This window comes from Vitis vinifera, chromosome 19 (assembly GCF_030704535.1).
Source record: "Vitis vinifera cultivar Pinot Noir 40024 chromosome 19, ASM3070453v1".
Lineage (NCBI taxonomy): Eukaryota > Viridiplantae > Streptophyta > Magnoliopsida > Vitales > Vitaceae > Vitis > Vitis vinifera.
Genome location: NC_081823.1, coordinates 5909809 through 5972738, shown reverse-complemented (window position 1 = coordinate 5972738; position 62930 = coordinate 5909809). Strand labels below are relative to the sequence as shown.

General features: G+C 33.0%; 4 protein-coding genes across 4 annotated transcripts; 2 read left to right on the top strand and 2 right to left on the bottom strand.

Annotated features, from left to right (window-relative positions):
- Positions 1-20068: 20068 nt before the first annotated feature.
- Positions 20069-21520, bottom strand: LOC104877585 (uncharacterized). The gene has a single exon (XM_010646116.1). It carries the CDS (start codon positions 21518-21520, stop codon positions 20069-20071), a length of 1452 nt encoding a protein of 483 aa, XP_010644418.1.
- Positions 21521-31952: 10432 nt separating this feature from the next.
- LOC100262329 (uncharacterized) lies at positions 31953-32294 on the top strand. The gene has a single exon (XM_002279150.1). It carries the CDS (start codon positions 31953-31955, stop codon positions 32292-32294), a length of 342 nt encoding a protein of 113 aa, XP_002279186.1.
- Positions 32295-51223: 18929 nt separating this feature from the next.
- On the bottom strand, positions 51224-53692 carry LOC100245122 (protein translation factor SUI1 homolog). Its single transcript, XM_002281836.3, has 5 exons — positions 53423-53692; positions 52133-52220; positions 51804-52009; positions 51649-51702; positions 51224-51536 (listed from the first exon to the last, which is right to left on the bottom strand). Exons 2-5 carry the CDS (start codon positions 52167-52169, stop codon positions 51492-51494), a joined length of 342 nt encoding a protein of 113 aa, XP_002281872.1. The 5' UTR covers positions 52170-52220; positions 53423-53692; the 3' UTR covers positions 51224-51491.
- A 753-nt stretch (positions 53693-54445) lies between these two features.
- On the top strand, positions 54446-55179 carry LOC100252101 (2S seed storage albumin protein). Its single transcript, XM_010646106.3, has one exon. The coding sequence runs from the start codon at positions 54494-54496 to the stop codon at positions 55019-55021; it is 528 nt and encodes a 175-aa protein (XP_010644408.1). The 5' UTR covers positions 54446-54493; the 3' UTR covers positions 55022-55179.
- Positions 55180-62930: the final 7751 nt, after the last annotated feature.

Here is a 62930-nt window from a genome sequence, read left to right as displayed (position 1 = left end):
GAATTTGTCATATTTGGTTAATGGAATATGAAAAATGGCATCCACCTTTTTCTTTTTTTTAATATGCTCATTTTATAAAATAAAATTTTAATTATCAATATTGTTTATTATAACAAAATTTTTATTTTTAAAATAAAAAAATATTTAAATATGATATAATTTTTATTTTAAATAATAAAAATAATATGTATCATATTATTATTTTTATTTAGTTTACAAATTAAATATAAATAATATAACATATTCATTGAATATTTTAACTTAAATATTATGTTCATAAAATATTTATATTTTATCCGTAAGATATTTAATCCTTAAATCAAATATAGTGTTAGAGGGTTTTATAAATTGATTGATATTTTTAATTTCAATGAAATTTTATTTGGTAGTTGTTGTTTAGAGTTTTTTTAATGATTTTCATGGCCGTTGCAATTTTCATCTTTGAAGTTTGAACAACTTTTTAAATTTCATCTTTGTAACTTTGGTGAAAATTCCGAGGTTTTAATAAATTGGTACTCTCGATTAGAGTGCAAATTTGGTAAGCTTGTGGACCCCCAAAATTGGCTTTGCAGCCCACTTTGGAGCCCGACCCAAATGGCCAAAAGAATAATAATAATAATAATAAACAAAAGAAAACCTACTGCCCACTCCCAAAAACCCATCTGACAGCACTACATGGGGACCCACTCCCCCTGCTTTCCTTTCACCACTTCCTCGCGCCACCTCCATTCCTCTCCAAGGCCGACCCTTGTTTTTTCTCTTTTCTCTTTCTTTCTTTTTTGTTTTTTTTCCTCTAGATCTCCTCTCCAGTCCGCCTCGCACCCATGCCGTGATGCCGTCATTCCGTCGCCACTATTCATCTCCATGATGACCACCATTGTTGCACCTTCTCCATGCACCACCCGCTGCACCTCCGCACTCATGGAGTTGCCTCATTCACGCGCCATATCTCTAACAACTCCAATCGAGGCCCAACATGCTTGCACTGCTACTGTCAATTTCAGTTCACCATCTCACTACAATATTTGTTTGTGGAGGAGTTTTCAAATTTGATGATTTGGGCTCTCCTGTTTGTTGTTGGGTTGAGTTGGTTTGGTTTCTAAAAATAATCCAGAAAAATTGATTTAAAATATATATATCTCAGAAAATATATTTTAAAGAGTTCCTGAAAAGTGAAAACTATTTCAATAAAAAGTATCAAACAAATTATTTTAATAAAATAATCCAGAAATTTGTTTCAATAAAAAAATATCAGAAAATGTATTTTAAAGAGTTCCAAAAAATTATTTCAATAAAAAGTATAAAAAAAATTATTTTAACAAAGTTTCAAAAAATTATTTGAATAAAAAGTATCAAAAATTATTTTACAAAAGTTCTAGAAAATTCAAGACTCAAAAAATTCATTTTTAACAAAGTTCCATAAAACTTTTTTTTTTTTTAAATCCATAAAATTTGTTAATAAAAAGCCCAAAAATTATTTTAACAAAAAAAGGGTTTAGAGAAATTATTTTCTTATAGAAAGTTCAGTTTTTTTTTTAATAAATGTTCAGAAATATTTTGATAAAAGTTTAGAAACTTATAGTTTTTAATAAATTGATCCAAATGTATTTTTAGTGAATTGTCAAAATTTATTTTGTTTTGAAAAGAATTTATAGAGTATTTTAAATAGAGAAATAATTTCCTTTTAAATAAAGATTTTTTTTATAATTTCATTTACTTACTAGAGATGGTTTTTAAGATTTAGACATGTACTCATGGTTATTACTATTAATCAGTTTGACAATAAAAACACTTTTTTTAATCCCAACAATCAGACAATACTATGTTATTTACGATATTTATATTAGTCCTATTTACTTTATTCATTGAAGCGATAGGAATTCATTTCAATCAAGATAGAATAGAGTCATAAGAATTCATTTGAATCAAGACAGAAGGGATTTTGACATATTATGGAAATTGTTAAATCTAACTATAAACCTTTTACATAAAAATTTGAATAACTATGGGAATTGGTATGAATTTATTATAAATGCAATTTTTTCAATCAATATATCTTATTTTGAAATTCTAAGATGTGTCTTTTCTTTTTAAAAAAATGTTTATTTATTTATTTTATTTTCTCTTTTAAAAATAAACAAAAATAAGTCATAATTTCAAATTTTCAAAAAATAAAATGTTTATAATAAAAAAAATCACGCTTTTACAGAAAAACACATAAAAATACATATCCACAAATAAATAAAAATAAAATAAAAAATAAAAGCAAACCATTTGAAATTTAAAAAAGCAAATTACATTTAATATTAAGCTAAAAAACAAACATTACCCTACACTTTTCTCAGACTTTCTTTTTTTTTTTTTAATTGTACGTGACAGAATCTATTTAATCATATTTTTTATCAATCAATTTGGTTTTCATGATATTGTTGCAAAATATGAAAGAGATGGTACGTGTTTGGTGTTATTTACATGATGTGCCAAATGACAACTACAGTGATAAACATGTTTGAAGCATGACATTTCATTGCCTTTACATGACTTTACCAATGTTAAAATGCATGTCTAGCTTTTCCACCAAGACTATCAAATAATTAATTTAGGGTTTTAGAGATTATTGGATGTCTATCTTTACCATTAAGAATATTTAATTGGGACAATTGTCTTTTGGACCAGAGTCCAAAAATTAAGATTTGATCCATAAAAATTACATAATTGATGAGAAGAACATAAAATATGAAGAGACCAATATACCCTTCAAAACTATTTTTCATTATAATGTTTGAGAAACTTTTTTATCTTAATTTTTTTTAATAATTATTCTGAAAATATATTATTTTTAGAAAACTATTTAAAAAAAATATTATAAAAAATATATATCATTTTAAAAAAATAAATTTGACATATTTTTAGTTATTTTTTATAAACACAATTTAAAAAATATATATCATTTTTTTAATAAAAAAAAAAAATTAAGTTTATAAGACAGTTTTTCAACCTTCAAATATATATTTAAAATATTTTGATTAAAATAAATGAAGAATTTTTTACATTCTAACTGCTAGAAAATAAACTAAAAACTATTTTTATATTTATTTTTAAAATTTGAATTTCTATTTAAAGTTATTAAAAAATGATTATTTTAAAATTATTAAAAAATTTGATTAAGATTTAAAATGTAAAAAGGTAAGTGAAATTTTGGGATAATATCACATTTTCTAAATCGATACAAGAATTTTAATTAAATTTTCCGTAAATACCTTTAAAAACTAAAAACACTATTTTACATGTAACCACAAACAAACAGACCAACTAAGAATTGAGCCACCCTATAACGGAAACTACTTTTAAAAAAATTTTAAAAAAAATTATAAATTCAATAAAATGATATTTGTTGTAAAATTATAAAATGAAAGGAGAAGAAAACAAGAAAGATAAATCAAAATGTAGGAAGAGAATGTAATGCATAGGAAAACTCTATTCAATTTCATTAGGGATCTCTCCCTTTTATAGGGAGTTACAAAAGATATTTATGGATGATCATCCACAAGTTACCATAGTGGTACAGAATGTTATATTTTATAACACTTCCCCTTGGATGATCATAATAATATGTCTCATTAAAACCTTACTAGGAAAAACCCTATGGGAAAAAACCCTAGTGAAGGAAAAATAGTACAATATTCTTTTGGATTATTATAACTGTCTCGTTAAAAACCTTGTCAGTAAAACTCAATGGGACAAAACCTGTACGAAGGAAAAAAGAGTGCAATATATCCATATTATCATTCTCTCCCTCAGGTAAACATGATTATGATTTCTTCAACATTTCAAATGGTAGATCTCTCAATCTTCGCATTCCAAAGTCATACCTTAACTTTTTCAATGTGGTCGAAGATAACGCCTTTGTGAATAGATCTGCTAGATTATTGCATGACTGAATGTGTTGAACATCGATCTCACCTTTCTCTCGGAGCTCATGAGTATAGAAGAATTTCGGGGAGATATGCTTAGTTCTATCACTTTTTATGGATCCTCCTTTAATTTGTGCAATACAAACAACATTATCTTCAAGTAACACGGTTGCATTGCCTCTGATGGAAGATAGTCCACATGTTTCTTGTATATGTTGGATTATTGACCTTAGTCAAACACATTCACGACTTGCTTCATGAATCGCAAGAATTTCTGAATGATTTGATGATGTGATCACCATTTTTTGTTTGATAGATCTCCATGAGATAGCAGTTTCATTGTAATTAAACACATACCATGTTTGTGACTTACCTTTCTATGGATCTGAAAGGTATTCTACATCTCCATATCTAAGAAATTGTTGCTTTAATTCCCTTTAGTAAAATAGACTCATACTAGTAGTTCCACAAAGATAACACAATATATGTTTGATACCATTCCAATGTCTTCAAGTTGGAGCGGAACTATATCTTGTTAATAAATTGACAGAAAAAGTAATGTTTGGACATATACAATTTGCAAGATATTTAAGTGCACCAATAGCACTAAGATATGGTACTTCAAAACCAAGTAATTCTTCATCATTTTTCGCAAGGACGAAATGAGTCATTTTTTACATCAAGTGATGGAACAACCATTGGAGAACTTAAAGGGTGCACTTTATCCATATAAAAACGCTTCAAAACTTTCTTAATGTATGTTGATTGATGTACTAAAACTCCATTTGAAAAATGTTTGATTTGCAAACCGAGACAGAATTTTGTTTTTCCAAGATCTTTCATCTCAAATTCATTTTTCAAGTAATTTGTTGTTCTTGTGAGCTCTTCAGGAGTTCCAACAAGATTTAAGTCATCAACATACATTGCAATAATTGCAAATCCAGTTTCTGATTTCTTAATAAAGATGCATGGGCATATAAGATTATTCATATACCCTTCTTTTAGTAAGTATTCACAAAGGCGATTGTACTACATGCATCCAGAGTGCTTTAATCCATACAAGGATCGTTGTAACTTGATTAAGTACATGCTACGAGGCTTTGTACAATTTGTTTCAAGCAATTTAAATCCTTCAAGGATTTTCATGTATATATCATTATCCATGGATCCATATAAATATACTGTAATAACATTCATGAGACGCATATCTAGTCCTTCTGGGACTGCCAAACTAATTAAGAAATTATATGTGATTGCATCCATGACGGAAAATAATGTTTCCTCATAGTCAATACCAGGTTTCTACGAGAAACCTTGTGCTACTAATCGCACTTTATATCTTATGATCTCATTATTCTCATTGTGTTTTCGTACAAATATCCATTTGTACCCAACAAGCTTTACATCTTTAGTTGTTTGAACTACAGGTCCAAAAACTTCTCATTTTGTTAATGAGTTTAACTTTGCCTGTATAACTTCTTTCCATTTTGGCCAATCATTTCTATGTCAACATTCTTCCACATTTCGTGGTTCAAGATCTTCATCATTTCTTATGATATCGGAGGCCACTTGGAAAGTGAAAATATTGTTAATAATAATATTATTTTGATCTCATTTTTCTCACGTGTATACATAACTTATTGAGACTTCATAATTTTCAGGTACCTGTGCCTCTTCAAGGGCTTCTCATTCAATATGTGTCTCTTCAAAGGCTTCTTGTTCAATATATGTGCCTTTTCAGGGGCTTCTTGTATTATTTGTGCCTCTTCTAGGGCTATAGATTTTATCAATTTTAAACTGATAAGTTATTTTTTATGGCCTCTTTTAGAGTGCCAAGTTTTTCTTGGGTACTATTTTTCAGGAGAGTTACATCCTTTGAGCCGACAGGTTTACCACGCTTTAGGCGTATCTTAGATTAATTTGTTAACTGTCCTACAAGGACATCAATCCGTGCTGGAGTATTTGCAGTCGGGATATATGACTTTGTCACTTTCTTTGTATCAATGAATGTATCTTGTAATTGATTTGCAAGATTTTGCAAATGAGTGATCATTTGAACTTCTAGTTCACATTGATTTGTATGGGGATCAAGATGAGTCAAAGTCAATGCATTCCAAATAATTTCATGTCGTTCTTCTGGAACTGGCTCTTTTCCTCCTAACGACGAGATAATTATCTCATTAAAATGATAATTTGCACAACGAGTCATTATACCTTTTAAGTGTATAGGTAGACTAGTCATTAAATAAAAACTTCTAGTTTTATAATGTACATCCATATGATCTTTTACCCCGGGGGACCAAGTTGGTCTTAAAAGATTCTTCTGGATCTATCATTGTATAAAGTGTCATTCACATGGAATCAAATACTACCAGTGACATAGTATAAGCTCTTCTGGAGCCTTTAATTAGGTTTCTATCACCTGATATAGTATTAACATTGTTTGTCATCAATGTTGTGCAATTAAGGAGACAATAGTTTCATCAAAGTAACAAGTCATAAAACATTGTTATAAAGACTTCGTCTTTATAGAGTTGAATAAATATTATCATAGAGAAAAAGTTAAAATCAATAAAAAATATTAGTCATCGATGATAACTTAACTTAACTTAATAAGTAGTGTAAAAGCAATGAAAAGCGTATATAACATAATAAAACAAATATGAAAAGATAATTTAAAATTATATATTTCATAAGTATCTCACACATTTGATTTTGTAAGTATGGAGTAATTTATACATGAAATAACTAGGAAGTATTTCAATAATCAAACTAATTGTAATGATGGATCAAGGTATGAGAGAGATCCACGTATCTTCAAGTATAAATAAAGAAAAGAATTTAAATGATAAATAATAAAATGTGAAATAAACTATAAAAGATGAACAATGTGTTCAAAGATGATAACAAAATAAACCTATTTGCAAAGAACTAAATAAAAACATAATGTTTAATCATAACAAACATTTTCATCACCAATTAGATGTTCAATTTTCCCATTAAGATTCTCAAAGAAATCTGAAACATCTAAATAGGTTAGAACCACTTGGCCATCACTATCAATGAAGTTCATTTCAACTTGGTAAAGGTCAACCAAATGTTTGGGCGTACAACAGGTACGCGACCAATACCCCTTCATACCACATATATAACTATTATTCTCATGGTTCTTAGGAGGTTTATCTTGTAAATACTTCCCAATTTCTTGTTTTACCTCAATATTATTCCACTTCTGGTGGTGTAATGAGGCTTTCCTTTTATGAGAATTTAGTGAATTATTACTATAAGAACCATGGTATAGGGGATTTCTTCCACGACCACGTCCTCGTCATCGTCCATGAGTTTGGGACAATATCGCATTCACTTCAGGGAATTATTCAGATCTAGTTGGATGAGACTAGTGATTTCTCATTTGTTAAACCTTCATGGAGAGATGATGACGTAGGAAAATCAGTGTTTTTGTACGATCCTACAGGGATGCTTGATTTCCTTCTTTGATCATAGCTCCAAGATAATGACGTAGGAAAATCAGTGTTTTTGTACGATCCTACAGGGATGCTTGATTTCCTTCTTTGATCATAGCTTCAAGATTCATTGACAATTTTGTTTTGAATAACTTTTGGTTATACAAGAGAATTAAAAATTGTATGCATAGCTTCTAGCTGTGAAACTCTTGTTAATAAAAATTGTTTTCCATAATTCTTGTTACGAAAAATAAGTGAGTACAAAATAAAAATTAAAAGCCAATATTTTTCATAACTTTGAATTATGATTATTTTTTCAGAACAAAAAAATATGCAAATTTGTACATAGTTTCAGGCTATGAACAATTTATGTATAACTTCTAGTTACACAATATAATTAAAAGAAATTAAAGAAATTTAAAGTTAATATCTTTCATAGCTTTAGGCCATGATGATTTTGTCATAACAAGAAAATATTTAAATTTGTATAAAACTTCAAGTTATGAACTGTTTTTTATATAAATTTGTATATAGCTTCAAGTTATGAACTATTCATTGGGTAGATTTGTACATAGCTTCGGGCTTTGAACTTTCATTATGTAGATTTGTACATAACTTTAGGCTATGGACATTTATTTATTTATTTTATAGCTTATGGCTATAATATTGTTTGGTATAACTTCTAGTTATACCATATAATTAAAAATAAATAATTAAAGATCATATACATAACTTCTGGTCATATATTTGTAATTTTATAATTTTTCCTATAATTTATAATTTATGATTATAGGGATTGTACATATTTTTCATAACTTCTGGTTATGAATTTACCCTATAATTTATAATTTATGAATATAGGGATTGTATATATTTTTCATAACTTCTGGTTATAAATGTACCATATAATTTATAATTTACCCTATAACTTCTGGTTATAAGGATTATACATATTTATGTATTCAAATAAAATATATGAAAATAAATATCAAAAGGTAATAAAATAGAAAATCATGATATAAGTTTATTATATACCTTTTTGTGAGAAAGAAGAGAGAAAATCTTTCTATTTCTATGAGGGAAGAACATCTTTCTATTTCTCTAAAGAGAAGAATACATTTCTTATTTCTTTGAATAGAGAAAAATCTTTATATTTCTTTTATAGAGACTATTCGTGCTGATAACGTGTTGTAAAATTATAAAGTGAAAGGAGAAGAAAACAAGAAAGAGAAATCAGAATGTAGGAAGAGAATGGAATGCATAGGTGTGGACCCCGCATTTCGGCTCATGCGTTTCCCACTCGATGGCGAGCTCGATTTTTATTTTGAAAAATTGATCTTTATTGATTAAGAAAAATTGACTTGGAGTCGCCACTTATTTTTGTTTTATTTTTAAAAGGGTAAACAAAATAAGAAAGAAAAACCCTAAGTGTGACTCCTTACTTTGGAAAAGGTGGTCTGTGAAAAACCGGATCGGGTTCGGGGGTCAGGTTACTTATCGGGAAGGTACGATAAAGACCGTAGCACCCCTCTAAGTCCCTAAAGTCGGGTCTCTACTAATAAAATGAAGTAATCAATGGCAATTGATGAGGGAAACAATGGATACCCGGAACTATCATGCACATATGAGAATCAGAATATGCATAGAGAATAACCAAAGTGGAAGTGGATACGTACCTGTTCAGCAAACGGCAACGCGCTATCACAAAATAGGGCGACAAACGCAGGTTGATTATGTACATATCATGGAACATAGCAAATCAATCACGCATGGCAGATAAATCAACCAATCGATCAATCAATCAATCAATCATAAAATCACGTATGTGGGGCCCCCACCAAAGCCCGATTAGTCTTGCATGAATTAATATCACAAATTCCATTATTTAGGAATTATGAAGATTGCATTCACGCTTATGTAAAACCAAGAAAAACATAAGGTTTGAGAATCAGAGTAGAATTAAAATTGTTCAAGTGAAAATTGGATTTTTGGGAATTTATTTGAAAATTGGAGCTTTGGGAATTAAATTTGAAAGAAATTAGAATTTTGGAAGTCGGAAATTAAGTTCAAAAATTAGAATTTTGAAGAATTGTTTAAAATGGAATTTTGAAATAAATAACTAAAATAATAATAATTAAATAGATTAATGTGAATATTGGAATTTTCAGAAATAGCAATTTAATTCGGAAATCGAAAGTTTTAAATGAATTGTTTAAAATGGATTTTTAGAATAAATAAATAAAATAATAATAATTAAATAAATTAATGTGAATATCGGAATTTTCAGGAATAGAAATTTAATTCGAAAATCGAAAGTTTTAAATGAATTGTTTAAAATGAAATTTTAGAATAAATAAATAAAATAATAATAATTAAATAGATTAATGTGAATATCGGAATTTTCAGAAATAGCAATTTAATTCGAAAATCGAAAGCTTTAAATGAATTGATTTAAAATGGAGTTTTAAAATAAACAAATAAAATACTAATGATTAAATAAATTAATGGGATTATGGAAATTTTCGGGATTAGGAATTTTCGGAAAATTAAATTTAAAAAATTGATTATTAGGAAATTAAATTTAAAATTAGAATTTTAGAAAATTATTTCGAGAATGGCATTTTTTAAATAAATAAATAATAAATAATAAATAAGTGAACAAATTTGGGACTTTGAAATTTTAGGAAATTTTAAAAGAGTTAATGGAGATTATATATATATATATAAAAGAATAAATAAAATAATCAAAGAAACAGAACTTTTAACATTAAAAATAATAAAATAATAAAAAAAATGATAAAAGATAAAAAAAAAACCAAAATGATGGCACGTGGGAGAAAAGAGAAAAAATAATAATAAACCACCTTGAAGCCTGCTGGAACCATGCCACTAATAATGGAGAATAAAAAAATAATATAAAAAACTCATGTCTTTGACTTTTATCCACCAATTTGTTTAAACAATGCCACTGGGAAACAAAAAGGCTTCAGTAGGTACTTGCCCGTGGGCTGGGCGTCCTCCAAATACCAGAGCTTCTTCAACGAAAACCTATTTTTTTAAGAGTCGTGAGACCCATGTCACCATGAGGTCCATCAATCACAGAACAGCTGAACGGGTTGAGATGGAAAATGGGTGGTTTGCGGCTGCTGGGTGCAGGAGATGGGTGTGAATAAGTTTAGAGAGAGAAAATGGGTATGCTGAGCAAGAAATGGGTGTGGCGGGCGTCACGCGGCCATGCATGACCATGCATGGCAAATGGGCTTAGTGGGTATGGAAAATGGGTGTGATTGGTGGGTTTGAAAGGTATGTGACGTTTGGTCATTTCAGATGCTGGAGCAGATTTAATGGGGGGCAATACAGATGGAGGGTGCAAAGCAGGCTGGCGGTGAAGAGTATGGCTTGCACGTTGACGACGCCGGGAATGAAATGGGGGAACGGAGTGGGAGCTGCTGCCCATGAACCACCGCGCGGGCAGGAGGACAAGAACATGGGGTGCGACGGAGGGCTTCGTCGTCTTTACTGCCAAACGGTGCCGCCTTGTGCCACAGATGCCAGAGGAGAAGAAACAGGGAACGAAGGAGGAAAATGGGTACATAAAAAAAGAATGGATGTTTAAGGTGGTGAAGGCGTGAAGGGTGCTTAGCTTTGGATTTGAGACCATGTGCGTGGATAGAGTTGATGATGAGCATATGTTGGAGGAGGTTCTCGGCAGACATGAGTCTCAGGTTTTCATGGAAGTTGGTTTTCATGGAGGTTTTGGACGGGCCCTTAGGAACAGAGCAGGTTCCACAGTCACGCTAAACTCATTTTCTTACTGCACCCGACGGGTGGGGCGAACAACGAGCATTCATGCGATTAGATGAATATCAAAATTAAAAAAAACAATCTGATACCTCACTAATTTACAAGAGAGAACAAAGAAACGGAAAAGGAGAACAAAACAGAGCAAGTGAAACCAGCTTAAGCTCAACAAAGTCTAATCCTCAGCAAGAGACGTTCAAGACCAGCAATGACAAAGGAGGAATAATAAAAGTGAAAACGAAATGAAATAAAAGAAATCTGAAAGCCAAAGCATCCAATATGGCCATACCTGAGTTTTCCAGAGAAGCTCCGTCTCGCTGCCCTCCTCCCAGACGCTCTCTCCTCCCCTAGCCCTGTTTTTTCCTCTTCCTTGGCAAGTCTCTCTTATCTCTTTCTTCTGTCCCCTCTCGCCGCCATCACCAGCTAGCCCAATCACATCCCACGGCCGCCCAAAGCAGCCCCCTATCCTCTCTATTTGCCCCCAGAGTAGCCTACTTGAGAGGTCCCTCCGAAAAACAACCAAGAAAAATAATAAAAATCTCTAGCTCCTCGGGGGGGTCTACAAATATGCCCCTCTTCGGTTGAGTTCACGAGTGCAAGGAATATGAATACTGGAATGAAAAGAAAGTGTGAATAGTGAGTGGAATGAAGTGAACTCTACCGAAGAACCAGGGAGACCCCCATAGGGATAATAGTGAAATGCAAACTCACTCAGGCTAGCAGACTAACACAAAGGCTCTAACCCTAAAACAAAATGATGTCTGAAAATGCCTCTGCAGCCACACTAGGGATCCAAGCTCCCTCTAAGACGTCTCCAAAAGTGACTTGAAGATCAATGTCAAAGATGAGTAACGGTCGAACCACCCTGGAGTACAAGAAAGAATGTGCCCGAAGGAGACTGCCCTATGTGAACTATACGAGAATGCCAAGTGTAGGGTGCCCAACAACATGATCGAAATATGCGTCGCGGACTCAAAGGACATCATCATGAGCAGTGAAGAAGGAAATCTAGAAGAACGATGACGAATAGGTGGTAAGCACTGGGCAAGAAGTGAGGAAAACGAGGATAAATGCAAACCCATGAAGGTAAGATGTGCAATGCCAGTGAATGTAAATGACAGGAGCTTTGACTCTAAATGACGAGACTGACTATAAGCACTAAACTGAGAAAAACAACGGCTCTAGAAGCCAAACCAAAAAACTAACTCTAAACGCTAAACTAGAAAGCCCATAGATGAAGACCTACGGTGGTGAAACAATAAAAAAGGCCCATAGATGCCAATCCATGGTGGCGATAATCTCGAAAGCCCAAGGATGAAAATCCATGGTGGTGATATAACTAAAATATATGCTCATAGATGAAAATCTATGACGGTGAAATAACTGATCAAAGCCCATAGATGAAGATCTATGGTGGTGAAATAACTGAAAGCCCAAGGATGGAAATCCATGGTGGTGAAATAACTGAAATAAAGGCTCATAAATGAAAATCTATGATGGTGAAAAACTGATCAAAGCCCATAGATGAAGATCTATGGTGGTGAAAGTCTCGAAAGCCCAAGGATGGAAATCCATGGTGGTGAAATAACTGAAATAAAGGCTCATAGATGAAAATCTATGATGGTGAAAAACTGATCAAAGCCCATAGATGGAGATATGTGGTGGTGAAAATCTCGAAAGCCCAAGGATGGAAATCCATGGTGGTAAAATAACTGAAATAAAGGCTCATAGATGAAAATCTATGATGGTGAAAAACTGATCAAAGCCCATAGATGAAGATCTATGGTGGTGAAAATCTCGAAAGCCCAAGGATAGAAATCCATGGTGGTGGAATAACTGAAATAAAGGCTCATAGATGAAAATCTATGATGGTGAAAACCTAATCAAAGCCCATAGATGAAGATCTATGGTGGTGAAAGTCTCGAAAGCCCAAGGATGGAAATCCATGGTGGTGAAATAACTGAAATAAAGGCTCATAGATGAAAATCTATGATGGTGAAAAACTGATCAAAGCCCATAGATGAAGATCTATGGTGGTGAAAATCTCGAAAGCCCAAGGATGGAAATCCATGGTGGTGAAATAACTGAAATAAAGGCTCATAGATGAAAATCTATGATGGTGAAAACTGATCAAAGCCCATAGATGGAGATCTATGGTGGTGAAAATCTCGAAAGCCCAAGGATGGAAATCTATGGTGGTGAAATAACTGAAATAAAGGCTCATAAATGAAAATCTATGATGGTGAAAAACTAATCAAAGCCCATAGATGGAGATCTGTGGTGGTGAAAGTCTCGAAAGCCCAAGGATGGAAATCCATGGTGGTGAAATAACTGAAATAAAGGCTCATAGATGAAAATCTATGATGGTGAAAAACTGATCAAAGCCCATAGATGAAGATCTATGGTGGTGAAAATCTCGAAAGCCCAAGGATGGAAATCCATGGTGGTGGAATAACTGAAATAAAGGCTCATAGATGAAAATCTATGATGGTGAAAACCTAATCAAAGCCCATAGATGAAGATCTATGGTGGTGAAAGTCTCGAAAGCCCAAGGATGGAAATCCATGGTGGTGAAATAACTGAAATAAAGGCTCATAGATGAAAATTTATGATGGTGAAAAACTGATCAAAGCCCATAGATGAAGATCTATGGTGGTGAAAATCTCGAAAGCCCAAGGATGGAAATCCATGGTGGTGAAATAACTGAAATAAAGGCTCATAGATGAAAATCTATGATGGTGAAAACTTAATCAAAGCCCATAGATGAAGATCTATGGTGGTGAAAATCTCGAAAGCCCAAGGATGGAAATCCATGGTGGTGAAATGATTGAAAAAGCCCATAGATGTCTGATCTATGATGGTGATATGACTGAAAGAAGGGGGATGCCCTAAATAAGATGATAATAGTAGGATGACCTAAACAGGACGATGGTAGGGGGATGCCCTAGGCGATAACTCATAAAGATCGACAAATGGGTCTGACAACCATGAAATCAACATGAGACACGGTAAACCCAAAGAGAAGGGGGAACGCCATAGTAGAAAAGCGCTAAAGGGGGTATGCCCCGGTATGATGACTCGCAAAGATCAAGAAATAGATCGAGTAATAAGAGAAATCTGCAAAACGTCAATGAAATCAAGGATGGGGGTATGCCCCAGTATGACAACTCATAAAGGTCAAGAGATAGAATGAACAGCGAGAAAGTCTACAAAAGAGAATCGATGAACTCAAGGACGGGGGTATGCCCCAGTGTAAGATAGTAGTCAACATGGGACACAGAATGTCACCGAACAAGATACTCTGGGATATGCTCAATGATGATGCAATGAACAGGATATACATAGCCTCAATGAACAAATGCTAAAACAAGACCAAACATTACCAAAACTATGCTGACAAAGCAAAACTAAAATAATGGATCAAACAAATGCTGACCGAGACCCTAGGTCTGAAATGTAAGCAAATCAAAACACGACATGTCGACTGGCAATATGAGTACATCATCACAAGTGCATCAACAATCTAATAGGCCCTATCATCATGGGAGATGTTGAACCTAATGTCCAAAGGCATGTGAAAACCCAACCAGAAAGCCCGAGACTGGTCTGCATCCTCCTCTGATCACAAGAGAAATGGATAAGGTCATGCAAGACGATGAAATATGTGGGCTCAAAAGATGTAAGTCTTTGATAAGAAGGGCGTAGGTATAACAGTGTCCAATGTAGGATGGATAGGTGCGTAACAAAGGAAAGTGGGTACCCAAATCCAACTAGGTATGCTGAGAAGACTGAACCCAGGGTGCCAACAACTCTATAATCCATCGAGTGCAGCGATCATAAACAAGAAGTGGGAGTCTCAATGTCAAAATCAGCAAGGTGGCTATGCCCCAGTATGAATGCATCATCTCAGAATGGGTAAGCTCTCAATGCAGAATGATCTCTGGAAAGTAAGTGTCTGGTATAAACTGTCATCTCACAAAATCATCGCCAAAACAAGTGGGCTATGCCCCAGTGTAAGCATCTCCAAATCAAACATCCATGAGAAGAATACAACCAATCATACATCATCTGATCAAAATGAACATCTGCTCATCAAAGCCATCATGGTAATGTGAAGAGAATATCTGACCTCCCCCAAAGAAAGAGCATGTCCCAATGTGAACTGATATCTCTAAGATCAACGGCCAATGAAAGGGTTATGCCCCAGTATAGGGCAAACCCTGAAATGACTAAACTCCGCTGTATGCTCTCATAAGTGTCCGTGTCCTGATCCGATCATCTCAAAAATATGTCAACGATGCTGAGAAAGTTATGCTCCTATGATCACATCAAATATATCACCCAATCGTATCCCATACTCCAATGTGAAATGAATCTAATCGCCTCCAAGGAACAGCTATGCCCAAAAACCATCATCAATCGAAAGGGGTATGCCCCTGTGTAAAGTACACCAGATGAAATGCGTTAATCATGTCTCATGTTCCAATGTGAAAAAGGACATCTGATATCCCCCGAGAAATGGACATGGCTCAAAAATCTGTCATCGATTGAGAAGAGTATGCCTCGACATAATGGTCATCCGATAGAAAAAAAAACTCTCTGAGATGGCTATGGCCCAGTGTAGGGTCATACCATAACTCCTGGTCCATCACAATCAAAACGCTCTCGAATCAATCCCAAGTATCGCTCACATAAGAGCTATCAAACACAATGCCTGATGAGTCAAAAGAACCAGATGAGCCCAGATCACCCGTCATCGAATGCGCGATCCAAGTCATCCACGTGTACAACTGAAACAGACCCATAGATCAAAGGGGCGTCTCTCGGAAGGAAAGCATGATGACATCGAAGCGTCGCGAGGTGCAGGCCTAACTGGGTAACTCCCGAGAGGCTCCACGGAGGAAACATAGTGTCAAAGTGTATCTCGTAAGTGGGGATGAGCGTGCAACTCCATGAAGATCCATAAATTTCAATCGAAAAGGAAATATGCCCCAGCATGGGCATCGAACGTATGGCAGGTCAGAGATCGAGCGACATGAAATCATCTATCATCGATCATGCGACATAAGTGAAGATCTATAAATCACATCTGAAACGGAAAATATGCCCCAGTATGACATCAAGTGCGCGACAGGTCCGAAGGACAAATGTCATGAAATCATCTATCGTCGCACATGTAACACTAGTCATCCGAATCCATAACTGAATCGTGCACATGTATCCAAGATGTCCTCCCAGATGGAGAGGCATGATGACATCCAAGCCTCGAGAGGTGCGGAACTAGCTGGATCGATCTCGGGGGCTCTGTAAGGTAACGATCATGTCCATGTCTCAATGAGCATCCAGTAAGTGATAATGAACGTGCAAATCTGTGAGGATCCATAAACCTCCAAATGAAATGGGATATGCCGCAGTGGGGCACCAAAGGTACGATAGGTAAAAAAAAAAAAAACAGGTGACACCAAGTCAATCATCGTCAAACTCATGATCCCGGTAATCCGAACACAACTGAATCAGTCCTACACATCAAAGAGGCGACTCCCAGAAAAAGAAGCATGACGATATCTAAATGTCAACCAGATCTCAATCACTTGTCCAATGTAGAGGTTATCAAAGACGACGTCTGATCCCACGGCCTCAGGGTGGTCTTAAGACACGGGACGTAACGTAGGCTAAGGTGATAAGGTAATAGAAATGAAAGGAAACTAGGCCCAAATACCCAATGATCATAAAAACATGCCCTCATATATGAAATGCAACATGTATAGTGAATCCCATGAGCCATGGACCTGAGGATGCCTAACGTGAATATGATGTCGATAAGGAGACAAATGAAGCAAAATGAGCTGATAGTGATATGTGTAATGATGACGCGAAGTGAGTATCAAACCCGAGATGGGTTGTTGTAAGGAGAGAATAAGATGTGAGGGGAATGAGATGAATCACAGGCAACGATAAAAACGACAGCGAAACAATGAATATGTGAAGAATGGTGGTGATCGACTCAGATCAATCCTGAAGTGAAGTCACATCAATAATGAATATAATGATGGAAAGGACAATGACTCGGAGTCATTAGGAGAAGATCACTCATCTCTCTCACAAATAGATATGACAAAGCAATACAAATAACATGGGATCTCGGAGAGCTCACATACGAACTCCTAATGACGAACATACTCGATAAAAATGACCACAAACATCTATATACATACTCAATGATCGAGAATACTATGCACATACACACATGTGCTAATAATAATAATAATGATTTTTTTCCTCTTTTTTTTTTTTTTTTTTTTTTTTTTTTTTTTTTTTTTTTTTTTTTTACATATATACAAATACGCGTACCCTGAATGTGAATAAATAAACCCCAAAGATGATAACAATAACAAATGGACACACCCCCAAGTGCTAAGGTAACAAACAAACTCTCTCTAACACGATGACCTTCTCAAACTAAGGATCTCTAAACCAGTGTCCGCGAGATAGATGGTGGAAATGACGTGACTATCCTCCATGTGATGAACTGAAGGGGATCACCACCCAGGGTGGAGAGAATATGAGACAAACAAATAGTAGCGCAGAAGAGACGAATAACATAACCAATAAGATGAGATGAAAATATAGAGGTGCAGTGATAGGAAAAGATAATGAGAAAAACATGCCTCTAGGTCCAAAGCTCATGAAACTACCAAACAATGCATGCATACATTAAAGGGCCCCTATCCCGGTGTGAAAATGTGAGCAAGGCGATAAGAAAGAAAGGCTATAATACGCATGCGAGGCTCAATTGGCTAACAACGGACTATGTATCAAAAGGGAATAACAAGGTATATGGCTAACCAAAATAAGGGCCACCCATCCTGCGACCATGGTCTCAAACATAGTACCTCTTCAGCTTATCTACATTAGTCGGCTCTAAGAATCGGTTTCCATCTAAATCCATCAACCATGCAACGCCTTCTGGGGTCAACTCCCTGATGAAATAAGGTCCGCTCCAGTTGGGTCTGAACTTCCCTCTAGGATCATATATCAACCGTACTCATCAGGCGAAGTAAACGATGATCTCATCAAGCAATACTGCCCATCACAAGCCAACTCTCATCATACAAGATCAATCTCTATACTCATAGCGAAAAAAGTGATAGTCTCATCAAGCAATCAACCAATCCACATATCATAAACCATCCAAAGATCATAAGCTATCCCTCGCCACGCAGGAACAACCCTGGGCTCAAACTCCTCACACTCTACCTGGTCGAATAAGAGAGGGGATGTGAAAAGCTAGAAAAATTGAGGATGGAAAGGTCATATAATGGTCTCAAAGGTGATGCTGTGCAAAGCTCATAATGGATGGATGTAGGTCAAAACAAAAGCAAGGTGTGGGAAGTGACCGAGGTACTGCTCTGAACATAAGAAGATGTGTCACAGTCTCGAACTCCCTAGGTCAAATCTTTGATCCTAAGCTAATAGGCTCAATATCCTCCATGATAGGTCGGGCCTCAAGACCACAATGTGCAAGTGAAAAGACACCTCGAGTAAAAAGTATAACACATCATATCACAAAACACAAAGATATGTCCATAAAAGAAAATGCATCCAATGGGATAATCCGATGAATACATCATGCAAAAGAAGGATAACAAAGACAATACTCGAGAATCGAGTTATAGTCTCTAAATGTCAAAAGTAAAACAAGACCAAACAAAACAAAACAAAAACAGTGACTGGTCCTGCCATCACATCTCTGGCCACAGAATGAACAAAATCTGAGCGCCACCGTACCAAAGTAAGCCAATCATGAGTCAATCGCCCAAGTCAATAAGATCAGGGACTGCTGGTGAAGGGGCGTCTGCATGCATGGCCTGAGCTGAGGTAGGAATAGGAAACATATCGGACTGAGGATGCCCAAACGTCCCAGAATCAACAATGTCCTGTATGGCATGTCGTAGAGCAGTGCAACGATCAGTGTGATGTCCTACTGACTGATGGTACATACAATATATATCAAGTCGAAACTGTGGAGGCATTGGATCTGGAAGTGCCCTAGGAGCCAGAGGAGCCAAAAGTCCCATGGCTTGGAACGTCTCAAAAACTCTGCTCAAGGGTGCGCTCAAATCTGAAAAGTGTCTTTGACATCGTCGACGAGGGTGAAGTCGCTCCCGAGGAACTGTAATAACTGGAGGGCCCCGAAGCCGGGATGGAGGTCGTGTCGGCGTAGTCAGTGAAATGGATGAGGAATGCTGCTGGAACACTGAATGTGGGCGAGGCCGTGGATGTGAGGCACCCAAAGTAGCAAACATCGATGGAGCCAAATGTGGCAATGAAGGCATCGCTACTCCTGGAGCTTCTCTCTATGACGATGGATGCTCTGACAAAATAAGCTCAATCCTCTCAACCCTCCGCGTCAAATCCACCATCATCTCATAAAGAGCAGTAAGAGTAATGGGTGTGATCTCGTCCGACATGGTGAACCTCAACTGAAGAAGTCTAGTCTCAAGGTGCTCTGTATCATAATCATCATACCATCAATCTCTGCTCGGGGACCAGTCACGACACTAAAACCGTCCAAGACTCTAAAACAAGCACATGCAAGAGACAAAACAAAACAACACACGATGCTACTCAAAACAACAACACATAAAATACATGATATGAAACAATGATAAAAAGAAGATAGGAACACATACCCAAGAAAGCAACAATATCACTAAGTGAAATGAGAGTACATCATGCAAAATAATAGGACAACAAAGGTCTACTCTCGAAGCACAAGGTGCGAACTCAAAACACTAACTATAAAACAAGACTCAAATAGAAAGAAAAAGAGAACAAAAACTCAAACAACCAGCTAACAAGGTAGTCCCAAAATACACCAACGAGGTATCAAAGTGTCCTGTGAATATCAGTGCCCTGGGCGTCCAAAACGTGATGGTATAAGCCCGAAGGAGGAGGAACTGCATGTGTGGAATAAGCTGGAAAGGAATCAGCAGTCATATCTGGACCAAGATCAGTATCTGTGGTCGGTACGGGAAAGCTAACCGCACCACTGTCAATAAGATCCTGTATGGTATGACATAGAGAAGCACAATAATCAGTACGATGGCCTGCCATCTGGTGAAATGCACAGAACTCGCGAGCACGAAAACGTGGAGGTAAGGTACTCGGAGGTGGCCTAGGGGCCAACGGTGCTAAGAAGCCAGTAGCTACGAGTCGCTCAAAAGCTCTATCCAAAGGCATCCCCAAATCGGAATAAGTCCTCTGACGTCGCCGATGGGAACGAGACTGCTCATGCCGTGGGATACTAGTCCGTGGACGCTGAAACTGAAATGAAGGTCGCACCGTGACAGTATGAGGATGCACAGAAGGGTACTGCTGAACTGAATGAGGATGATGATGCTGTAAAGGCGGGAAATCACTCCTGGGTATCTGCAATGATCTCGCATAGGGATGATAACCAGGTCGTCGATGCTGAAAATCCGCAGAACATACGTCTCCATAGCTCTCAGATGATCCACCAACTCTCTTCCCCTCAATATCCGGAGAAGGAATAATATCTGACCATAATTCTCTAGAGATGCCATCATCTACATCGAATAAAGCCTGAACCAATGATCTGAAATCCTGGAATGGGACTCCTGTCAGATGCTGAGCAAACCTAGGATGCAAACTCCTCAAAAACATGCTCATATGATCTCTCTCAGTAGGTCGCTCAATCATCTCCGCGGCCTTCTCCCTCCAACGGGAGATAAAAGAAAAAACAGACTCATTTGATCCCTGTCGAAGAAACTCAAGCTCTCTGCGCGTAACGCTCGTATCACCACTGAAGGAATACTGTCTCAGAAACTCCTGTGTTAAGTCCTCCCAAGTTCTCCGACGAGATGGCTCTAATGAAGCGTACCATCTCTGTGTCACGCCACTCAATGACAATGGGAACAAAGTGAGCAACTGTGCCTCACCTAGACCAAGGGCCCTCATAACTGTGCTATAAAGCCTGAGATGAATACGAGGACATCCAACACCCGTATATCTCTCCATATCAGGCATCCTGAAACCGACTGGCAAAGTGGCCACTGGCACATCGTCAGGGTCATCCCATGAAATCATCTCATCAAGATCTCTCATCTGTCTAACCCTTCGCTCGAGTTTGTCCATACGGGAACGAGGATCCTCAATAATGGTAACTGGTGTGACAATGGGTGGAATGACAGCAGCCTGATCATATGAAGTAGCATGCAAAGTCTGTGTAGCTGGCATCTGAACAGGTAGAATAGGTGGTGTCACTATATCAGATGGCATGTCCTCGAGCACTACATGCCTACTCTGCTGAGTATCCATCCTCTAACTCAAACTGGTCAATGCCTCCAGAATCGAAACCATAGAAGCAATAAGCTAACCAATCGAAACTGACTGTGAGTCCGTCTATAGCAGCTCAGCAATACGAATCAACCTCCCACTAAACCCAGGGCACTGAACCAAGACCAGGACTACAAATAGACCCCTACAAAAGAACCCAAGCAAAACGACTCAAACACGACTCATACAACGACACGGGATGCAACGAACAATGACCAATGCATGATACAATACAACCCAATACACAACAGGGTGTGATACATAATCATATGGTGACAATCAAAATTTGGATAAACGATAGAATCCCTAAAGTCACATGAGTCTCTAGTGTGAGATAACTACGAATATGACTAAAAAATTTCTATCGATGATCTAGAAAATGATCGAGATGTGAAGAAAATAAATGGGGTGTGAAGGACAACACTAACACGACATCGATACTCAATCTATACCAAAATATCCTTGATTCAACCTTCAACTCGAGCTCCATAAGAGAGAAAATGATAAGGTGATCAAGGCGAATCTCTCGAAAAATGTGTGAATACGAAAATGTGTCTTTCACCTTTCTGTAATGAAAATATGAGCGTCGAGTTGAAAATCGAACCAAGGATCAAACAAAGAATGAGGTACTGAGCCCGTGATAGGTGGACAGTGTAAAAAGGTGATCAATGAACGCATCCCAAAGTATCGAGTAAATGTCAACAAAGTGGAAGGATGTGCCGAGCCAAGAAATGAGAACGAAAACCCTAGGGAGAAAACATGCTAAACTCATCAAGTGAAAAACACAAACTAAGGCGATAAGACGAAAGGTGATCCAACCGTACTCAGACTCGTACCGATCTCCAAGCACTCTCAACTGGAGACTAAAAATAAGAGAATGCCAAATCCGAAGTGTAACCACAGAGGCTCTGAAAGCCCTCAGATGCACCCACGTGTAGGGAGGGAGTCCTAATCGAAGGATCTACGGCTCAACCTATGAGGTGAAGGTGGCTCTAAATGGATATGGGTGGACTTTAAAATATCCCTAATAGAAGCGATCGTACCCTCCGGCGGTACGCGACCTCCTGCATGCCTCCGAAGAGACGGGGCGCTTCCATGCAAGGTGGTCATCACCTCCACACATGCACTACCTCGCAACCCAAGGAGTTTCCTATGGTGAAACCTCTCAAGCTCTCAACACTCAATAGTCAACTAAAGTGCACAGTGAGCGATGTGGGTGCATCCGAAAACCCTAAGACTCTAGAGCAGAAGAGGAAACACACTGGTCGCACAACTATCCATGAAACCTAGCTCGGGGCTATACAGGTCTTCAATGATCGGACTCCAATCGACATCAAAGTGTCGCTCTCCTCCAGAATGCTCCCATACATCGATATAGCCCGTCGCTAGACCCTACTCCTAATCTCTAGCTCGGTCAGAGAGCAAGCACGCAGAAGGTCTCACACTTGCAATAGTGAGAACCGAGATGAAAGGAATGACCGAAACCAAGAGATTTGGAGGTAAGGGGATAGAAGTGCGACCCATATGGACAAGCAACATGCAATCAAGCGGAGAGAGAGCAATCATGCAACACACAATCAGGCAGAACAGGATATATCACTCATGTACACACAAGATAAGCGAGAATACGACAATCAAGATGAATAGTGATACAAACATCATGCTCAAAGACGATCAAAATAGTATACAAGTCAGAAAATCAACATGTCAAGCTGAGTGATATACAATGGTGAGTGTATGCATGTGAAGTGATCAGAACAATCATGCCAAAATCAGAATCAATACGCTAAGCAATGCAATAAGATCAATCATCAATAATCCAGCATGTCAAAATCTCAAATGAAAACGACATCTAAGCATGCATCAAGAAATCCTCAATGTGCAATCAAGAGATGAGCATCCACTGATCGTCCAATCAAATGCCACGTTTACTTCACCCTAAGTTCAAGCTTGACCCTCTAAAAAAATTCCCCAGCGGAGTCGCCATTTTGTGGACCCCGCATTTCGGCTCATGCGTTTCCCACTCGATGGCGAGCTCGATTTTTATTTTGAAAAATTGATCTTTATTGATTAAGAAAAATTGACTTGGAGTCGCCACTTATTTTTGTTTTATTTTTAAAAGGGTAAACAAAATAAGAAAGAAAAACCCTAAGTGTGACTCCTTACTTTGGAAAATGTGGTCTGTGAAAAACCGGATCGGGTTCGGGGGTCAAGTTACTTATCGGGAAGGTACGATAAAGACCGTAGCACCCCTCTAAGTCCCTAAAGTCGGGTCTCTACTAATAAAATGAAGTAATCAATGGCAATTGATGAGGGAAACAATGGATACCCGGAACTATCATGCACATATGAGAATCAGAATATGCATAGAGAATAACCAAAGTGGAAGTGGATACGTACCTGTTCAGCAAACGGCAATGCGCTATCACAAAATAGGGCGACAAACGCAGGTTGATTATGTACATATCATGGAACATAGCAAATCAATCACGCATGGCAGATAAATCAACCAATCGATCAATCAATCAATCAATCATAAAATCACGTATGTGGGGCCCCACCAAAGCCCGATTAGTCTTGCATGAATTAATATCACAAATTCCATTATTTAGGAATTATGAAGATTGCATTCACGCTTATGTAAAACCAAGAAAAACATAAGGTTTGAGAATCAGAGTAGAATTAAAATTGTTCAAGTGAAAATTGGATTTTTGGGAATTTATTTGAAAATTGGAGCTTTGGGAATTAAATTTGAAAGAAATTAGAATTTTGGAAGTCGGAAATTAAGTTCAAAAATTAGAATTTTGAAGAATTGTTTAAAATGGAATTTTGAAATAAATAACTAAAATAATAATAATTAAATAGATTAATGTGAATATTGGAATTTTCAGAAATAGCAATTTAATTCGGAAATCGAAAGTTTTAAATGAATTGTTTAAAATGGATTTTTAGAATAAATAAATAAAATAATAATAATTAAATAAATTAATGTGAATATCGGAATTTTCAGGAATAGAAATTTAATTCGAAAATCGAAAGTTTTAAATGAATTGTTTAAAATGAAATTTTAGAATAAATAAATAAAATAATAATAATTAAATAGATTAATGTGAATATCGGAATTTTCAGAAATAGCAATTTAATTCGAAAATCGAAAGCTTTAAATGAATTGATTTAAAATGGAGTTTTAAAATAAACAAATAAAATACTAATGATTAAATAAATTAATGGGATTATGGAAATTTTCGGGATTAGGAATTTTCGGAAAATTAAATTTAAAAAATTGATTATTAGGAAATTAAATTTAAAATTAGAATTTTAGAAAATTATTTCGAGAATGGCATTTTTTAAATAAATAAATAATAAATAATAAATAAGTGAACAAATTTGGGACTTTGAAATTTTAGGAAATTTTAAAAGAGTTAATGGAGATTATATATATATATATAAAAGAATAAATAAAATAATCAAAGAAACAGAACTTTTAACATTAAAAATAATAAAATAAAAAAAAAAATGATAAAAGATAAAAAAAAAACCAAAATGATGGCACGTGGGAGAAAAGAGAAAAAATAATAATAAACCACCTTGAAGCCTGCTGGAACCATGCCACTAATAATGGAGAATAAAAAAATAATATAAAAAACTCATGTCTTTGACTTTTATCCACCAATTTGTTTAAACAATGCCACTGGGAAACAAAAAGGCTTCAGCAGGTACTTGCCCGTGGGCTGGGCGTCCTCCAAATACCAGAGTTTCTTCAACGAAAACCTATTTTTTTAAGAGTCGTGAGACCCATGTCACCATGAGGTCCATCAATCACAGAACAGCTGAACGGGTTGAGATGGAAAATGGGTGGTTTGCGGCTGCTGGGTGCAGGAGATGGGTGTGAATAAGTTTAGAGAGAGAAAATGGGTATGCTGAGCAAGAAATGGGTGTGGCGGGCGTCACGCGGCCATGCATGACCATGCATGGCAAATGGGCTTAGTGGGTATGGAAAATGGGTGTGATTGGTGGGTTTGAAAGGTATGTGACGTTTGGTCATTTCAGATGCTGGAGCAGATTTAATGGGGGGCAATACAGATGGAGGGTGCAAAGCAGGCTGGCGGTGAAGAGTATGGCTTGCACGTTGACGACGCCGGGGATGAAATGGGGGAACGGAGTGGGAGCTGCTGCCCATGAACCACCGCGCGGGCAGGAGGACAAGAACATGGGGTGCGACGGAGGGCTTCGTCGTCTTTACTGCCAAACGGTGCTGCCTTGTCGTCACAGATGCCAGAGGAGAAGAAACAGGGAACGAAGGAGGAAAATGGGTACATAAAAAAAGAATGGATGTTTAAGGTGGTGAAGGCGTGAAGGGTGCTTAGCTTTGGATTTGAGACCATGTGCGTGGATAGAGTTGATGATGAGCATATGTTGGAGGAGGTTCTCGGCAGACATAAGTCTCAGGTTTTCATGGAAGTTGGTTTTCATGGAGGTTTTGGACGGGCCCTTAGGAACAGAGCAGGTTCCACAGTCACGCTAAACTCATTTTCTTACTGCACCCGACGGGTGGGGCGAACAACGAGCATTCATGCGATTAGATGAATATCAAAATTAAAAAAAACAATCTGATACCTCACTAATTTACAAGAGAGAACAAAGAAACGGAAAAGGAGAACAAAACAGAGCAAGTGAAACCAGCTTAAGCTCAACAAAGTCTAATCCTCAGCAAGAGACGTTCAAGACCAGCAATGACAAAGGAGGAATAATAAAAGTGAAAACGAAATGAAATAAAAGAAATCTGAAAGCCAAAGCATCCAATATGGCCATACCTGAGTTTTCCAGAGAAGCTCCGTCTCGCCGCCTTCCTCCCAGACGCCCTCTCCTCCCCTAGCCCTGTTTTTTCCTCTTCCTTGGCAAGTCTCTCTTCTCTCTTTCTTCTGTCCCCTCTCGCCGCCATCACCAGCTAGCCCAATCACATCCCACGGCCGCCCAAAGCAGCCCCCTATCCTCTCTAGCTGCCCCCAGAGCAGCCTACTTGGGAGGTCCCTCCGAAAAACAACCAAGAAAAATAATAAAAATCTCTAGCTCCTCGGGGGGGTCTACAATAGGAAAACTCTATTCAATTTTATTAGGGGTTATCCTTTTATAGGGAGTTACAAAAGATGTTTATGGATGATCATCCATAAGTTACCATAGTGGTACAAAATTTCATATTTAATAACAATATTATGAATATTTGGTGTCATCATCAACAATGCGATGAAAAAAGAAAAATTTTAAAAAAAAAAAATTGAAAGAGAGTGTTTAGTAAATCAACTTAATGATTTAAAGTGATTTAATAACTTAATTTAAATTATTAAATAGATTAAATATATTTATTAAAATAACTTAATATTATAACTTAAAATTAAAAATAACTTTAAATATTAAGTCTAAAAGTTAATTTATTCGTACTTAAATTTAAAACTATGTTTATAAAAAAGAAAAAGAAAAAAAAGATTGATATAGATTAGGATAAAAATGTCCAAATAACCAAATTACTCTTAAGGAAAAATGTACATTTGACTCTCTCTTCAATGTATGATGACATTTGCACAAATTCGGCCTTTTAGGTTTGTATACTATGGAATGGGTTTTTATTTATTTATTTTTACTTTTTTTTCAACACTTTTTTACGATTTCTTACTTGTAAGTCATTTCTAATTTTTTTTTAATTGTTTTAAAATTATTTTATATAAAGAATAAGTCCTAAAAGATTTTTTTGTAGGTTTATTATTCAGAAGAAAAAAAGTTAAAAAAGAAAAAGAAAAAAAGATGAATGTGGAAGAGAAGAATATGGAGAATCTTTTAGATATATTTCAAATTTGTAGGTGGATATATTAATAAAATTGTGTTATAAAGTGGAGGTGTAAACAAAGCAAATGTAATGAGAAATTTAATATATGCAAATATAATTTTTAAGAAGTTAATTTGAAATTTATATATTTTAAAATTATTTTATTTTTATATAAAAAATTAAAATAAATTAAAAAATTAAAGTAATATATAAAAATAATTTATTAACTTCAAATCTATTTTTATTTTAAAATTTTCATTTCTATCTACTATAATTCTCTCAAATTTTATGGAAATAAACACAGCATAGCAATAAATTCCTATAGTGCTATGATCGTTAATGTATTGTTTAATAAAGAACTTGATGATGCCTTATCATCTTTTAGTATGGATGGTTAATGATCCGTTTGATTTTTCACTTTTATTTTTATATTAAAAAATGGTATGGATTTATTGAATTTATGTAACTATTATTCTATTACTTGCTCCAATTTAACTGAAAATGAATAATATTTACAAATTTTTTTTATTGTATATTATAAATTTTCCAATTTAATTGAAAATGAAGTTATACTAAAAAATGAATAATATTTATAAAAGTTTTTTTTTTTTGTATTTTACAAATTCAAAAAATAAAAAGTTGCGGTCATTGTTTGATTCTATTTCCATGACACACCAAATACCAATGAGGCTCACAATCATGCTCATGAAGCATGACATTTCATCACCTTCATGTGATATAGATGCTATTGGCTTTTATATCAAGTACTAGAATGGATGCCTACCAATCAACATACATTTCAATGACTTAAAAAAAATTCCATCATGAGAGGGTTCACCTCATGTGTGATTGTCAATGAGATATTGGAGGATATTAACCTTCATATTATTTAATATAAATGAAGTGACTGGATGGCTACAACGATCAATGAGAAGGAACAACTTAGGGTAGAATAGCGAGTTTCGCCGCCTCAAATGTTGTCAGAAGCAAAAGAGTATGTGGGTCCATGGACATGTAGTTGTTAGAATGTATTGTGATTGAAATGATGATCAAAATGATTTAATATAAATTAAGTGACTGGATGGCAACAACGATGGATGAGAAGGAACAACTTTAGGGTAGAATAGCGGGTTTCGCCGCCTCAAATGTTGTCAGAAGCAAAAGAGTATGCGGGTCCATGGACATATAGTTCTTAGGATGTATTGTGATTGAAATGATGACCGGAATGAGTAATTCTCATAAAAAAATTTAGTTGGATTTTGCATTGCTTGAAAGAATAAAATTATAATGGGCAAGATGCCTAATATTTACAATGCATTGATAGTTAAAAAAGAGTAAATGAGATATTTGATCATTAAGAGGTAACTAATTAGAAAATGATGTAATTGTATAAAAAGAAATAGCTAGATTATTATCGGAACTATAGTTTATATTTTAAAATATAAGTTTAATTTACTTGGGTACTTTGTAAATGTTTTTATTTGGGTTTTTCATATATTTTTTTGTTGAGATTATGGTTAAGGTTTTTTGTAATGAAATTTTGGTTGGTGTTTTTTTATTGAGATTTTGGTTTGGAATTTTGATTGATGTTTATTTATTTATTTATTTTATTTGGTTTTTGGATTAGGTTTTTTGCGTGCAATTTTGGTAAAGGTTTTTTTTGCCATTTTGTTGGTTTATATTTTTTATTCTTTATTTTATTTTTATTTTTCAGTTAATCTGTTGTGTCTTTTTTTAGTTTCATCTAAAATTTTAAAATATGAAGATGTTGAGTTCATCAAGCTTTTTGTAAATAAAACGAAAATTGCAAATAAGGCAAAATTTTTAAATAAAATTAATAACAGTATAATTCAAGTTAACAAAAAATGGAAATTTAGTCCAAATTAAATTATTTGTAAAGGAAACTTAACCATGGTATATTTAAGATACCATTATGAGTAGGAACTTAATTAAGTTTCTGTGAACCAAACCTAAGTACAATTAAAGTGAACATTTTAATAAGAAATTAATCTTTTTTAATTTTGTAATAAGTAAATTTTAATCTATATAAATATCTCAAATGAAAATGATAACGAATCGTTTGAGAGATAAAATAATTACAGAATGGGGAAAAAATAAATTAAATAGATAAAAGTGTTATAACATAAAATAAATAAAATAAGTAAGTGAAGAGAATTGAAATTGCATAGGATCACATGTAAACATTTAAACATGCATTGAACGGCAAAAAATGAACCGGTTACCTTTGTTTATGCCATAGAAAGTTATTTCTTCCTCCACTGATATCCAAGAAGCTGCTCCAGGTCCGTGATGGTATGAGAATTAGGGTTCAATGAGTTTTTCCCTTTTCTCTCAAAGCTTCAGTCCAAGTGTGTGTGTGCATGTAGTGCATGCTCTCCAAGAAGAAGAAAGAAGACACATTCCAAATGCGCATCTCTCTCTCTCTCTCTCTCTCTATATATATATATATTATACATTGTTTTTGAAGATAAACAAAATATAGAGGAGTAAAAATGTCCAAAGAGGATCATTTCTTAATAAAATTAAAAGGGAAGGTTATTTTTACAATTTGATAGTTATTATGACTCATGTGTCCAAATAACCCATATAAAAAAACATTAATTTTGGCAGCCTATTTATACATTTTAGAGTTTCAGTTAGGCTTAATTTTTAGTTGTTTTATTCCTCATTATAATTAAACTTATTTAACATATAAATTATTAACAAATGGCAAGAAATATTTGTGTATAGATAAGATAATCACCACATTTGAAAAAACATCCTCCATATCATTATTAATATTTTTATAACTTTGAACTAATTTTTCAAAAAGTACTTGCTATAACATGGGAAAAAAAAAATGAATGAAGTATGTTTTTTATCCAAATAAAAAAAGAAACCATTATGTAATATGTTTCACCTTACTTATGTTTTGGGATTGAGTATTTTATGAAGTTGGTCCCACTTAGAAAATAAACACAATTAAAAAGTATTGAAAAGGATGGGAAGGTGTGGGATGGAATTTTAGAAAATATATTCCTTTGATATTTGAAGGCAGTTCATAATAAATTTAGGCACCAAAATTTCACAAATAATCAATCAAATTTCTTTGATTGTGAAAGCTAGGAAATTTAATCTTAAGTTTGGAGAATTTAATAATTAATATGTTTATTATAATGACTATCACCCTTTTATTCAATTTATTATATGAATGGTTAAGGATTGAGATTGAATTTTTATTTACTTTTCATCTTAAAAAATCATATCCCAACTTGGTATCGTTAATTCCCCAATGTTTACTCCAATAAAATTGAAAATCAAATTGTATCGAAAAACTAGGAAGGTTTAAGATTAAGACTTTCTTTCTTTTGTAGTGACAAAAACAATTTAATTTTTTTTTCTTTTGTTTTTTTTCAATCAATGAATTTGATTTTCATGACATTCCTGAAAAATATTGAAGTCATGATACTTAGTTGGTGTTTTTTTCATGATATACTTAATAATGACTACTACATGAACATTTTTTTATGGAGAACCTATCCACTTTATCATCCACTATTAAAATAGATGTTTAGCTTAGCTTGCAATGTTAAATGAGATATTGGAGGATATTAACAATTATATTATTTAATTTAGACTTTTATTGATGAGTTGATTTTAGGCTTGTTTTTTATTCCTTTTATTAAAATTTTATAAAAGTCACTAATTATATGCATGATTAAATTTTAATTTTATTGTAGCTGACAAAATTCACTTATATTTTCATTTTTTTGACATTAGTGATTAATCAATGAAGACATTCATTCTTGTTTATATATAATTTCTTTCGTATCTTCTTATTCATTGTTAATTTCTTATTCACATTCATTTTCTTTCACTTTCTTTATAAATCAAAATGTTTTTGAAGGTTTTGATTTTATTAATAATAGTGAAATACATTTGATATACTTTTTAAGATTAAATATTAAAATGTACATTTATTTATTAAATGTGTTTTCAAATTAGATTGGTTAAAATTTATACCCAATTCATATATGATAAAGGTAATACAAGAATATATTAATAATTTTAATATTTTAAATCTTAATCAATTATACAAATTATTTTATGAATTATAACACAAAAATAAAACAAAATAATATAACTTTTCATTATAACAATATTCACATATTATATTTCTTAAAAATAAAAAAACCATTTATCCTAAAATAAAATATTATTATAGCAAAAGTTTTTCAATACGCGTAAAAATTAGGGATGGCAATGGGGCGGGTTTTTTCGGGTACCCGCCCCGCCCCTAATGGGACGGGGTTAAATTTTAATAAATGGGTTTGGGACGGGTTTGGGAATTGTTTAAAAAACCCGGGGCGAGTTCGGGTATTGCCCCACCCCGCCCCACCCCAATTAATGTTTCTTTTATTCACTCTTCCACTGTTCTGGGTATGGTAGCTTCCTGTCGCCGGAAATCAAAGAGCATTAGCTCTTCTCCATTTCTTGGCTTCCCTCACCTCAGATTCTTCCATTATCGCCGATTGAGATAATCTGTTCATTGAAATTTCCTTCCCGCCCTTTTAGAATTCTACTATTATCATCATGTCTACTTCCAAGACTCACCGGAGAGGACACGAAGAAAAGAACCTGAAGGGGAAGCTGGCCCAGAGATCGTCGTCGTTCCACTCCAGTATTCCGATGACTATGGCCCCGCAGGCTGAGCTTCGCCGTCCAAAGACCTTGCCGGACCTACTCTCAGGTAGGAGTGTCTTTGGACTGTCGGTGGAGGGAGGGCCACAGTTGACCAAGTTGCTGCTCAATCTCACCGTTCAAAGGAGTTTAGGGCCAGTCCAGGTTGTGATGTCGCCAGATTCAACAGTCGGAGATCTGATCATGGCGGCACTGCGGCAGTATGCAAAGGAGGGGCGACTGTTTCAATTATGAATTCAAAAAAAAAAAAAATTAAAAAGGGCGGGACGGGCATGGGAATTTATCATACCCGCCCCATCCCGTTTAATTTTTTAAATGAGACAGGAATGAGATTTGTTTTGAATAAACGGGGCGGAGTTGGGATGGGGGCGACTCGTCCTGAACCCTCCCCGTTGTCATTCATTCTAGTTTACATATCATTTCTTTTGTATCTTTTTATTCATTGTTAATTTCTTATTCACATTCATTTTCTTTCACTTTTTTTATAAATCAAAACGTTTTTGAAGGTTTTGATTTTATTAATAATAGTGAAATACATTAGATATACTTTTAAGATTAAATATTAAAATGTACATTTATTTATTAAATGTGTTTTCAAATTAGATTGGTTAAAATTTATACCCAATTCATATATGATAAAGGTAATACAAGAATATATTAATAATTTTAATCTTTTAAATCTTAATCAATTATACAAATTATTTTATGAATTATAACACAAAAATAAAACAAAATAATATAACTTTTCATTATAACAATATTCACATATTATATTTCTTAAAAATAAAATAAACCATTTATCCTAAAATAAAATATTATTATAGCAAAAGTTTTTCAGCATATACGCGTAAAAACTAAAAAAAAAACATTAATTTTCATGTAACCACATCCAAACGGGCCCTCTCATAATAAAAAAAGAAATTAGAAAAACTTTAGAAGAAATCATAAATTTAATGGAAATATACTCTAAGAATTGAGTACATCGTAACAAAAACTACCTTTAAAAAAAAATTATAAATTCAATAAAATGATACTCTGAGTATCTGGTGTCATCATCATCAGCATGATGAGAAAAGGAAAATTACAAAAAGGATGACATTTAGATGACATAATATCACATGAAGGTCCAAAGAATTGTTTTGTCTTTACCAGCTAGCCACCTATGGCAGTGTTGTGCAGCAGAAACTGATCTTACTATTAATGGAGGAGAGTGAGAATATAATAGAAAGCTGTCCTTGCTCCATGACTGCTCTAGCTGTAATTGCAATACGCTGGTTACAATTCTCTTACTTTACTTTATATTCGGTTCCAAGAAAACATTTTTAATATTTAATTTTATAATAAAAATATTAGAAAAATCAAATATAAATAAAGTTTAAGGAAACTATATTTGCATTTATCGATTTATCTTTGCATCCATCCAAATAATTAGTTTTGAGGATAAAAAAATGTTGATACATTTTTCTTGTGTCCAACCTTTCAAGTCAATTTATTATGACATAATTTTTTTCCTTTTTAATATTTCTTTCACTTTTCAAGATTTCCTACTTCTAATTGTTTTTTAATCATTTTTATAACAAAGTTTTTTTTAAATACACATAAAGAATAAACATTAAATATATTTTCTCTTAGGATTTATTATTGAAAAGAAAAAAAATTGAAAAAAAAAAAAAGAAAAGAAAATGAGTGGGAAGGAAAAGAATATAAAGAGTACTTTTGGGTATATTCAAAATTTGTTGTAAATGTATGAATAAGATTAATGTTTTAAAATGAGAGGTATGAGAAATTTGGTAAATGTAATTATATATATTTTAAATTAATTTAAAATTTATGTATTTTGAAATTATTTTATCTTTATATAAAACTTTAAAATAAATTAAAGTAATTTAACATCTTTAAATCTTTTTATTTTACTTTTCTTATAATTCCCTCGAATTTCTTAGAAGTAAACATAGCGTATACTATTGTAGACCCCCCGAAGGGTAAAAGTTTTTTTTTTCATGATGATGGTTTTTCTTTGTTTATTCATCTGACCACCCCGAAATCAAGCTGGTGGTGGCGGCGAGATGGGACGAAAAGACAGGAGAATGGGCGGGAAAGAAAAAGGAGAGCAGGTCTGAGGGGGGAAGAGCATTCGCGGAGGAGGGTTTTTGGGAAGGAGCAAAAAAAGAAGCTGCCAGGAGAGGAAAAAGAGTTTTTTTTCGGTAGTGGACCTGAAGCTAGGGGGGAGCTCGAAATGGGGGGTTTTGGGAGGTGGAAAAGCTGAGAGAGATTTGCGGGAAGAAGCCCAGGTATGGCCATGAATTTTATTTTTTTTTTCATTTCTGGTTTTTGTTTCTCTTCATTATTTCTATTGGGATAACCCATAAAGAAATTTTTGGGTTTTTGTCTCCTAATAAATTCTTCTTTGCGGAGGATGGAAGAATCTTGATGCGGTTGGTGCGCTTTCGGGTTTCGGGCTTCCATGGAATAAGCTCGGGACGATTTTATCACGTAGGTTGTGTCGGTTTAGGGTTTTTGGGCTTAATAATGTATTCTGTTTTTGGATTTCGTTTGGCTTTTCCATTTGTTTTGGGTGGGAAGGGTGATTTAGGCCTTGATGCTGGTGCATTTGTTTGATGATTTGAAAAGGGTTTTTGTGGGTTTTGATTTGGGAGTTTTGTGGAGGAAAACGTGGATGCTCGGTATGAGATTTGCAGAAAAATTAGGCTATTTTAATATCTTGGTTGTGAGAAGGGTCATTGGTGTTTGCGTTGAGCTTGAGGCATTTTCTGAGAATGGGTTAGTGGGGAGTTGCAGGAAGAAAGTGTGGAAGCAAAGGTTTTTATTTATTTATTCTTTTAAGGGAGTTTTAATGGAGGCACTTGTGAGCCAAAGATGTTAGCATAAAGTAGGGGTTTTATTTATTATTAGCATTGTGTTATTGTTGTTTTATTTGTTTACTTATTTATTTATTTTAAAATTATATTTTAAACAATTCTTTAAAATTTCCTAATTTCGAATTTCAAATTTAATTTCTAATTCCAAAAATTCTAATGTTCACCATTAATTTATTTAATCATTATTATTTTGTTTATTTATTTTAAAATTCCATTTTAAATAATTCTTTAAAAACTTCCGAATCCCGAATTTAATTTCTATTTCTAAAAATTCCAATATTCACATTAATTTATTTAATTATTATCATTTTATTTATTTATTCTAAAATTATATTTTAAACAATTCATTAAAATTTCCCACTTCCGATTTTAATTTCTAATTCCAAAAATTCCAACATTCACATTAATCTATTTAATTATTTTATTTTATTTATTTATTCTATTTTAAACGGTTCATTTAAAACTTTCGATTTTCGAATTAAATTTCTATTTCTGAAAATTCCAATATTCACATTAATTTATTGTTATTATTTTATTTATTTATTCTAAAATTCCATTTTAAACAGTTCATTTAAAACTTTCGACTTCCGAATTAAATTTCTATTTCTGAAAATTTCAATATTCACATTAATTTATTTAATTATTATTATTAAACAATTCGTTAAATTTTCCATTTCCGATTTTAATTTCTAATTCCAAAAATTCCAATATTCACATTAATCTATTTAATTATATTATTTTATTTATTTATTCTAAAATTCCATTTTAAAAAGTTCATTTAAAACTTTCGACTTTCGAATTAAATTTATATTCATGAAAATTCCAATATTCACGTTAATCTATTTAATTATTTTATTTTATTTTATTTATTTATTCTAAAATTTCATTTTAAACAGTCATTTAAAACTTTCGATTTCCGAATTAAATTTATATTCATGAAAATTCCAATATTCACATTAATTTATTTAATTATTATTAATTTATTTATTTATTTTAAAATTCCATTTTTAAACAATTCATTAAAATTTCCGCTTCCGCTAATTCCAAAATTCCAACATTCACATTAATCTATTTAATTATTATTATTTTATTTATTTATTCTAAAATTTCATTCTTAACAATTCATTAAAATTTCCAACTCCCAATTTAATTTCTAATTCCAAAATTCCAAAACTCACATTAATCTATTAAATTATTATTACTTTAGCTCTTTATTTCGAAATTCCATTTTAAACATTCTTCAAAATTCCAATTTTTGAACTTAATTTCCAATTTCTAAAATTCTAATTTCTTTCAAATTTAATATCCAAAATCCCAATTCTTAAATTTAATTTTTCAAGACTCTAATCTTCAAATAATTTTCGAGACTCTAATTTCCAAATAAATCTCAAAAAACCCAGTTATCTCTCGAATAGTTTTAATTTCACTCCGATTTTTAAATAATGTTCTATTTCTTTTGATTTTTACACAAGCAAGAATGATGAATCTTCATAATTCCGAAATAATGGGATTCGTGAGATTAATTCATGCAATATAAATCGGGTTTTGGTGGGGGCCTAACATATGTGATTTCCTTATGATTGATTGATTATTTGTTTGATTTAATTGCCATGCATGATCGATTTTATTTTGCTCTATGACATGCTCGAAATTATTCCTTAATTGTGTGCTAACCTCACTTCTTGATAGCGCATTGTGGCTCGTCACCCAGGTACGCATCTATTCGTATTTTGCTTGTTCTTTATACATGCTTTGCTTCTCATATTGTGCATGATCGATTTGAGTATTCATTGATTTTCCTCATTGATTGCCACGTCAGCTTCAGTCTATTAGTAGAGACCCGACTTTAGGGACTTAGAGGGGTGCTACGGTCTTTACCGTACATTCCCGATAAGTAACCTGACCCCCGAACCCGATCCGGTTTTTCACAGACCGCCTTTTCCAAAATAAGGAGTCACACTTAGGGTTTTTCTTTCTTATTTTGTTTACCCTTTAAAAATAAAACAAAAATAAGGGGCGACTCCAAGTCATTTTCAAATAATAAATAAAAATCAAATTTTCAAATAAAAATCGAGCTCGCCATCGGGTGGGAAACGCATTGAGTCGAAATGTGGGGTCCACAACTATTATGTTGTAATTGTTAAGGTATTGTTTAATAAATAACTTGATATTTTCTTAATATATTTATTAGGATATTTTATCATGCTTTAGTGTACGATCTACGGCCGAAAAATCGACTTTATCAGGAAAAATCACGAAAAGATCAGCAGCCACGAATGTCCGATTGTTGGAAAGACAATTTTTACCAATCTTTTAGATGATTGTTTTTTAAAAAAAAAAAGAAAAACAAAAAATTGATGTCTTTATCTTTGATTTTAATTTTAATTTTTAAATTTTAATTTGGATTATGCTTTTATTTTGATTTTTTTTTTCATATTTCGTACCTTTTTTTTCAAACATTACAAAAAGTTGTGAGAACTTTATTTTAAATTTTTTAATCATATTTATAGGATAATTAAAATATTTAAATTATTTATGGTGGCTATTATATAATTGGTATTGAGTTTGATGGTATTTTGATAGAGGTTTTGGAGAGAAGAGGAAGAAAGAGATTGTGAGAATACTATACCATAAAGATTGTGGAAATTATGGTTTTTACAAATTAACTAACCTAAAATTTGTATTTTTAATATTTTCTTAATTTCATTGATTGAGATTGAATTTCACGTTTACTCAAATAAAATTGAAAATCAAATTGTTTTATAAAATTAGTAAGGTTTCTATCTAAGACTTTGTTAAGTGACAAAATCTATTTAATGTTTTTTTTTCTTTTTCTAATAAATCAATTTGGCTTTCATCACATTGCTGCAAAATGTTGAAGTCGTGGTACTTTGTTGGTGTTATTTTCATGATATACTTAATGATAACTACATACATTTTTTAAGCAATGGAGTTGATTAGTTCGTTGTTTTTACATGATCCATAACTTACTTTATCATCCACTATTAAAATAGATGTCTGGCTTTGACAAAGAGTATCATAGTTAATTCATAGTTCATTGTATTTTCTTAATTTCATTCTTAAATTTTGGTCTTCTTTTTTCCTTATTCACGCTACTGAGTTTCTTGTTCACATCTCATTTCTTTGATTTTTTTTCATATATAATTTTTTATTCACATCCAATTTCTTTCTTTTCCCTATTATTAGTGGTAAAATACATCATATATATATATATATTCTTTATTTTAAGGTAAAATATTAAAATATTATTATTTAATTATATATATATATATATATATATATATATATAAAAGTTGTATTTAGGATATTATGAATCAGTTTAATAGTGATTTTAAAAAGTGTTTTTAATCTTTCTAATATTTGAAATTTTTTGTTATTCCAATGTTAAAAAGACTAAAACCGTTTTCTAAAACCATCATCAAACACATCGATATAAGTTTGTTTATTTATTAAATATGTTTTCAAATTAGATTAGTTAAAATTTACTTCCAATTCACAAATGATAAAAGTAAGATGAGAATATAGGAATAATTTTAATCTTTTAAATCTTAATCAATTATATGAATAATTTTACAAATAAATTCATTTTTTATAAAACCAAAATAAAACAAAATAATATAATTTTTCATCATCTTTATGGATTATATATATTTCTTAAAAGTAAAATCAACCATTTATCGAAAAATAATTTTTTTTTCTATATATACACTTAAAAACTGAAAAACATTATTTTACATGTAACCACAAATAAATGGCCCTCTCACAATAAAAAAGATATTAGAAAATTTAGAAGAAATAAAAAATTTAATGGAAATATACTCTAAGAATTGAGCCAAAATAATAATAATAAAAAATCATAAATTTAATAAAATGATATTATGAATATTTGATGTCATTACTATCAACATTACAAAAGGAAAATTACAAAAAAGATGAAAGGTGTTTTGTAAATTAACTTAAGTTATTAACTTTAAGCCATTAAGTTGAGTTATCAAACACCTCTCATCCTTTTTGTAATTTTTTTTTGTTTTAATCTAATTACACCATATATTTAGAATATCATTTTATTGAATTTATGATTTTTTTTTATAAATTTTTTAAAGATAGTTTTCGTCATAGCTTAGCCTCAATTGTTAGAGTATCTTTCCTTTAAATTTCTGATTTCTTCTTAAGTTTTCTAATATCCTTTTTATTAAGAGGGGGCCTGTTTGTTTTTCATACTTAAAAACTGAAAAACATTATTTTACCTGCAACCACAAACAAACGGGCCCTCTCATAATAAAAATGTCTTATAAAATTTAAGAAGAAATCATAAATTTAATGGAAAGATATTCTTAAAAATTGATTCTTGCCATAATGAAAAATATCTTTAAAAAAATAATAAAAATTCATAAACTCAATAAAATAATATTTTGAATATTTGGTGTCATCATCAACATTGTGATAAAAGGAAAATTACAAAAAGATGAGAGGTATTTGATAAATCAATTTAATAGTTTAAAGTGATTTAATAATTTAATTTAAGTTCTTAAATAGATTAAACATGTTTATTAAAGTAAATTAATATCACAATTTAAAATTAAAAATGATTTTGAGTCTTAAGTAAAAATTAGTTAATTTATTTTTATTTAAATCTAAAATTATATTAAAAAGATTTGAGATTATATAAATTAAATCACTTTAAGTCATTAAGTTGATTTACTAAACTCGGTCTAATCGTTGACAACCTTCTTGTTTTGGTCCTTCCTTTTGGACCGTTTGACCATTTAACTGGCTGAGGGCGGCTTGAACCTACCATTTAACCAATAAATCAGATTGTTTTCACACAAAAGCCCACTAATATAGGCCTAGATTCGCCCTTTTACATTTCTTAAGCTCAATCCTAATGCCATTTGTTAATGATATTAAAGTTCATGAAATATATAAAAGAAAATCCATAGGATATGAACCAATTAAAGTTCCACATAGAACCACTCGGCTACATGCATTTTCATGTTACGTCTAACAAACAAAAAGACATACTCTTTTCTAAAAATTTATGATATTAAATAAAACAATATAATATTTTTTTAAAATGATAAAATTAGTTAAAAATAAACAATTTAATTTTACTTCAGTTTCAATATATTTATATTTAAATGCTATATAATAATAATAATAATAATAATATTTAAAATATATTATGCATGATTTAATTTAATAATATAAAAAATAAAATATTATTAATTTTTAATTTATATGTTATTATTATTATTATTATTATTAATTTTAATAATATATAAATTATGTATTTATAATGTTACCAATTCGACAGGGTTTAACCATTAATCCAAACAATGATTGATAATTTTTCCTGGTCGTTGTCAAGTTTGAAAATATTAAAATCACGTGGAAGTCCAAAGAGTTGGTTTTATCTTATCCAGCTAACCACCTAAGGCAATGCTGTGTCGCAGAAACTGATCTTCCTATTAATGGAGAAGAGTGAGAATATAATAGAAAGCTTTGCAGCTATGTTGGATGTGTCCTTGCTCCATGACTGCTAAAGCTTTAATTGCAAATATTTTATTTATACAGCCTGTTTCACTATTTCACGATTCCAATTTGTTCTTCCCTTACTTTAAAAGTATGTTACTATATATTTCGTTACATGAAAATATTAAAAAAAAGTAGTAAAGAGAAGAAAAATTAAATGATGTTTTCATATTTGATTTTATTATAAAAAATATTTTAAAAATTAAATATAAATAAAGTTAAAGGGAATTTATATATGCATCTATCTCCTTTCTCTCAGCATTCATTTACATAATCAGCTTTTAGTAAAAAATATTAATTAATGAAATAATCAAATTACGAAAAATACACTCTCTGTTTCATTGTCCGATTTTAGGTTTATACACCATAAAATGAGGTTTATTTATTTATTTATTTATTTATTTTTTTTTTTTTACAGTTTTTTCATGATTTCTCACTTTTAAGTCATTTCTAAATTCTTTTTATTTGTTTTTTTAATTATTTTATTATATTTTTTATATAAAAAAATAAGTCCTAAAAAAAAATTTTTCTTAGGTTTTTTTATGAAAGAGAAAAAAAAGAAGATGAGTGTGAAAGAGAGGAATACCTCAAATCATTTAAGTATTTTTTAAATTTACAGGTGAATATATTAATAAAATTAATGTTTTAAAATGGAGGTGTGAACAAGGTAAATGTAAAGAGAAATTTAATATATGCAAATATGATATTTTGTAAAGTTAATTTGAAATTTATGTATTTTTATATAAAATTTTGAAATAATATATAAAAATAATTTATTAATTTTCTTTTTTTTTTCTTCTTTCCATTATAATTTTCTCATATTTTTTGGAAATAAATATAACATGAATAACAAAATCCTATAGAGTTGTAATCGTTAATGTATTTTTCTTAATATATTTATTAGCATATTTTATCATCTTTTGGTATGGATGGTTAATGATCCGTTTGAATTTTATTTTCGTATTTATCTTGAAAATGAATAATATTTATAAAAGTTTCTTTTATTGTATATTATAAATTCATAAAAAGGTGTGGTCCTTGTTTGATTCTATTTGCATGACACACCAAATGGCAGTGAGGCCGACAATCATGCATGAAGCATGACATTTCATTAACTTCATGTGATAAAGATGCTATTGGCTTTTATGTAAGTATTAAAATGGATGCCTATCATTGCAATCGACATACACCTCAAGACTTTAAAAAATTCCATTAGAGGGTTTCACCTAAATTTGTGATTGTAAATGAGATAGTGGAGGATATTAACAATCATATTATTTAATATAGGTGGATTGATTGAAGAGTAGGAAATACTGTGGCATCGGGAGTCGTCGGAAAACAGGTATGGAAGGGTGTAATGTGATTCAGATGATGATGATCAGAAAACGGGTATGGAATGGGAAGGCAGTAAATGAGATACTTGATTATGACAGGGTGAAAAGTGAACTAACTAAATAATTATTGGAAAACTAGAATCTTTATTTAAAAATACAAGATAACTAAGAAAGAGAAAATGGAGGATGCTGCGTAGGTTGCAAACTAAGCAAATCTTACCATTCAAATTCAAATGAAAACTAACTAGGTTGCAAATTTGCTAATATTACCATTCAAATTCAAACGGAAACTAACTATAATTATAGAGAAACTAGAATATGTAGTTTTATTATTTTCTTAATTTCATTTTTCCAATATATATATAATGAAGGATTGAATATTGAAATATTATTATTATTTATATATTTTCTATAAAAAAATTTATCATGGTTATATAAGTATCCTTTCAAATTAGATATGTTAAAATGTACCTATAAAAAAACGAAAGATAAATTTTTTTTATAAATTTAATAAAATGATAAATGATATTTTGAATATTTAATCTCCTTTCAAATTAGATATGTTAAAATGTACCTATAAAAAAACGAAAGATAAATTTTTTTTATAAATTTAATAAAATGATAAATGATATTTTGAATATTTAATCTCATCGTCACGATATTTGAAAAATAGAACAAAAAATACAAAGTAAGGCTTTGCGGCTTTCTTGGATGAGTCTTTCCTCCGTAACTGTTACGACTAAACTTGTTTCACTATTTGTAATGTGTTGTTATGCTAATTATTTTTTTACTTAAAAAACTATTAATTATGTTATTTTATTATGAAAAATATTTAAGAAAATCAAATATAAATAAAATAAATTTAAATAAATAAATAAATCAATGTAAAATTAAAAAATAATTTATTAATTTTAAATATATATTTTATTTTATTTTATTTTTTCTTTCATTTCCTTCATAAAAATTTTAAAAATTTCCACAAATTTTCTGAAACTAAACAACCTACACAAAAAAATCTTGAATTTTATTTTTATATTTATCTTCAAAAATGTTCCCGTGAATAAGTTGAACTTGTGTAATTATTCTTCTATTGCTTACTCCCATTTAATTGAAAATGAAGTTATATTGAAAATTAATAATATTTATAAATAAAAGGTTTTATTCTTCATTAAACATCCAAAACATAAAAGGGTGATTTCACAAATATAATTGGTGATCAATCCTTTTCCTTTGATTGAATATCTATTTTTTTTTTTAAATTATAATAGATGAAGTTTGAAAATTAATGAATGAGATTGCTTAGTACCAATTTTTATGTACTTGGCCAGGTTGCATCAAACTCATTTTGAAATTAAATAAAGCTAGGAAAAAAAAAATTTAAGTTCAAAAGTTGTATTATAGGAAATAGTTTTTCAACCTTCAAATATATATGTAAAAGATTTTGATTGAAAATAATACTTTTAGACCAAATTTAAATTATTTTTGAATTTATAAAAAAAGAAAAAGGAAAAATGCAGAAGTCATCATATATTTAATGGAAAGATACGAGAATTGGACCAATGAAAACTATCTTTAGAAAATAATAAAATATTCATAAATTCAATAGACCGATATTCTGAACACTTGGTTTCATCATCATGACCATTATGAGAAAAGGAATACTACAAAAAGGATGGCATTTAGGTGACATAATGCCACATGATGGTCCAAAGAATTGATTTTATCTTTACCAGCTGGCCACCAAAGGCAATGTTGTGCCCCGGAAACTGATCTTACCATTGATGGAGAAGAGTGAGAATATAATAGAAAGCTTTGCTCCATGACTGCTCTAGCCGTAATTGCTCACTATTCCAATTTGTTGTTATGCTGGTTATTCTATTACTTTGAAACTATGTTACTTTATATTTGGTTACTAGAAAATATTAAAAAAATAATAATAAAGAAAAATAAAAAGATAAATGATTTTTTCATATTTAATTTAATTATAAAAATATTAAAAAAAAATCAGGGCAATGATGCATTCATCTATACTCTTTCTTTTTAATCAAATATAAATAAAGGGGAATGAAATAATATATAAAAATGATTCCTTGTTTTTAAATTTATTTATTTATTTTATTTTCTTTCCCTTATAATTCCCTCAATTTTTTCGAAAGTAAGCATGACGTAAATAACAAAATCCGTATGGTTTAATAAAGAATTTGATAGTTTCTTAACTATGTTTTAGAATTTTACATTCATATTTATCTTAAAAAATGGTACCTTAAAAGGTGAATTTGTTGAATTTATGTAATTATTATTATATTACTTACTCCACTGCAACTGAAAATGAAGTTATATTGAAAATAAATAATATTTATAAAAGTGTTTTATTGTATATTATCAGAAAAGGTGTGGTCTTGTTTGATTCTATTTCCGTGAAACACCAAATGCAGGCCCACAATCATGCATCAAGCATGACATTTCGTTACCATCATGTGATATTAGATGCTACTGGCTTTTATATCAAGTATTAGAATCCATGCCTACCATTGCAGTCAACATCACGTCAATGACTTTAAAAATGAGGGTTTCACAAAAATTTCAATACAAGAGGGTTTTATCTAAATTTGTGATTGTAAATGAGATATTGGAGAATACTAAAGATCATATTACTTCATATAAAAGGAGTGAGTTGATGGCAGTTATACCTAAAATAATTATTTATTACAGATATTAACAAATAATAACTTGTAAAGACTAGAATTTAAGTACATATATATTTTTTTGGTTTTGTTTACTTTTGGTATCTCTGGATTCCAGTTTTTGAATTCTTTGTTGTGTTTCCGTTCATATTTGTACTTTTTATTTTTTTTTTGTGAAAGATGAACTAGAAATTAATGAAAGAGCTTGATTATTAAATATTTTTATTTAGTTGGTATGGTAGGTGGTATCAAACTCATTTTGATATTATGATTTTAAATAAACTTTTAATTTGATGGGATTTTTTTTTTCTTTACAATAGGAAATAGCATTTTCAATTTCAAAAATATATTTAAAATATTTTGATTGAATATAATTTTTGAGAGTTTATTTTAAAAGCAAAACAATTTTTTAGAACAAATTTAAATCATATTTAGGTGTTTTTTTAGAAAATTTTAATAAAAAAACAAGGAAAATAGACCGAGAACTTCTGTATTGTAAACAAGTATATCATAGAAATTACATTTAAAAAAAATTATTTTTCATATTTAACACCATGTTAATCTAAACACAATATTTTCTTTTTCATAATCTCACCATTTTTTTTTAAATATTTGTCAAAAATCATAGTTACAGAAATAACCTGGAATTTCTTATAGTTAAAAAAAATTTTCAAATCTATAACAATTTGTAAAATATGATTGAGAAATTGTCTCTTAAAGTATCAAAGTTATCTTATGTTTTTTTTAAATAACTTCAAAATTTAATATTTAAATCAAAATTATCTTTTCAAAAAATAATTTTTTACTTGGTTCATCACATGTAAATATGGAAATTATATTTCTATTATCATATTATAAAAATATATTTTTCAAAAATCCTATATTTTTATCAAAATACCCTAAACTACAAGTGCTATATTTTAGGTGGTGGGCTACCTTTTACCACGAAGATTACAAATTCCATTTCGATTTCAAATATCCAGTTCGAGCCCACTCAGTTTTTTCCATGAAGCTAAAGTTTACTTGAGTTGCAATAAACAAACAATTTTTTTTTTCATTGTTTTAAAGCACAATTTGTAAATGCATGAAAAAAAATTAACTCCATAACCTAGAAAAAGAATTTCATAATTTTTGTGCCTTAACACTCTACATTAAGAATAATTTTCTAATGTATTCATGCTACATATATGGCACAATTTTGTGAGTTTGTTTTAAGAGATCTATCTTTAGATTTGGAAGAGCTTTGAATCAAGTTCAGATTCCAAAAGTTTCCATAAATTGAAGATAATCAACTAGTTATGGGATAGAAGATACTATGCTAATAAATTAGTGCAATAGCATAATTATATTATTTAATTTAAATGATTTGTTGATGGTTAACATTAATATAATTTAGGGACAATTATACTCTAAGGATAATTAAAAGAGATATTTCATGGCATAGCCAATGATAAAAATATCAATATCGGTTTTCATGGTGGCATAGTATGCATCTGTGTGTACTTCCAATGGTTTAGTGTAATATGACATCCGTAACACGGGTCATCAATCACAACCCTTTTAAGTCCTCAAAAACTCTTAAGACACTTTTTTTATTAGTGTAGTGCCATGATGAGTTCGTGTATTCTAGAGGATTTTTGAGTCGAACCATCTTTAAGTAACTTACAATGAATAGCCCAAACAATCTTAGTTCACTCACCTTAGTAGGTGTTTGCCACTCTTTGATGGTTCTCTGACGAATATATCGATAATTGGGTTTTATAGATATATTGTGATATATGAGTGAAAATTTTGAGACAAAAATTGATAAAAATTTATAGAAATATTGAGAAAACTTTAAGAAATAACAAGATAAGAACTCTTCAATGTATATATATTGATCAAAATATCAATATCGGTTTTCATGGATATATTGATGGATATATATAAAAATTCTTATCTTTCCATTTCTTGAAGTTTTCTCAATATTTCTATAAGTTTTTATTTATAGAATTTAAAAACATATTATTATTAAAATTATAATATATTTTGGTTTTATTATATATTTATATTAAAGGATATAAAATTAAATTATAATTTGTATGAAATTATTTTATGAATGATAATGTATTTAGAGATTATATTATACATGAATAATTTTAATCTTTTAAATCTTAGTCCATTATACAAATAATTTTATGAATAAACTCATTTTTATAAGACCAAAATAAAACAAACTAATAGAATTTTTTATCATAATCAGTATTTATAGGTTATATTTCTTAATAATAAAGGCAACCATTTAACCCAAAGTAAAATATTATTATAGCAAAAGTTTTTAAGTATACACAACAAAACGGGCCATCTCATAATAAAAATTATCTTAGAAAAATTTAGAATAAATCATAAACTTAATGGAAAGATACTTCGAGAATTGGACCAAGTTATAACGAAAACTATATTTAGAAATGATTTCCCATAATTGTTTTTATTATAAAAAATATTAAAAGTATTGTAGGACCTCAAACGATACCAACTCTCCTAAAAACAATTGTTGTTAGAAAAGGCGTATATCCTAACCTTATAGTGCATTCACCTAAGCGCCAACGACGAACACAAGAAGAGTTGATGGATGTGGCCAACTCTCCGATCTGCCAACAATCTCCCCCTCAGCGACACTCATGGGGTTCAAACCCGTGACCTCGGCTTTGATACCACTTGTAGGACCTCAGGTGTTACCAACTCTCCTAAAAGCAATTGTTAGTCCAAGGGTTCTCCTAATCAAGTTTTGATAATAACAAACCATGGTTAAGTTACTAATTGGTTTGATTTGTAAAGAATCTCAGGTATTAATTTAGAAATTCATCAAATGACCTAATGGATACAAGATCAAGACATTTAGAAGACTTTTAATCATAGGAAACAATTGTAAGCTGAATGAATGAGTGCACTTAGGTTTTATATTTCATTTCATGCATCTTTGGAAAACTCAGTTTATTCTTTAAAGTTACAATTTCATTGAAACCTAAGTTTTATCAAATGTACATTAGGCAAAACATTTCAAAATTGGCATATTAGTCAACAGAAAAAAAAAAAAAAGGTTTTTGGGGCCAAAAGGTCGAACTGGTTGAGACACTGGCCAACCAGCTCAATCGGCAAGGGAACCGGTCGATCGGTTGCCCTTGTCTAGTCGAGGTCCAGTCGAGGAGTGCTGAAAATACTCTCTCATTTAGTAGCATTCCTTTCCCAGTTGAGGAATCCTTCTTCACGGTCTACCTCCGGTCGAAGCAACAGTAACCTGCAAAAGCATTAAATGCTCTAACGGCTAGTGAACCGGTTGACCCTCAACTTGACCGGTTGAGACTGTTTTTTGTTTTTTTTGGCTTCTAATGTTAGAAACCTATAAATTGAGAGATCCACTTCATTTGTGACATAGAGAACAACTGCATTCAATTGTCTACCCACTTGTTCTTACCTTAAAAGCTCTTATTTCTTTCTTGGTGCATTAAATCTTCACTTGCATATCCTTTAGTGCACCTTTGTATTTCATCCTAGCTTTGATTTGTATTTGAGTTATCATTGAGTTAGGTTAAGGGATTCATTCTTATAAAATTGAGTGTTAGAGTTTTCAAGTGAGTTGAATCTTAAAGAGATTGTGTAAGAGCCTATTAGAGCCGGAATCTAAGTATAAAGAAGATTAGAAGTTTGATTGAAACTTCAAGTTAGTGGAACCTTCATTCAGTTAGGAGCTTGAGGAGAGTGGATATAAGTAAGGAAGTGTCGAATCACTATAAAATCTGAGTTTGAATTATCTAACTTTATCTCATTATATTTTGCTTCCATTGTGCTTAAATTTGTTGCGTTGAAAAAGTTTTTAAAAAATCCAATTCACCCCTCTCTTGGACGTTTTTCTCATTTAAGATTAGTCTTTATTTTCTCAAGTATCAATTATAAATAAAGGTAATTTGAAACTTATGTATTTTCAAATTTTTTTATTTTTTTTTATAAAAGAGTTAAAATAAATAAAAATAAATTAAAGTTGCACTTAAGAATAATTTATTTGCGTTAAATATATTATTTTCATTATTATGAATAGTTAAGGATCAATTTCACTTTGACTTTTATATTTGTCTTAAAACGTGGATTTGTTCAACTATTATTCTATTGAAATCGAACAATATTTATAAGCAAAAGTTTTTATTGTACATTATAAATTCAAAACAAAAAAAGTGTAATCCTTGTTTGATTCTATTTACATGACACGCCAGCCGGACGGCCCACACCGACAATTGCGTGACATTCTGTTACCTTCATGAGACATAAATGTTATTGGCTTTTATATCAAGCATTGGAATGAATGCCCACCGTTTGCAATCAACATCACCTCAATCACTTTAAAAATCATGAGACATATATGTTATTGGCTTTTATATCAAGCATTAGAATGAATGCCCACCGTTTGCAATCAACATCACCTCAATCACTTTAAAAATGACGAGGCTTTCACCTAAATGTATAATTGTCAATAAGGTATTGGAGGATACTAAGCATCAAATTATTTGATGGGAAATGAGTCAATTGATTATGGTTATAATTAAAACATCAATTGATGACAGTTATAGGTAAAACAATTTCCTACCATAGGATACTAATAATTATATTATTTAATATAAAAAACATGAATATATTGTTAAGACCGGGATTTAAGTACATGTTGGAGTACGTTGACTTCAAGGTTTTTTACTGGGTTTGCTTTTAGTCTGCCTCTTGAGTCTTGATTTCATTGTTTGAATCCAGATTTATTTTCCATTCGTATCCTTGAAACAATTTTCTATCATAGGATACTAATGAATTGTTAAGACTAGGATTTACTGTCAGGTTGACTTTAAGGTTTCTTAGTGGATTTGCTTTTAGTCTGAGTCTTGATTTCATCGTTGGAATCCAGATTTATTTTCGATCCGTATCCCCGATTTTTCATAATCTGATAAGTAAAAAGTAGAAACGTTAATTATACCTGTATTTTTTTTAGGATGAAATTAATGAATGAACTTCATTATTATTATTTTAGGATGTAATTAATGAATGAACTTCATTATTATTATTATTTTATTTTATTTTATTTATTTTGTGTATTTGGTAGAGTGAGTAGCATCAAACTCAATTTGACATTACAATGTAAAACAAACTTTTAAATTCAAGAAAATAGCACATGAAATTTCAACACTTTATAATAGGAAACAACGTTTCCAATTTTAAAAATATGTTTAAAAGATTTTGATTGAAAATAATTTTTTTAAGAGATGTTTTAAAAATAGAACGTGTTTTTTAACAACAAATTTAAATTGTTTTTAGATTTTTTTTTCAAAACATGTTAATAAATATTAGAAATAAGGAAAATAGGTCGACACCTTTGTCTAGTAAAGAAGTATACAATACTATCATGGACATTAAATTAAAACAAGTTAGCCTAAGCCCCATTTTTTTTTATAATCTTATCATTTCTTTTAAATATTTGGAAAAAAATGAAGTTATAGAAAAATTTGAGATTTATTATAACAGAAAAAATATTTTCAAATCTATTGCAATTTCTAAAATTCGCTTGAGAAGTTGTTTCTTAAAGGGTTGTATTGAATTTATCTTTTGAAAAATTAATTTTAATATAAATTTTAAAATTAAAATTTAAAGTTGCTTCTTTAAAAACTTCAAAATTTAGTTTTTAAATCAAAATTATCTTTTCAGAAAACAATTTTTTATTTGGTTCACAGATTAGGGTAAATATGGAAAGAATATAATTATAAAATTAATTGCATACTTAAAAATAAACAAAGTTTTAACATGGGGTAAGGTCCAACACAATTTACCCACTATGGTTGAGTAAGGTAGGTTTTTCTTGTTGCTAGCACTAGCTCCGCTACTCCAACACCTGCTTCAATTACCAACCATTCAATTTTAGATATCTTTTAGTAGATCATAAAATCTATAGGTTGCTTCAATTGCTGACCCATCAATCTTAGATATCTTTTAGTAAATCATCACATCTATAGGTAATGTGCGAGAGGAGAGTGGCATAACTACCATCTGTTGGAGCATAAAAAAGGGTCGTGTTGCGAGCTAGATTTCATTTGGTTTTGGTAAAGCAACAAACATCCTTTCCTTAGTCCTTGGTGGAAGGACATCTACCAAAACAAAGGATGCTCGAGGAAGTCTCTTCGACGATCATGTGAAGGAATACATGAGAATTATAATGCAAACCTGGTTTTTCCCCAACTAGGTCTCTTATAGCTTTCTCTTGCATACTCATCAGCTAGGTAGGTGATGCATGGTTGCAAAGGAGATAACATCCCACATGTCCATAAGCATAATAGCCTATAGCATCATACTACACTTCATATAAAGTGGTGTGAGAATCTATTCCGTCCATTATTGTGAGATTTATGACAAATTCACAACAAATATTCAGACTTTAGTACAAAAGTCGCTAGAGCACCATTTTATAAATAAAAACTTTAGACTTAAGCGAAGGATTGGGCAACACAGCCAGCAATTCAAAGAACAAATCACCAGAAACCTGCAACCTCATTGAAATAGAGCAACACTACTTACCAACTGTTTTCCATATCCAAAATTGTTTTGCAGGTAAGGCCTGAAACCCAACTATTTCACGACTAGATTATAACCAAGAATCATGCACCAATGACTAAAACTAAAACCACAAAGAAAGGTAGTCAGGGGCATTACTTGATAATCATAATTATTATTCTGGACTGAAATCAGCACTGTCGAACATTCCATTTTCAAACCACATTACAGAGAAAGGCAGCTTAAAGACCCAAACCAAGTATGATTGTATATCAAATCAACATACCGGCGATGTTATCGGTTTATATTTTGAAGTTCAGATAAAAAGTGCTCTGCACTGATAGTATTATAATATTATGGGTTTATATTCTAATATCCGGATAGGGGATAGCATTCGCCTGTCAGAAATCGATCCGCAGCAAATCAGAAACCATGAATCTTGATATCCTCCTTCTTCACAATGCCAGCCTGTTGCAGGGAAGCCAATAACCAAACCACATCAATTTGTTTGTGCTTGAATGGATATGTATTTGATTTTTGATTTTCAAAGTTGATGGTAAAGGGAGAAACATCACATTACCTGCACAAGAAAGGTTGAAACATTCTTTCGCTGATCACCTTGAAGTTGAATAACCTACAAATGCACAACAGCGTATGTGAATCGAATTAGGCATATTATGACAGCAGGTAAAATAAAAACAAATGGTTTTCCATAAAAGGAGTTGAAACACACACCTGGCCTAGTTCCGGGTCTTGAACAACAGTACCATTGCAGCAGAATTCCTTCTTGAGGTCCTTGAGGATCTTGTTGTAACTAAATTCTTTTCGCAGACCCTGGACAGTTGTCAGGCTTTTCCTTCCGTTCCGTTGCTGTATGCGGATATGCACATAATCTTTTGACCCAGCACCTGAGTCCTCAGCATTTGCCTCAGCAAACGGATCTAATATTGGAAGAATATAACATAGACCATTAATCAGAGTTGCAAAAGAAGTAGACACCAACCAAACTTTAAGAACATAATTGGAAAAATTTGTACACAAGCAAGTTCATCATATTAGCATACCAAAAGCAGTGGGGATCTGGATGTCGAGTTCAGACATGAAACTTGGCTGTTGGAAATTGATCGAACCTGACAACCAGAGTAATCAGACCTGGATTATAAGAAAAAAAGAGAAATCAGCATCATCAACAAGAAAAATGATTCAAGTTCTAGAATTTGGTAGACTGCTTCAAGGAAGAATCACAGATCGATGACTTGTTCCAGTGGGTGTTTGGGTACAATAGTTACTTGTATACCAAATCAAACTATGAATCTCATTACTATCTCAAATGACGATACTCCTAACTGTAGCAACATCGCTGAATACATATGTATGATAAACTCTCTATATCGGTATGCCAGAACCAAATTCATCAATTATACCACCACATAGGTAACGCCTAGAATCAATCTGCTCTAATTCCAAACTTAAATTACATCAAAGCACCTCAGCAACATTATAAACAGAACATACTGGCTGGAGAGGAATCATGATGATCTCCAACATAAAACAAATGGGGTAATTACAGAAGCTGTATAAGCAAGAAGACCCATTTAAGGACCTTACAAACACAGTGATTTCATTGCGTTCCTCTGATTGAATATCATAAAGCATCAAATGGATATAACGGCTTAAACACAGACGAGGCTAAACCAGATAGGAAAATCTAAATTTGCATGCACTTGTTTTCCAAATAAAATTTCAAAATAAATTTAAATTCGAGAAAAGCCCAATCTCCCCAACCTCGATCAAGATTTGCAAATTTCAAAGAGCTAGGGCTCCAAATAAGATCCAATTGTTTGTACATAAAAGTAGCCCTTCTAATTTAAAGTCAGATTTAGCAGGCAGAAAAACAAAACAATTTGCGGCTTCAATCGCAACCAATTACAATATTCAAGCTATATTTTTTTCTTCGATTCTTAGCAAAACTAAAGAAAGCATAATCGTCTATAAACAAAATCAAGGGAACCGGGCACAAAAAGAGCATAGTTATTGAACAAAATTTAACCTTGACTCTTTGAAGATAAAATTTTTTCACTTTTCCTTCCCGAAAAGGAAATTTCCAACCAATTAATTTCCATCAAAACAATCAGATCCTTAAGGGGGGAAAACACGCAATCCAACCACGAAATCACCGGAAACCCAAAATCTACCAAAATTAAGCCCCAATGAAATATTTTTTTTAAAAACCCAAATCATGAATACAAAATATTAAAAATTCCCCGCAGAGGATGAGATCTTATAAGACAAAAAACTGCAATTCACATCAGAAATACAATTAAGATGATTCAGACAAAAGAAAAGAAAATCACCTGATCCGAGAATAGGGTTTCAGAAATGAATATCGGTGAGCTAAGAAACCCTAGATCGGATAAGTCCGAGAAACCTAAAGATAGAGTCAGAAATCGAGTAGTTCTCGAATATATAAAGTTGAGGTGGGGTGGGATTACGTCGGTTAGGGAAAACGCTACTCGCGGAAGTACGGATTATATATGTACTCTCCTGTATTCACGGTTGGATGATATGTTTATAGCGATTTGTAAAGCGTTAGTCTGGTCCGTCACGTCTGCTTTTTGGAAAAAGAGTTACCGTTGATAGGATATGGGCTGCACCAAGGCTGGACTCAGCGGGGACCAGGCAGGTGGGCTAGAGACTTTGAACGACGTCGTTTTCCAGGGCGGTACGGTTGTTGGGCGTTGTGGCCGCTCTGGGCTTGTGAGTGGCACTTTCTGAAACTGGGCCTGAAGAGAGAGACTGGGTTATATTGAGCTGGAGTAGCCCATACGGAGGCTTAATCCAGTTGAAGAGTGAAGGTTGGGCCGGAGCCTTACAGCCCAAATTGAGTTGGTGGGTTGGTGCTGAGAGGCTTGTGTTCAAAGTCCATATCCATTCGAAAAAATTTTGCCCTCTTGTATAAGCCTCAGGAATCTCTTTAGCCTTTAATTAAACCTAAATCCTACCAAAACTGCCCTTCAAAATTATTGCTTTGTTTTAGGTCCAAGAATCCTAAATAAGGTCTATTTTGAAACATTCCTAATGGGGTGGGCTTTGCTTCTCCAAACAGAAGCATACTACTTGCTGTTAATGAGCATGTCTGTCACCTCCAAAAAAAAGGACAAGGTAACTTTAACTGCAGCATTAAATGTATAGGAAGCAGTATTACAATCAAAATCAGTTTATGGCAGCCTTTCCATGAATGCTTCCATTTCAGCATGCAAACTAACCTCCACACGTCCACACCTCCCACCATAAACCTGCCCTATCCCCAGCCCACTTCCACGTACACACCCCATGCAAGTCCTGGACTTCACTATAAATAACTGCCCTTCATCCCCCTCTTCACTCACTCATCATCGATCCCTCTCTCTCATTACAAAAAAACGATGGCGAAGCTCTCAATTTTCGCAGCTACTCTCCTCCTCCTCCTAGCCATCTCCAACGCCACCATCTACCAAACCACCGTCATCACCAGGGATGATGGGTCCGAATTTGGGCAGTTCCAGGGGAGCCAGAGCCAGAGGTGCAGGCAGCAGATACAAGGCCAGCAGTTCCAGCAGTGCGAACGGTACATTAGGCAGCAAGCGGAGCAACAGCAGGGCGGGCAGGGTGACGTACTGATTTTACGGGGCATCCGAAACCAGCAACAACAGGAACAGCAATGGCTCCGCCAGTGCTGCCAAGCGTTGCAGAACATGGATCAGCAATGCCAGTGTGAGGGTCTCCGCCAGATAGTGCAAAGGCAGCAGGGTCAGGGTCAGGGTCAGGGTCAGGGTCAGGGTCAGGGTCAGGGTCAGGGACAGGGTCAGGGTCAGAGAGAGCAGCAGCAGGAGATGATGCAGATAGCACAGAAGCTGCCGGAAAGGTGCGGCTCCGGACAAGCCTGCCAGAGCATGCAAGTTGTCTGGTTCTAGGGCTTTTGCAGCGGTGTTGATAATAAAGTACAGTCACTTACGGTGACTGGAAACGAGTAACAATAGTAATAATCACACATTATCGTGTGTGTTTCTGTGTTTTGGCTTTGTGGCCAGTCTCTTTAATAAATTAACGTCACTTCGGATGACTTCCCTCTTCTTCAGTTCTTTAGCCCAATTTTCTCATGGAAACAACTTGGATTAATAACTACCCTCTTCCACTAATGATCATGTTGCTCAACTCCATCGCATGCCTTTCCAGTGGGAGAACAGGAAAATGAGTAGAGGTTCTTCTGGTTGCCAAGGAAGGAAGCAGAAACAAGAAGAAATAATGAAGGGGTCATGGAATTACTCTACTAGCCAGCACACGTTTTCAGAGCACAATCAGAACCCATATTTTTTTCCATGGCAGGAGGGTTCCCCTGAAGTATAATTGAACTGTACTAATTGACTCCAACCTGTAGAACCTTATCAATTTAAGAACCCTAGCCAAGGACTAAACAACAGATTATGGGATTGTGTGATGTTCCATACAAGTGGTATATATTTCTGCAAATTAACATCATGTTTATAAGAGTGCTCCTGATGTAAACCAGTCCTTTTGAACAAGCCTGAGGGAGACAGTAGCTTTGAAGTTAATGAGGAGTATTAGGTGAAAATTGTGATGATCATCAACAACACTGGAAGATTAGAGGGTTGATGAAACTGTCAAAAGCTCATACAAATTTCAGGGAAAGACGTCCTATTAGAAGGATATTCAATTTCAACCTTGATATATATACTACCTCTATAAATAGCCATATGGGCCTAATTCTTAAAATTTTCCAAGAAAACAGAGCATTCTTGGTTCCAGTGATTGAAATTAGTCATATCTTCTTGGTTTCCCTCCTTCCATCTTATCATCTTCCTGCAATCCCCGCCGACTATTGAACCAGAGGCTGGCTCCATTATCACAAATTGTAGATATATCTCTAAGTTCAGACTCAGCTTTAGGTGTATACAGCTTTTTGATCAGTTAAAACAAAAGATGATTTCACTTCCATATAAGTCCAAAGAAATGCCATAGAGAAAAACAAAGCAAATTAGTTTATGGCAGTATCTGCATTAGATGTTACGCGGAAGCTCGATACAATCCATGTCACGCAGCAAGCCAGTACACACACCATGCCAAAACCTAAACTCACCATCCTGATTACACCGTTACACATACTTCACGCGCAAACCCTCAAGCGTTATCGAAATACCCTTCACCACCACCACCCACCTCCAGTATTCATAGAGAGGAACAATAGCAAGGCTCATTGTTCTGGTTTTGTAGCAGAAAGAGGCAGGAAGTTTAAATAGAAAACACGAAAATTAACAAAGAATAGAAAAATGAAAATAGAATTTAAAGTTTGAAGAAAAACCTGTCAGCTGAGAGCTTCAAGGGCTCAAGAAGATTTTTTTTTTTTTTTTCAAATTTATTATTATATATTTATTCTTTTAAAAAAATGATTTTTGCTACAACTTAATAGGCTTTAATTGAGACCAACTGTTTCCTTGGGAAGAAGTTGGTGCTGTTTTGTTTCTCCCAAAGAGAACCCAACTACTACTTCTGAACCGATCTCCATTGTCGAAACATGCACGGTTACATGATTGATGACTCCAAAACACTTCAAAAACCAAACAAAATAACTTTATTGCAGCATTAAATTGCAAGCAGTATTACAAACAAAATCAGTTCATGGCAGCATTTACATCACACCTTCACCTTGTAGCCATGACTGCAGCCAAACCACCATGCAAACCACCCCCCCACACGTCCACCTCCGCCACCAAAACCTGCCCTAACTAGCCCACTTCCACGTATATCCCACATGCAAATCCTAGAATTTACTATAAATACGTGCCTTTCATCACCAACCTCACCGCTGTTAAGGTAAATGGTTAACTTGTAAATAGTTGGCTTACTTGTTGGTTTGTTAGAATAAATCTAGAAGTTAAGAAAGTAGTTCACAGTCTGTTATAAGCTTCTATTTAAAGAAGCTCTTGTAATCAGTTTCAGCAGTGTGTGAATAACAAGTCCTCTGTTTTCTTCAATCTAAAATCCCCTGTTTTCCCTTGTTGTCTTTAATCCTAATATGGTATCAGAGCTTCGAAGTGCCAGTAATGGAGTGCTTTTCAATTTCCAAAATGGGTGGAGCCTCATCATTTGCTTCAAGGTTCATCCCTATTTCTTTTAGTCACTCTGTTTCAGTTTGATTGGATAACAACGACTTCTTGCTTTGGCGAAAGCAAGTTTTTGCAGCAATTCAAGGGCACAAATTATAGAATTTTGTGTTTGGGACAAAACCCCCACCAGTGAAGTTCCTTACAACAAGAGATGAAGAAGTGGACAATGTAAATCCAAAATTTCTTGATTGGGAACAACAAGATCAGTTGTTGTTGTCTTGACTTCTTTCTTCAATGTCTAAAGGGATTCTTGCACGTATGGTAAACTATGAGACTCTACTTAGGTATGGTGAACTTTGGAAAGATATTTTGCTAATCAAATTTGAGCAAAAGTGTGTCAGTTTAAACCACAATTGAGAAACACTAGGAAAGATTCTCTGACTATGAATGAATATTTGTTAAAGATTAGAGGTTGTATTGATTTGCTAGGATTAGTTGGTTATTCAATGTTTGAAAAAGAACACATTGATGCCATCTTTGAGGGTTTATCAACAGATTATGACACCTTTATTCTTTCAATTGAATCACGCATAGACCTTTATACATTTGATGATATAGAATCCTTGTTGTTAGCTCAAGAAGCTAGGATAGAGAAGAAGAATAAGGAGTTAGATTCTGCACAACCTAGCATGGCAAATATTGTTGTTGCTGGTCAAAATTCTTAGCAAAGCACAAAAAGGTATACTAATGGTTTTGAACAAAATTCCAGTTCCAACTTTGGTGGTCCAAACACCTTTGGTGGTCAGTATTTTTTTGGTAAAAAAGGCAATTTTTAGAACAATGCTAGAGGAGGTTTTGGTTTTGCCAATCGAGGAAGAGGTCGTGGAGGCCAATTTAATGGTCAATTTGGTGGGAAAGGTTTTTGGTCTCAAAACAAACCTCAATGTCAACTTTGTGGAAAGATTAGGCATGTGGTGATGAACTGTTATTATCATTTTGATCAAAGTTTCATAGGACCATCTTAGTTCCAGAATCAATAGTCTTCTATTCAAAGCCATTTTCAAGGTGCATGAAGCCAAATGACAACCATGTTTGCTACACCAAAAGTTGCCAGTGATACCAATTGGCATCTTGACTTAGGAGCTTCTAACCATGTTACTTCTGATGCTACACACCTGATGACTAAGGCTAAATATTATGGATTAAATCAAGTTCATATTGGACATGGTATGAGTCTATCCATTAAGCATGTTGGTTAGTCTATATTTTCCTCTCCTTATACTTCTAAAATTCTTTCTCTTAAGTAACTCTTACATGTCCCAACTATAACAAAAAATTTACGTAGTGTTTCAAAGTTCGTCCATGATAATGATGTTTTCTTTGAATTTCACTCACATTCTTGTTTTGTGAAAGATTAGACTTCCAAGACTGTGCTATTGGAGGGAAAGCTTAAAAATGGATTGTATGTCTTTGACCACACTCAAATTAATCTCAACAAGTAGTTATAGCCTCTATTGTCTTCCTCAAAGGTCACAATTCCAGCACCATCTGTTCTTGCCTTACATGTATCTATTCTATCTCATTCTTGTTCATTGTATGATTTGTGGCATAATAGATTAGGTCATCCTTTTGAGAAATTTGTAAAAGTTGTACTCACAAATTGCAAAATACCTTTTCCTAATTCAAATTCTCATTCTTTTTGTTCAGCTTGTTGCATTGGTAAAATTCATAAGTTTCCTTTTAGATTGTCTGATACAACCTACATAGAACCTTTACAATTGGTTCACTTTGACTTATGGAGACCCTCTCCAATGTTGTTATCCATTGGTTATAGATATTACATCACCTTTATAGATGCATTCTCTCATTTCACTTGGATCTTTTTGCTAAAGCATAAGTAGGATGTTCTTCAAACTTTCTCAAATTTTAAGACACAAGTTGAGTTGTAGCTTGGTTATAAAATAAAAGCTATTCAAACTGATTGGGGAGGAGAATATAGAGTTTTTACTGATCTCTTAATGTCTCATGGTATAATTCATAGAAATTCTTGCCCTCATACTCATAAACAAAATGGGGTTGCGGAGAGAAAATATCATCATATAATAGAAAATGGTCTTACTTTATTAGCTAAAGCTTCTATGCCTCTAAAATATAGGGATGAGGCCTTTAGAGCTGTTGTTTTCCTATACAGCAAGCTGCCTACTTTAGTTTCACATTCGAAAACTCATTTGGAAGTCTTGTTTCACTCATCTCCAAACCACTCTATGCTTAGAGTGTTTGGATGTGCATGTTATCCAAATACTAGACCTTACACATGCATAAACTCAATTTTAGATCAACTCAATGTACTTTTCTTGGTTACAGCTTAAATCATAAAGGTTATAAGTGCTTAGACAAAAATGAAAAGATTTATATCTTTAGAGATGTTATTTTTTATGAACACTTCTTCCCATTATCTTCTTCAAATTCATCACAAACATCTTTAGCCTCACAATCATCAAACGTCTCATTAATTTATGGTTCTTCACCATCATTTTCTTCCATTTTCTGATGGTTATCTCCTTAATTGATCCTAAACACATACTGAAACACATATTGGTTAGCAAAGTCTTATTTTTGACAATAGTTGCAATTTGTCAACTTCTTTAGAAAAGACGATTAAACCTATTGCTACTTAGGATAAGACAACTGAACCTATTGCTGAACAGATTTTGGTGGGTTCCTCTATTCCAGCACAGGTCCAAGTTAGTGGAAACTCTCACAGTATGGTAACCAAGTCAAAAAATGGGATTTTCAAGCCAAAGGTTTATGCTACAACACTAGAACCTAGCTTAGTTGCTGATGCTTTGCAACAAGAACAATGGAAAACAACTATAATAGATGAATTCTCGGCCCTTATGAGAAACAAAACATGGTCCTTAGTGTCTCTACCAAATGGAAGAAAAGAAATTGGATGCAAATGGTAATTCAAGGTCTAAGAAAATTATGATGGGACAATTAACAAGTATAAAGCCAGGTTAGTAGCTAAAGACTTCAATGAAACTTTTAGCCCTGTAGTTAAGCCAACAACTATCAGAGTGGTGTTAACTATTGCCTTGGCAAAGAATTGGGTTAATAGGAAATTGGATATTAACAATGCATTTTTAAATGGAGACTTATAGGAAGAGGTATTCATGGAACAACCTCTTGGATTTGTGGATTCTAAGCAACCTCATTTGGTATGCAAATTACACAAGTCCTTATATGGATTAAAGCAAGCCCCTAGAGCTTGGTTTGAGAAACTATGTAATGCTCTCATTGCCTTTGGATTCATTGTAGCTAGATTCGATCAATCATTGTTTATTCGGATTACTACTACTCATACTATATTTCTTATAGTCTATGTTGATGACATATTAGTTACTGGGTGCAATAGTGAAGAAGTTCAAACTATCATCAATCAATTGAATAAGAGCTTTACTTTAAAGGATCTTGGTGAAGTAGACCATTTTCTAGGCATTCAAGTAAGGCATACAATTGAAGGACTTCATCTCTCTTAAACTAAGTACATCAAGGATTTACTTTGCAAAGCCAAGATGCAGTTTCCCAAGAGTAGCAGTACACTAATGACTAGTAGACTCAAATAATTTGCCTATGGAAATGATCCTATAGAGAATGGACAACAGTATAGAAGCATAGTTGGAGCCTTGCAATATGTAACCATTACTAGACCAAAGATCTCTTATTGTGTTAATAGGGTGTGTCAATTCATGCAAAATCCACTTGAATCTCACCAGAAGTCGGTCAAGAGGATACTAAGATATTTAAGTGGAACTTTGGATTATGACTGACATCTTAGAAGATCATCTCAACTAAACTTGGTGGGATTTTGTGATGCTAATTGGGCCACGGATCCAAATGACAGGAGGTCTACATCAAGTTATTGTGTATTTCTTGGTGAAAACTTGGTGTCATGGTACTCTAAGAAGCAACATACTATTTCCCATTCATTTATAGAAGCTGAATATAGAAGTCTTGCAAACATTGTAGCAAAATTAACTTGGTTAACTTCTTTACTTGAGGAGATAAGGGTAGCTACAACTAAAATACCTATAATTAGGTGTGATAATTTGAATACAATACAACTTGCAACAAATCTTGTATTGAATGCTAGGACAAAGCATGTTGAATTAGATCTATACTTTGTCATAGAGAAAGTTCTACAGAAGAAGGTGTTGGTTCAACATGTTCCTTCAATAGATCAAACGACAGATGTTTTGACAAAGCCCATTTCCAGCTCTAAGTTTCCTTTGTTAAGAAACAAACTCAAAGTAGATAGTCTTCTACTTTGAGTTTGAGGGGGCGCTGTTAAGGTCAATGGTTAACTTGTAAATAGTTGGCTTACTTGTTAGTCTTTTAGAACAAATCTCAAAGTTAAGAAAGTAGTTTCACAGTATGTTATAAGCTTATATTTGAAGAAGCTCTAGTAATCAGTTTCAGCATTGTGTGAATAACAAGTCCTCTGTTTTCTTCAATCTAAAATCCCCTGTTTCCCTTGTTGTCTTTAATCCTAATAACCGCCATTCCAACAGTGTAACAAAGATGGAGAAGCTCTCAATCTTTGCAACCACTCTTCTAATCCTTCTAGTCATCTCCAATGCCGCCATCCACCAAACCACCATTTTCACCAATGAAGAGGAGTCCGAATATGGACAGTCCCAGCAGGGCCAGAGATGCAGGCAGCAGATACAAAGCCAGCAATTCCGGCAGTGTGAGTAGTACTTGAGGCAGCAGCAGCAACAAGGACAGGATGAACTGATTTTCCAGGGCATAAGAAACCAACAACGGCAATGTAGACAGCAGTCGCTCCAGCAATGCTACCAATCTTTGGAGAATATAGATGAGCAGTGCCAGTGCGAGGGGCTAAAGAAGATAGTGCACAGGCAGCAGCTGCGGGAGATGAAGCAGAGGGCCAGGGAACTGCCGCAGATGTGTGGCTCCGGACAAATCTGCAGAGATGTTGGTGCGCTACTCTGGTTCTAGGGCATTGCACCCGCGATGCTAATAATAATAATAATACCATATAATAAACGCACGTCATCATGTGTTAAGTGTGAGTCTGCGTGTATCGGCTTCGTGGTTCTAGCTTTCTTGTCAAGCCTCTTGAATAAATTGATGTCACGAGGAATAACTGCCCAAGTCTTGAGTTCTTTAGCCCGATTTTCTCATGAAACAAACTTTAATTAATAAGGATTAGTTAACGTTGAATGCTTCTTTCTCCAATTTGTTTAGTCCTTCCAATGGAGAGACTGATCCTTATTAAGGTGCTAGCTCATATTAATGGTTTGTATGGTATATTTATGCATGCAGAACTGTCCATGAGAGCGTTCTTGATGTGAACTGCATTAAACGATATAGGAGTAAAAAATAAATTTTTTAAATTAACGAATTATGCCGGCCACCAAATGCAGCTGCAAGCAAGGTTCGTTCCCGGCAGACCCCTCAGATGATTATTAAGTCAGTTGGATTGCAAAGGAAGGATAAGATTCGCTTTTTCCTCTTTTTTCCCTTTTTTTTTTTAACCTTTCTTTTCTGATGCTGGGGTATTTATATCTGCCCTTACTGTGGATTGCAACGGGTTATGCTCCGCGTTGTTTCCGCACTCATCCACTTACTCATGATTCTCTATTTTCAGGCAATCCACCCTCACATTACTAGGGGTAGTTGTGCGTCACTCCCAGCTTCTCCTCCTTATCCTGCACTCCACTTAGTCAACCAC

Excerpts from the sequence above, each read along its gene's own strand:
- LOC100252101 (XM_010646106.3), top strand. The coding sequence starts at position 54,494 with ATGGCGAAGCTCTCAATTTTCGCAGCTACTCTCCTCCTCCTCCTAGCC.
- LOC100245122 (XM_002281836.3), bottom strand. The coding sequence starts at position 52,169 with ATGTCTGAACTCGACATCCAGATCCCCACTGCTTTTG. Across the intron at positions 52,010-52,132 it reads CCAGATCCCCACTGCTTTTG|ATCCGTTTGCTGAGGCAAAT; the intron begins GTATGCTAATAT and ends TTCCAATATTAG. Across the intron at positions 51,537-51,648 it reads TTTCAACCTTTCTTGTGCAG|GCTGGCATTGTGAAGAAGGA; the intron begins GTAATGTGATGT and ends TCCCTGCAACAG.
- LOC104877585 (XM_010646116.1), bottom strand. The coding sequence starts at position 21,520 with ATGGATACTCAGCAGAGTAGGCATGTAGTGCTCGAGGACATGCCATCT.
- LOC100262329 (XM_002279150.1), top strand. The coding sequence starts at position 31,953 with ATGTCTACTTCCAAGACTCACCGGAGAGGACACGAAGAAAAGAACCTG.